This window comes from Capsicum annuum, chromosome 12 (genome assembly GCF_002878395.1).
Source record: "Capsicum annuum cultivar UCD-10X-F1 chromosome 12, UCD10Xv1.1, whole genome shotgun sequence".
Lineage (NCBI taxonomy): Eukaryota > Viridiplantae > Streptophyta > Magnoliopsida > Solanales > Solanaceae > Capsicum > Capsicum annuum.
The window spans coordinates 165,403,973-165,476,061 of NC_061122.1; the positions used below are offsets into that span (position 1 = coordinate 165,403,973).

At 34.9% G+C, this 72,089-nt stretch overlaps 1 pseudogene; it reads right to left on the bottom strand.

The window, feature by feature from the left end:
• Positions 1–22,521: 22,521 nt before the first annotated feature.
• On the bottom strand, positions 22,522–56,947 carry LOC124889684 (annotated as a pseudogene).
• Between the last annotated feature and the right edge of the window lie 15,142 nt (positions 56,948–72,089).

Sequence of the window (72,089 nt, forward strand, 5' to 3'; positions counted from 1 at the left end):
TAGCATTGGTATTACCCCATTTGAGGCATTGTATAGTAGGAGGTGTAGATATCCTATTCGGTGGTTCGAGGTTAATGTAGTAGAGATCTTTGCCCCAGATTATTTTCACCAAGCCATGGAGAAGGTTAAAGTTACTTGGGATAGTCTTAGGATAGACCAAAGTCGCCAAATTGCCTATGAAGACGTGAGTTGAAGGGACTTGGAGTTTGAGAGTGGAGATTGGGTATTATTGAAGGTGTCTCCTATAAGGAGAGTGATGCAGTTTGGAAAGAAGAGGAAGCTCACTCCCTGCTATGTTGGCTTGTACTTTATTTTGAGGAGGGTTGGTGATATTAGGTATGAGGTGGATTTTCCCTATAGCATGATTTGAATTCATCAGATATTAATTGTGTCCATGTTGTGGAAATATGTGGGTAATCCTTAGTTGGTTGTTCCCTTGGACAAAATTGATATTTCGAATTCTTTGTCCTATGAGAAGGTCCCAGTTAGCATCTTAGATAAGCAATTTTGTTAGTTTCAAACAAAATATGTGGCTTTTATAAATGTTCTATTGCGGAACCAAAAGTTAGAGAAAGCTACTTGGAGAGTTGAGGAGGACATAAAGTCCAAGTATATACTCATATTCCTGATTATGGAAATTCGTGTTTGAGGTATGTGTTATTCTTAAGATCTTTATTTTCTATCTTTATTAAAGAAAGAGGGTGGTTTACTTGGCATCTTTTTTTTCTAACATAGTTAAAGCTAAGAGTAGAGATTTTTGGGGATTAATTGTTCTAGTCAGTCCCTTGTCCCATCATCTGGGGACAAATAATCATAAGTGGGGAGACAAAAACTCCCCAAACTTTGTCACTTGTAAATTTTTTAAGTTTTCAGCTCTCTGTTCATTATACGACTCATAACATAAGTTGTATGGTGTGGTGATGGGTCTAGGGACCCTAGTCGTATGTTGGTCAATCTGATTGTTGACCAAGTTCTATCCTAGCTACCAGAGACTCTATTTGAGTCTTATGGTGATTTGACGAGATGGTAGGGTCCAATTGAATGTTGTCCAGTGTCTTTCCCTTGATGTTCTCCCATTGATAAATTACCAATCGTATAGTCTAGTGACAAGTTAGGCAAGGGAGTTGTAAGTTAGACCAAATATGGTGTCTAACCTTCTTCTCTGGTGATGACTTGATGGTACCAATCGCATGAAATGGTTACGAGTTAGAGGGTAAACTCATACCCACCTATGGGTTTTCCATAGCTTTTAAGTTGAGGGTGTTTTGGACATTTCCCACCCTAAGTCCTTAGAACCCCATATCTTATAACACTCATTGGGCACTCATTCTACACTTTAGACGAACAAACACTCTCTAAACTCTCTCTAAAACCTCTCAAGAAGATTGGGCTATGGTTTCTTCAAGGTGGTCATTTAGATCCTTAAAGATCAAATTCATTTTGTGAATCTTCATAACTTAGGCATGTGACTCTTCCTTAATTGTTAGTTCACTAAAAAAATATGGTTTAGACATTATTCATGAGTCATTAAGGGTGGTTTAGAAAACGAAGGTTGAGGGTTTGAATGAATGGTATTAGGTAATGATTTCTTATGATTTAAATTGTGTTTATACATGTTTTTATAATAGTTTTGTACATATGGGTGCTTCGGGATTGTGATTTATACTAAGGGGTCATGGTTAACCTTAACTTGATGGGATTTGGCTTGAATAATTGTTTAATAATTGTATTCCCTCAACCTATTTGTGAAATTGCGAATGAGAATGATCTTCTCACAAGTTGAATTGTGGTTTGAATTAAGGCATTGGACTAATAATGTAAATGGTTGGTAAATAGTTTTATGAGAGCCTTGTTGTCCATTAATTAGTTTGAATTACTAAATGCGTTTGAGTCCCTAAAGGTTGAATTGAATTTATGTCTTTGTTTAGATAATGGGTTTGAGTCCCAGAGTTGATTAATAACGAATATGGAAAGTTGTATGCTTGCAAGTGGGGTTGGTATGATGATACAAATGGGATTTCTAACGCCCCAAAAATCTATCCTGAGACATTACACGCTGCTTAGGACCATAAGTGATCCCAAGCTAACCATTCTACTGGTATAACTCATAAGCAACTGAATAAATATATATAAAATAACTGAGGGAAACATAAAATGATGGAATCTGTGAAATTACAATACTGATAAAACTTTTCCGTTCTGATAAAGTCTGAAAAGAAGACTGAATTTACATTACTGACTCTAACTGACATCTATGAATCCTGTAATATAATGACTATAGATAAATGGGATGTGACTTCAAATTCCACTAATCAATACATATGAGTAAGAAATCAAAGTACAGAAATAACATCTAACTAAAGTCCCTGAAGTAGGAGGACTCATCATCTGTTGGCTAGAATCTGCAACTGTCTAATTCTGTCTGAATATACTACAACTGGTACCTACATTATGAGATAATGTTGCACATAGACATATATGTAGATCAGTACTTTGATGATGTACTGAGTCTATGGGGGTGCATGCATAAGTAAAACATTATCATCACATATATAAAATCATGCGTGCTAAATATAAATGAGTCACATAAGTTGGAATATCTGAAATACTAAAATCTGAAATCTTTAATAGAAAATTACACTTTTTAAATCTATTGAGTGATAACATTTAGTTCTAAAAACTGTGCTAATATTCTGTCTATAAATCATACAGTGTAAGTGTAAAAAGAGCTCAGTTCTGAATTTGAAATCTGAAAGCTGAAATTTGTAGCTATTATTTTTTCTGTAAGGAATAATCTGAGTAAAACTATGCGCCTTTACACTTAGTTTTCTAAAAGCATTTCTATTACTCTTTTCTTTTCTTTTTGCTAGCAAGGAAAAATACTTTAAAACTATTCTTCAAGGGAGGTTCATCTAATCGAGATAAACCATGTGAGCTAACATGGAGTCCAAGGGAAGAAACCTCACGTTGGGGAGAGGTATCATACTTTTTCCAGGGGGTATAACCTACCCATGTGATTGATCACAAGCTAAATTTGTCATCCATATAGAAATGGGAATGATTTGATAATCTGTACCTACATTGGCTACGTATTTCTGTAGAAGTAGGTTGTGCTAAACCCACACTTCCCGTTCGGTTCTAAATACTACTCCCTTTTTATTTACAACGCTCATTCTGTTGAAAATTGACTTTTAAAATACCATAAGTGTTCATCTAAAACTAATTATGCAATCATCTGAGTAAATCTATAAATAAAGTTATTCTGAGTTCTGTAATAATTTATAAAGTGGATTCCATAGCTAGACTGGGGATCAAACGATCAAAGCTTTTTCTAAAAATCTATAAATAATATGCTCATAAGATGCTTGAAGCATCATCTTTCTTTAAATAATATTATTCAATCTTGGGGTGATAACCCATGCATTAATCTCATGTCAAAACATCATAATAATCATGATTGATAATGAAAACAATGATTATTCATAACAAAATCTGTAATTTACCGCAATAGGTATGAAGATATGAAAATAGACATGTAATTCATCTTCAGAATATCTCAAAAATTCATAATCTTACAAATAGCAATAATGGGTATAAACCCTAATTTGAATTCATGTATAAACATTCAAAATCATAAGAATTTGTAACTAAAAGATTGGTTTGGAGCATAAGAATGGAAGAAGATCCTTGTTCAAAAACCCCACATACCTTAATTGATGATCTTATATGAAAAGCTTGGATCATGGATTCCTATTGTTCTTTTGGAGATGAATCCATGGAGTTCTTGTATTGAGAATCCTTAATCTTGAGTTTCCTTGGAGAGTTAATGGAAGAATTTGTATTTCTTGGGGACAAATTTTAATGATCTAGTGTTTTGTTTTGAGAGAGAGTAAATGAAATAAGCATAAAGTACCTTGGAATGTGTTAAATCTTGTGTTTTGGATGGATTGGGACCTTGGATATTTACCAAAATACCCCTTTTAAACTCTTAAACTGAACTAAAAAGGTGACATTTTTCCAAACTGGGTGGCCACTACGATGCGCCACTGTCGCGGTGGCTCACTGGAAACTGACAAATAGGGACTAGGCATGCAACATGATGCGCCACCATCGTGGTACCTTATTGTTTTGCCATTTTGTCCACAAACGCAATGCGGTAAGATTGTGTTGGGCTATTGGATTTTTACAATATGAAAATGGACCACTCCACAATGTGCAAATATCGTAGAGGTCCACTGGAATTGACGATTGTTATTTTTGCCTTCTCCGCGATGCGCTGAGAGTCCAGGTGGCACACCGTCAACTTAAAATATTCTTTAACTTCTCAACTGAGTATTGGATTTAGGCGAATTTTGTATTATGGAAAGCTTATTCAATTTCCCACACAATTGAAAGTAAAATCTTGAAAATACCACACAAAATAAAAGGTATTCATTTTTTAAGCTAATCTTTAACATTTTAGGGATGGATTTGAGCTAGGAAGAGTGCAGCCATTACATATCTCCCTCTTGGGAACATTTGTCCTCGAATATGGCTAGTTAAGCTGAGAATACTGAGGAATTTGAGGCTATAACCTTTCCTTAGCGCATCCCTTTTCTTGCTCGTTAGCGCTCTTTGTTGATTTTTGAAAGAAGGGGCGGAGCTTGAAGAAGCGAAGCGAGCCTAGAGTAGCAGCATGCACAATTGAAATAAATAGAATAACTGATTCTCAACATAGTAAGCTTACTGAGATGATCTGCGAGTTTGTGAACTCTCATGAAAATAGCTACATGGCTTAGATAGGAACAATGAAGTAAACTTATGAGTAACAATTTCTTTAGGCTGGATATGATTTCATGAGAAAAGATGAGAGGTTCATGAAATGAAAACTCGGGGTATTACAACATCTCCCCTATGGAATCATTCATCCCTGAATGATACTGATTTGGTTGAAATACTAGGAAAAAGAGTGAGATGACACATAGGATACTTATGAACTAAATCATGACTTAATATTTGAATCTGAAACTGATACGCTCTGTATGTACAGAGCCGAATTTTTCAATTTACTTGGATGCGTACAAGATACCTCTTGGAAATGGGCCATAGTCACGAAATTTCAGGTAGTGAGACTAGACTAAATCGAAAGATTGAAAAACTAGAAAAATTTGTCTGTCTAACTGTTAAGCTGAATTGCTGGCTATACAGATCGAATCATACTAAATGCCCACACCCAAAAAGCCTATTTCTTCAACACTTATTTAAGAAGTTCTAACGATAGTAGGGAGTAAAGAACTCCGGGCGTGATCTGAACCAGACCTTTGAATAAGAGATTAAAACATTGCTACCACTCTATAGCATAGAAGAACATAGATACAGAAATCATAAGCTAGGATGGAATTGCTAGGCCTTAAGTGACACAACTTCTTACTTTAAAGCTTAGCAACACCTTATCAAATACTCTCTTAACTATACTATCCCCTTAAATACCATAATCACTTGATTCAACTTATAATCCTCACAAGGCATTGATAAACTCTACTAAAGTTTAACTGACAAAAAAATTTTCTCATCATGGTCAGGACAAATCCCAAAATGACAAGGTTCGACACATATCACCACACTATGACACTAATTTAAACCATGAACTTAATATCCAAGCAGTGTTATAATTACTCACTTCTAGCATAATTATTCTTATCACTTCTATAATGAAATTCAACCTCTTACTTAGGAATCAAATTCACTAGCGTACAAAGCGCCTATCCTACGTATATACCAACATAATGTTCAAGCCTATCTTTGTAACCACATATGCTCTTCTAAACAAATACCCATAAGAGTATCTTTATCATATCCTACAAATATCTCTCCAGATTAACTTACATGCACTATTCTTAGGAATTCACTCTCAACCTTTCAACTACCCTTGGCATACATCAAAGACTTGGCCTCAATATTACTTCACACTTACAGCCTGAGCTAAAATAAGCATATAACAATCTTTCATCAATAGGAAATATTTACTCTCTCCCTTCTACACAATTGCTAAACATTACTATCTTGACCTAGGAAAGGTCACTGAAAGGGTGGAATGTCAGGATCCATAACATGAAGGGATACTAAGCATAGCTCGACCCTCTACTGTGTTCTGAGAAATAGAGCATTCACAATAGGATTTACTAAAGAGATCTAATATGAGGACATACATGATTTAACTCTGAATTTCACTGATTGTTAAGGGTGTTGCATGAGTACTGAAATTGAACATACTGTAAGTCCTGAGTACATGAGTCATGAGTTGCATAAACTAAATTTGTATTTCATAACTTATGGAATGTGATTCCAACTACAGGATGAACTAGAACTCCTCTTACTAGGAACTGGGAGAGTACATGACTCTCTATTATACGCATGAACATGAGCTATGGTCAGGGAACTGACACGTGAGGCATGAGTAAATATCAAGATAACTTAAGTATGAAACTTTGTACTAAGATGACAATGGGTCTAGCATCATACTCTCTTACTGAGTTTGTATACTACAATGTCATCACTTAGTAGAATCTGGAAGTCTGACTTTGGTACCCATTTTATTATCTCCCCCTTAGCTTTAAGCCATCACTCTAGGTTTGTGGACCACTAAATAAACTTTAGTCTAAACTGCAATTACTTTACTCTAAAGTCTGGGGTATAATCAATACACATAAAACTAAACTTACCCTAAAGCATTGTATCTTAACGTGTAACACCCAATGCTAATACCTCCATCAGAGATACAACTCTATCTTTCTGTAGACCAGTATTCATCATATAATATCTTGAACACTTACTAAATTAGAATCTTCATGAGTATTACTATATCCAAAGTTTGCACCATCTAGAGCTTCAACTCTTATTTCTATTTGCACAATGTTCAAAGTTTCAAACATAGATTCTAACACTTAAGATGGATATCCTCAACCTTTAATAAACCATATTGCTTCTGTCATAGCCTGCTAATATCACATCTCTAAACTTATATTTATAATCCATGAGAATCAAGATCATATCAATAATGCTCAACATCATCAATCAAAACTCGTTAACTTAGCTTTTTAGAATACCATGTACCATCTAACTATTCTTCTTCTTCCTCTTAGCAACTCAATGGTACTACTAGACATGCACAACACATAATAACCTTAGAAGAAAAAGCAACCCCATATCACCCTGACCATACTTCTTCATCATTCATACAACATCATACTTAATTACAAAAAATAGACTCAAACTCTTGTACATACTATTTAAGCCTACTAGATCACTTCTATATAACTAGCACCACTAACCAAGGAAATCATTATATCCACCACGATGACCAACAACTATTCAAACTTAATGTCTAGTGCTAAACATGATTTAACAACCCACCTTATATACAATTGTCACTTGGAAGTTATAAAATAAAACCTCAAGAAATACTAGGCAACTAGATATTTATAATAATAGTAATCAGTCAAAATCATATGACCTATCTTATTATAATCCATTAGCAGATACTACTTCTACACATCCCTACAATTTACCCTTCTATATACCTAAATTAAAGGTTCTCAATCACCAATACTTTATTAATATCCTATACCTTCAAATGCAATAAATACCATTAATAACTTATTCTATACATCAAACAAACGAAAATTCACCTTAACTAAAAACTCATTCTCTACCTTCCACTACACTAGCACACTAGGACATATCACCTTAACAAAACTAGACAACATTCCTAAGTTTATCTCTATACTTTATATCAATCACCATTCCCACTTTTCTTGTCACTACTCTTCTATACCTATACTTCCAACTGTAAGGTTCTACTATTCCTAAATCATAACACTATGGTTCATAATATTCCTTGAATGCATACTTCATTTGATAATCTAGGTTCATACTATTATCCTCTTATTAGCAGTATCCGTATTAAAAAGGATTAATGGGTAATCTAAATGCAGATCTAATTCTGTCTAAAATGAATAACTCATAAGTACAGAAACATAAAATTTTCAACTTAGGGAACTTAACACAATAGGGAGCTCCTCTCAAGCCCCTTGTGTGAATTTCGAAGTTATTAATAGTAAATCTGAGGGCATCATCTTAGGAGGAATTAGAACTTGGAAATTATGTTATCTTGAGGATAAGTCTTCAATGAAGAAATTTTTGGGGGAAACACACGAGAAGATAGAAATTTCTAAGAGAGCAACTTTACTACACGATCTAGAGTAGGAAAGAAAGGAAACTTTTCTTAAATGCCTTGTATCTTCTCAAAAAAAGTACAGATGTCTCCGTACCTTACCAAAAAACTCTACTAGACATGGATTCACCTCTGATACCAAGTTTGTAATGCTCTAAAAATCTATATCGAGATGCCACACGATGCTTAGGACCACAAGTGATACCAAGATTACCCTTCTACGAGAATAACTCATATTATTTTAGATCATGGTACTCAGTTCTCATTGCATTTCTAGTGTTTTTTTCAGTGTGGTTTGGGGACTAAAGTGAGTCTTAGTATGGCTTTTCAATCGCAGTTGGATGGGAAAACTAAAATGACTATTCAAACTATGAAAGATATGTTGTCAGCCTGTGTGATTGAAATTGGTGGCAATTTGTTTGACAAATTTTCCTCTACTTGAATTTTCTTATAGCAACAGTTACCCTTTTTGTATTGGTATAGCCTCGTTTGAGGCATTTTATGGTTAGAGGTGTAGATCTCCTATTGGGTGGTTCAAGGTTTGTGAAGTAGAGATATTTGGCTTGGATTTTGTCCGCCAAGATATGGAAAATGTTTAAGTAACTTAGGATAAGATTAGGACCGCCCAAAGTCGACAAAAATCCTTTGTGGACATGAGGCGAAGGGACTTAAAGTTTAAGGTTAGAGATTGGGTGTTCTTAAAGGTGTCTCCTATGAAGGGAGTCATGCAGTTTGGAAAGAAAGGGAAGCTCAGTCCTCGGTATGTTAGCGTATAACTTATTTTGATGAGGGTTGGTGATGTTGAGTATGAATTGGATTTTCCCTCTAGCATGAGTTTCATTCATCCTGTATTCCATATGTCAATGTTGCGGAAATACGTGGTGATCTTTCGTTGGTTGTTCCATTGAAAAAAATTGATATTTTGGATTTGTTTTCCTCTGAGGAGCTCATAGTGAGGATAATGGATCAACAATTTTGTTAGTTACGAATGAAAGACATGGCTTTAGTAAAGGTTCTATGGCGGAACTAAAATTTTGAGGAAGCTACTTGGGAAGCCAAGGAGGACATAAAGTCCAAGTATCTATTTCTATTCCCAATTTCAGAAATTCGTGTTTGAGGAATCTGTTGTTCTTAACTTCTTTTTTTCTGTCTTTGTTAAACAAAACGGGTGGTTAACTTGGCATCCTTTTTTTTAACTTTGTTAAATGCAAGAGTAGAGACATTTGGGGTTTAATCCTGCTAATCAGTGCCTTGTCTCATCATTTGAGGATGAATGATCATAAGGGGGAGACGAAAATGCCTCAAAATTTGGTACTTGAAAATTTCTTGAGTTTGGAGCTCTCAATTTATCATACGACTTACAACATAAGTTTTATGGTGTAGTGACGGGTCTAGGGACCCTAGTTTTATATTGGTTAGTGTGATTGTTGGTCAAGTTCTATCCTGGCTGTGAGAGACTCCATACAAGTCTTATGGTGATGTGACGAGAAGGTAGGGTCCAATTGTATGTTTCCCAGTGTCTATCCCTTGATGTTCTCCCTTGGATATCTTACAAGTCATGTAGTCTAGTGACAAGTAGGGTAAGGGAGTCATAAGATGGATAGAATATGTTGGCCAACCTTATGTTCTGGAGATGACTTTATGGAACCAATCGCATGATGTAGTAATGAATTGGAAGGTCAAGTCATACCCACCTGCGAGGTTTCCAAAAATTTTAAGCGGAGCATATTTTTACATCTCCTACCTCAAGTCCTTACGAACCCACGTCTTATAATACCCATAAGGCACTTATTCTACACTTTAAAAGATCAAAAACTCTCTAAAACATCTCTAAAATCTCTCAAGAAGATTGGGCTAAGGTTTCTTCAAGGTTGTCATTTAGAGGCTTAAAGATCAAATTCTTTCTGCGAATCTTCATAACTCAAGCATGTGACTCTTCCTTCATTGTTAGTTCACTAAAAGCATATGTTTTAAACATTTTTCATGTGTCATTAATGGAGGTTTTGAAAACAAAGATTGAGGGTTTGAATGAATGTTGTTGGGTAATTCTTTCTCAAGATTTAAGTTATGCTTATGAATGTTTTAATAATGGTTTTGCACATATGGGTGCTTGGGTATTGTAATTTAGACTAAGGGTTCATGTTTAACCATAACTTGATGGTCTTTTGCTTTAATAATGGTTTAATAATTGTATGCCATCTACTGCTTGTGAAATTGCTGATGAGAATGATCTTTTCACAAGTTGAATTGTGTTTTGAATTAAGGCATTGGCCCAATAATGTAAAGGGTTTGTAAAGGGTTTTAAGAGATCCTTGTTGGCCATAAATTGGTTTTAATTACTAAATGGGTAGAGTCCCTAAAGGCCAAAATGGCATTTCAAAGGGGCACCGCGATACAGTTGGTTTTCATCATAAACCATTAGATTATTTTAAAAATGGATTTTCATCAAAATGAGCATACAGATTTAATGGGAGTAGTATTTAGCACCGAGATGAGTAGGTTACAACGGTTTCATACCCTAGAACTACGTACCAACGTAGGATTTAGATTGTTCCCACTTCTACATGTATGATAGATATGTGATCACTAAGATAGGTTATACTCCCTGGAAAGAGTATAACTTCTCTCCCCAATGTGAGGATTCCTCATTAGGGGGGCAAGAACATTGGACTCCATGAATTCTCAGATGGTTTATGTCGGTTAGAAGAACCTCCCTTCAATAAAATATAAAGTATTTCCTTAAATCCTTCAGATAAAGAATTTTTCATTAAGAATAATATTTTAGATTTCTAAATCCTTTAAGATAAGGTATTCTATATAGAATTACAGATTTCACTTAGCCTATATGATTTGAGAACAAGAACAGAATACAAATTTCAGAACTAAGGGTAATGTCACACACGATTTATAATATATGCTTTATTATTTATGATTTATGATCTTCCATTTTCTGACTACCCAAGCCTGTGTGAGTCATTTACCTTTAGCATGCATGATTTTATAAATTTCGATGATATTGTTTACTTGTTGCATTCACCCCCATATACTCAGTACATCCTTAAAGTATTGATCCACATATACGTCTATGTGTTATATTGTCTCATAATGTAGGTTCTGGTGCTCAGTCTCAGCAGTGTGAGTGATTTTCGAGCATCTCATCTACATCCTTGCAGTTGGTGAGTCTTCATAGTTCAGGGATTCAGCTATTCATATTTTCAGTTATTAGTAGATGCATTATTATTCATTTCAGATAGTTTGAGCCAGCTGGTGCCTTTCCCAGTGACTCTGAAGATTCATTCAGTAAAGGCTTTATTATGATTTTTCATTTATAGTTTCCCTATTTTGATACCCAGATTTAAAAAATGCAGCCAAGGTTAGCTCAGGACTACTTGAAGTTCGGAGCACCGTGTCGCGTCCTGGGAATTAGATTTTGGGGCATTACACCATATCACCAACAGTCTAAAGAATCTCAAATGGACCAATATACCTGGGGCGAAGTTTGTCTATCTTCCCAAATGTCATCCAACACTAAATAGGCGAGACTCAAAGTAAAATATGATCAACAACACCATATCTCAAGTCACAAAGTCTATGATGAACTTAGAACTTTTTTCCACTCTGGGTTGCATGAAGTCTATCCTGAATAATCCGAACTCTATCCAAGGACTCACGAAGCAAGTTTGTACCTCAAAGTCTAACCTTAGAGCCTTCAAACCAAACAACTAGAGAGTAATAACTCCTACCATATATTCCTAAAAAGGAACCATATCAATACTTGAATGATAATTGTTATTGTAGGAAAACTACCCTAAAGCCAAATGCCTTGCCCACTTGCCACCAAAATCCATCACACTAGCATAGAGCATATGAATAGTTGTTATTGTATGAATAGTTTGCTCTAAGTAACCATCAGTCTAGGGTTGAAATGTCGTGCTAATATCCCAACTCATCCTAAAAAGTCCTCCAAAAGTTTGAAATGAATGTAGAACCTCAATCTGGAATACTAGACTCTAGCAAACCAGTGGTCACACAATCTTATGAATATAGATATGGGCTAGACTCTGGGCACAAAAATAGACCTGTACAGGATTTAAATACACAAACGTGGTCAATCGATCCACAATGATCCAAACACTATTAGATCCATGGGAAGTTAAAGGCAACCGTGTCACAAAATCCATAGTGATCCATTCCTACTTCCACTCGAGAATGGGTAATCTCTGAAGCAATCCATCAGGTATCAAATGCTTGGCCTTCACCTGCTAACAAAAAAGGCAACAAGCTATAAAATCCGCTACATCCTTTCTCATACCAAGCCATCACTAATACTTTCTCAAATAATGATACATCTTAGTCACTCCCATATGGATGAACATCTGGAACAATGGACCCCCTCGAAAGTCAATCTAATCTATTCACCCACTCTCGACACACAAACTCGGCCTCCAATCTGCAAAACTCCATCTGAATCAAGTGAGGCTTCCTTCGCCTCGCCGATAAACAACCTATGTTAAATCATTCTCAATCCCACATCATTAAACTGGTGAGCTCGAATCTGTTTCATCAAAGAAAACCTAGCCTCAAAAAATGCCAAAACACAACCAAGTGATGAAATATCAAGACTAACCATCTGGCTTGCTAAAGACTAAACCTCTAAGTATAAAGGCCTCTCCTTGGTCAAAAGATATTTCAAGCTACTCATGCTAGTTCACTTCTGTCTTAAGGCATCTACAACCACATTAGCTTCCCCAAATGATAGAGAATAGTCTAGTCATAATCCTTAAGAACCTCAAGCCAACAATGCTGCTTTACATTAAGATCTCATTGGGTAAAGAAGTACCAAAGGCTATGAAGATCAGAGAACACCTTACAACGGACTCCATAAAAGTAGTACCTCTACAAAATTAAAGAAAATACAATCACGTACAACTCCAAATCAAAGGTAGGGTAATGTCTCTCAAGGGGCTTCAACTGATGAGAAGCATACACATTTACCTTCCCCTCCCACATCAACACAACACCTAACCAAATACCTAAAGCATCACAAAAGATTGTAAAACCATGCCTTCTGTGAGCAAAGTCAAGATAGGAGCTGAAGTCAACAAATCGTTGATCTCTTAGAAGCTCACCTTAGTACCATTAGTCCATTAGAAAGAACTTTTCTTCTGAGTCAACTTGGTCAACGGAGCCTCAATGTGTGAGAAACCCCCAACAAAATACCAATAATAACATACCAAGCCAACAAAACTCCAAATCTAGATGGGCAAAGTATATGTAGCCCAATTGCAAAATGTTGAAATTTTGGCTAAATCAACTATAATACCCTCTTTATTTAACATATGACCCAAGAAAGAAATAGAATCCAACAAAAACTTACACTTAGAGAACTTGGCATACTACTTCTTATCTCTCTATCACTGAAGCATGATCCGTAAATTCTCCTCATACCCAGCCTCACTCTTTGAATACCCCAAGATATTATCTATAAATACAATAATAAAGGAGTCAAGATACGATCGAAACACCCAGTTCATTAACTATATGAATAAGGATGGGCATTGGTAAACCCAAAGGACATGACCAAAAACTCATAATAACCAAACAAGTTTAACAAGTAGTCTTTGAAATATATAAAGCTCTAATCTCCACTAGTGATAACCGGATCTCAAATCAATCTTCAAAAACACTACAATAACCTAAAACTGATCATATAAATCATTAATACGAGGAAGAGGATACTTATTCTTAACTGTCACCTTGTTCAACTATCGATAATCCATAAATATATGCATAGACCCATCCTTCTTCTTCACAAATAAGACAGGCACACCCCAAGGTGATACAGTAGGTCAGATAAAATCCCATATCCAGCAATCCCTACAACTGATCCTTCAATTCCTTCAACTCGGCTAGGGCCATCCTATTAAGAGAAACCAAAATAGGCTTAGTGTCCAGATCAACATCAATAGAAAAATAAATATAATGATTCGGAGGCATACCAAGAAAATACATAGGGAAAATATCCATAAACTCATAAACTACACGAACAGAATCTAGACAAGCAAATGAAACAACACTAGTATCACAAATATGAGCCAAGTAAGATAAACCTCTCAACGAATATACAAGCCTTAGATGTAATCCTTTTCAGTCTTGAATGAAGCACACCCTTCCAAGCTATTATCAGCATACCCGATGAAGCTAAAGTCATGGTCTTAGCAAAACAATGTAGGAAAGCATATTATGAAGCCAACTAATCCATACCCAAAATAAAATCAAAATCAACCCTATCTATCAAAGCAAATCTACCCAAGTCTCACGCCAAGAAAAAGATACAAATAAAATTGGTACACCAGATACACGACTAAAGAATCTCCTGTCGGGGTAGATACATAGCAAGAGGCTAACTAACAGAATGAAAACCTAAAGCAAAATATGGAAACATATAGGATAAATTAGACCTTAGATCAAAAACACAAATGTAAATTTAAGACAAATAGAGATGATACCTATGATAACAACTTCAGAGGCCTCTACCTTTAGTCTAGCTGGTATAGCATAGCATTGTCTGCGACCACTAACTGGTTGAGTAACCTCATGACCTCAACACAGAATCCACTGCCTCTACCCCTCATACCTCGAGTAGAACCACTACCTCTTATAACTAAAATAGAAGTAGCTCTAATCTCACAGTGGGGACAGCCTTTTGGAAAATGGCAAATCTCATCATATACAAAGCAACCGCTATGGACCGACTCAACCGAAGAAGGTACCATTAGGCCCAGATGGCTACAATGAACAGCTAGACCAGAATATCTACTACCAAAACTCTATAAGTTTTACTACACCGGTCTACCATGATACCCATACAAGCCTCTAGATAGGAACTAGAACTAAAACTGTACCCCTAATATGCTAAACTTGAGGATCAAAGGAGAGTCCCCTAGCACTCCTCCTAGATAGGGTTGATCCATAGGCCTGTCTAGTCGCTAGAGCCCATCCACGAGTCGAGGCTCACTTTTAGGGTAAAGGCTCTACATCTCTACTCTTATGTGACCTAGTCGACACCATCTACACCAAAAGAGTAAAACACAACATAGATTACAAAGTATAAAATAAATTTCCATAATAAGGGAAAAAAGGAAGGAGGTTTCCTATGGGCATCCTATAGCCACTCAAAAATAGATACAGACATCAATGTACTAATCTGCAACACTTATTAGACATCCCATTATTACACCGTTGAGACCACTAAACCTAGTTGCTCTAATACTGATTGTCCTAACCAAAAAATAATGGTCATGATGGAACTTGTTGTGGCGAACCTTGACAAGTAAGCCTATCACACAAACACATACAAAAGTAGAAAAGGACAAACAAAACCAAGGCAAGGCTTCTAGAATGAAGCTGAATGCTATAATATCACAAGTGTAGAAATAAATAAACCTAAGTTCCATATATTTCCAAAACCTAGTGCCGATGGTGTAAGAACTATTAATGCCATCTGAGAATCCGATAACAAGAAAATAAATTAGGATACAACATTGTCTCTAAAATACAATAAAGACATATACTTATATAGATAAGATAGAAGTGACATTGGAATACCTGAAATCAACACTACCTTGATAGCTCCAATAGTCGCCCAAACAAACTAGGCTGGGGAGAACTTGAACTAGGACCTACACCAAAAAGCTAAAATAGGCATGAGTACGGTCTACTTATGCTAAGTATGTATCATAGTATGATCGAGCAAAGTAGATATTAAAACATACAAAATACAAATAAAGGGAACGCCACATAAAATCAAAAAATATCCCACATTGGTAGCCCACACTACTTGCACTAACAGTTCTATAATATTAATATTTAATATAACAAACCACCTGATAAGAACACAAATATACATTTATACCATATATGAGCAAAGAAACAAGGTGAATAGCATATACGATAACATAAAGTACAAGTAAGAGATGATAGAACAATGTATAAGTCATAACTCAAAATGGAACATGCAATCAGATCACAACAATATTAAAGTAAATACTATAAATATGATAATTATGATGATGATGTAATGTACGAGGTCTCCGCACAACCTCGAGGCCACCACCCACCCTCTGAGACTATTGCATGATCTCTATATACAACTATGGAGCTAAAGCTAAAAGATGCAGGACCCATGGAGGGAAGATTCATCAACCCATGTACAATCCATATATCACATCTCCTCCTTGGCACATCCCTTGGAGAGGATTTTATAAGAAGTCATAATATTTCCCCCTGGTACATCACTCATGTAGGGTTTTCGTAACTATTGCTAGTATTTCTAAGTATTTCCATGCTAGTACAATTTGTTTCATAAATGAGTAAGATATGATGATGTAATGCTCACAACCAACCATAATTATATTTAATATTTTAAATCATTTATGAATTTCGACATGATTCATATTACAATAGAGTATCAATACATCACCATACACATTTGGTACCACAATAGCTTTTAAACAATGAAACACAATTATTTGCATATATATAGGCTATCAACATCACATAAGACCCCTCATAATCACATAACACATTATATACTAAATTCGTCATATAATATCACATAAAGGTCCCCACATGGTCTCAACACTATAAGATAGACATTTTTCAAGCTTAGTCTCCACACCGTTAAAATAAATTTTTTTACAAATTAATTACCCAGCCATGTCTGGAAGATTTAAGCCATAACCTACCTTGAATGCCAAAATTGGTCTGCTATACTTTGATCCTAAATCCCTTCTCCTCAAAATAGACCAAAATAAATTAAAAAATAAGGATATAGAATCTATGCATCAATACAAAGCGAACAACACCCATAATACCTAGTTTGAAGTTGTAGTTAAAATGGATCCCCGAAATGGGTTTTTCCAAAAAAGAGCAAAATCATAACATTATTTCAAAATTATGTTTCCAAGGATTTTAGGAGGCTAGGATGAAAGTTCAAGCAAAAATGAGTTAAAATGAGATTCAAATCAAAGAATAACCATTTTTAATCTTTATACGATACGATCTTTGAGATCCATTTTAAAATCAAGATTTGAAGTTGTTTTGAAGATGAAATTGAGGAAAAACTAGTAACTATAGGATTAGGAAAATTATTAAATATTAGAGTTCTAAATTAGGGCTTAATTTGAAGAAACACAATTTTGGCCTTCGAGCCAAAATCTCCTATTTCCACTTTCAAATTTGAATTAAAACAAGAATGTACTATTTAAGATGGACGAAATTAGTTGAAATGGGTATAATCTATCTTACCCAATCTTAAAAATGGAGAAAGTTTCTCAAAACCATGAAACCCTAAGCTCCAAGCCTCAAAAATGATATAAAATGATGAAACCAGTTATATATATAACTAGGTTTTATGATTGACTCCTCGGGTCGCGATCACGATACCCTGACAGTCCTTGAGTTGTAATCGTGGACAAGGGTGACACTTATAGCATCATCTCTACTGGCCAGTTATGATCGTAGGTACACCAAAAAGTGGGTGTACCATATAGGGATTTAGTTCTATCCAAGTCCTCACAGGCCTCTCGAACTTCATCCAGAATATCGTGAACGCAAATAAACTATGCAACACTATCAAATTAAATGCTCCATACACTGGAGATATCAAAATTTCAAAAAAATATCATTTTCACAAGTTAAAACACAAAATTCAAAATCACAACATTCCAAACTGAGGGTCAAAATGAAATTAAAAAGTCATAAAACCACACCAACCTTAGTACCACCCTAAAATCATTGTTCCAAATCTGCTGGGGTGGTCCATTTTGCGATCCATTGCATGAATAAAAAGGAACAACTAAAATCAAATATAAGCTCTCGAAACCACCAAAACCCATAATATCACACAAAGGGAATGTCACAACCCGAGCCGGGGCCCAAGCCCTAACGAGCATCCCAAACCATAAATGCCCGAGCGCTCTTCTAAATCTGGTAATCATGCACAATATTCATATAGTATAAGAAAATTCACAAAAAACAATACATGATGGAACCATGGTCAATCTCATAAACTTGATCAATTTTAAAAGGGAAATTATGAATATTCTAAAAATGTGACAACCGTCAACAAAATCTCTAACATTACATTGACCATCATACGTCAGAGATAAATCTGGGATAAGGTCCCCAGTCGGACCATGAATTAAAATAAAATAACATTAAATGTTTCATAACTAAGCCTTTTGAAGTAAGGGAGGCTCACCAACTGCAAACTTCTGACAAGTCAATCTACTACTTAACGGGACCCTAGAACTGTGTCTTAAAATCATTACATATAGGAGTCAATATAGATGTACTGGTACATAGAGGAATCAAAAATAATGAATTTATACATATATAACATAGGTGAGAGAAATTCATAAAATATTATGCATGAAATAGTTTAAATTACATGGCCATCTCAAATGCTCTTAAAACAATCTTGTAAAACCAACTCTATGCTTTGTATTACTTCTAATCTAGGTGGTATACCCTACAACTCTAAAACTTTACGGGCTATATGGAATCTGCCGTTGACTCGATAGTCAAGGACCCAACTCAAATTTGCTAATGTGTGAGCCTATGCTAACACATTTGAAGCTTTTAACTCTAAATAATTGCAAGGTCTTGAGCAACTTTATTTATTTTTTGATTAGTTTTCTTTGATTTTTGCAGTAACAGATGAGATGCAGGGGAACCAAAAATAATGAAAGAGAAAAGGTTGAATTTTGTAGTAAATAAAGGACAAGTGTGGCTGACGACATTCATGATAAGTCGTCAGCCTGGTGATAACCTATCAAGGCCATCATCAGCTTTGACCAGAGAATAGGAGGTGAAGAAAAGATATGATAATATTTTGTGATAAGGCATCAGAATAGTGATAAGGCATTAAGGATACTGTCAGACATAGGAAAAACATGGAAGCTGAGAAGAAGTCTTGATGACATTAGTGATAAGCCGTCAAAATCCTGATAAGTAATCGTCATCGTTGTCAGCCTTAGACAGTAAGAGCAGAAAGTAAAGAGGAGCTAACTACATCCGTGACAAGTCGTCAAACTTCTGATAAGCTATAACGGATGTCGTCATCTATTCCGAGGAAAAGCTGTAACCTTGATTTTCTTTTCATAATTAGGTTAAACTATTTAAAGCTTTGTTTTAGGGTTTTCTTAATAATTATTCATTATTATTCGACACTTTGAGTTTGGAGTACATACTTTGGTATTTTCTATGTCTATTTCTAGACTTAACAACACAACTATTTAGAGAGATTAGTATCAGTGTTGGGGGATTTATCCTTTGTGATCTAATCTACGCTTCACTGAATTTTACTCATCACTATAAGTTTATCTTTCAAGTCATTAATTCAATTATGTGTTTCATCCTTTGCATCACGAGAGGCTAAACTCCATTAACCTGAATTATGGGATCTAGGGTTAGGCCTTGATAAGGTGCTAGGTATTCAAGATTCTAAAGGTAGTAGGACTTCTTGATAATTCTAACGCTTTAATTAACGTCTGTTGGTTGCAAACAGTAGAAACACCTGATTTGATTATCTTGAGAAAAAAATCAAATATAGTAGGAAGTGAATTATCAATAGGGACTCGGAAATACTTCATTTAATAATCAGCACTGTAACAAGGTTGGTTAACCTAAGGAAAAATTTGGGTAGTGAATTGAAATTCCCTAAGTTCGAAAGGATTAGGAAATTAAATTCTTAAGTTGGTCGAGAGACACTTGAGCATAACATTGATAAAGATAGCTTTTTATCCTACCCACTGTACGAATCTTAAATCACCTTTAGCACTTGTCATGTACCGTAAGCCCTAGTGAGCATAATTTTGGTTATTTCATAAACTCTTGATTACAAACATTTAAATAAAAGTGACAAACAATTATTCATGAAACATAAACCCCTTATTTCAAGAAACCTTAAACTATCAGTGAATTAAATCGCAAACGACTTGGACTCACACCTTATTCCATGTGGGATTTGACCCGAACCTAGTTGGGTATTATATTTACAAGGATCTCTTACACCCATTCAAGAGGTTAATTTGAGTGTTATCAAAAATGGCGTCGTTGCCGGGGAATACAGTTGTAAATTGAAAATTTGTGTGCGCTAATTGATTGTTAGTTAAGTTTCCTAGATTTACGTATATTTGTTATTTTTGTTTAATTTCTGGATCCTTGTTGTTTATGCCAAAAATAAGAAGTTTTAGAGAACCGTTATTACCAATAATTCCAAACCGCAGTTGATTGGGAGAATAACAGAATAGCAAGAGGCTAATAGACTGGCAGCCATAGCCAGGGCTTAGGTGAACGTAAAGAATGAGGGTCAACAAGTACATCATCCGAACCTTGGTGATGAAGACTTGGGTGATGAGGAATTACCGAATCCTCAAACCCCAAGTCAAGCAGAACAAATTGCTGCACCAGTGCAGCAAAATTTTAATAAAAACCATCCAGTCAGAGGAAAGTATGCTCAACAGCCTGTCCAATATGAGGTTGATGATGATGATGAAGGAATTGATGGAGAAGGTGCAATGGGTGTGATTATTCCTTCACCGTTGGCACCTAGAGTCATAGATTGACCTCATGGCCAAGCACTTGCTGCCAGGCAAGACTGAAAAGGTCAAAGCTATGAAATCTCAGTGCACTATGGCTACTAATGCAGATGAAGAGGCAAACTATGTGAGTAATCAGGGGGGTTTCTGAGGTAGTAGCCAAGGGAATCAAGGTTGGAACTTTTATGACAAGCCTGATTATAAAGATAGGAAGTAAGGAAACTAAAGAAGCAATAATGATAGGAGTGGTTTATATGTTCCTTCTGGAAATTGGGAAGCTGCTACAACTAACTCTGGAAATATGTCCATGGAGGACATAATGGAAAAATTATTGACGGGAGTTGAAGCTACCAACTCGGGGGTAACTACTATGAACTGTGTAATTCGAGCGTTATCAAAATAGCTCCGTTATTGGCTTATCAAAGATGTCATCAGAAGTTGATAAAGTATTGTAGGTTTTGTCAGAGGTTGACGACAATTGTGATAAGCTATAACAGTCATGACAGCTTATCAAGAAATGTCGTCACACCTGGATCCTGAAGCATGAATGATCCTTCTCAAAGGATGTGAAGCTTAAAATATTAATGTGTTTGTACTTATGCTCTTGAGGATTGACTGATGTTTTTCTATTGCTATAGGAACCTTATAATGGCACCTAAAGAAAAGAGTCCTCAACTTACCAAGAAGGATCAACAGAAAAGTATACGCCGAAAACTCATCGATGAGGAGTCTGATTATGAAGAGGAAAAACCTCTGCTCTGGAAGCAAAAAAAGAAGCAAAGCCCAACAAAACCTCCACCACCCCCACCAGTTGAGTTGGAGGATAGTGAGGATACTAAAGCAACAACAGCTCCTGAGCAGGAGGCATCTAAACATTCTGAACATGAACAGTATGAGTTTGAACATGTTAAATCTAAAGAAGAGGAACAGGAATGGTCTGAGGAGTCTAAGTCTGAGGGAACAGCAATCAGATCCCTATTGACTAAACAGCAACATGATGAAGAGTCTCCATCTTGGGGAAAGCTTATCAAGTGCATAAACTATGAAGTTCGAGACAATGCTAGATGGCAAATTCCCAAAGCAGAGGACATCTTTACTTCTAGGCTTCGCAGAACTACTAGAAGAAGAGCTAAAAGGCCAACTTAGGTACCCTGAAGTGGAACAAAAGTTCTAAGAGTACCGCATGGGATGGACCACAAAAGGGGGAGGCTCATTTTGCTCTGCACTGGTCTAGGAGTTTTACGCAAACTACCAATATCAGTTAGAAAACATGTATAGACTAGGAGAAAGAGTTGCAGACTAGCCCCTAGTGGATAGAGTTCAAGTAAGGGTTGATGTCTCAATCAGAACCATCAATAGGTTCTTGTATGGCCCCAATTTCACTCCTCAGGCCACTGCACCATCAGTCTATGCTCGAATTAAGAATCGAACAAAACAACATTCGTGATTGGCCAATATCATAGCCGAAGTAGAACCAGCATAGGTGACCAGCCCAAATGAGAGAATCTGTAAGTCCTCTTTGAGTCAAGAGGCAAAGTTTTGGTATAGTATAGTGCATATCTGTTTGATGCCCACTGATGGATATAACATTATGGGTGATGACCGAGCTATCCTAGTAGAAAGCATAGCACAAAAGCTCCCCCTAAATTTTGGGGAAATCATTGCTGATGAGATGAAGATTAGAATATCGAGAACTAACACTACTTATCTTTTTTCTTGTTTTATCATAGAATATTCCTGCTCGAAAGAATCATAACCCCATATGGTCTGATTAAAATCAACCAGTACTGAGACTTCATAGAGGTGCAGGGGTAGCAGCAGACCCTCCTGCGCACCCAACTTCTTCAGCACATGCAGGATTAGTGCCTGAGAATGAACCCAACCCCTTAGCTCCTACAGTAGCAGCAGGATTTGCAGTTTATCTAATTGATATTAGAAAAGTGGCTAAACGAGCCAAATAGAGTGAGGCACAACTACATGCCTTTGCCAAATAATTTGTTGCTGCAGTAGATAAGAGAATCAAGGCTACCATTGATTCTTTTGTGACATTGCCTGAACGGGTTACAGATTTGGAGAATTGATTTGATGCCCGAGCAAAAGAAATGTCAGGGTCTGATCTTACTAAATTCAGAGCAGCATTAGACAAGGTAAAGGCAAATGTTGGTGTGTTGCAGCAACATCAATTTATGGTGCTGACAGGTTTGACTGTGGATGAATCTAAGGAAGAAATTTCAATACTTGATCTCACTGGAGATTCACCAAAGAAAAAAGTAGAAAATGGGGGAGGAGAATGGAAAATATAAGAGAGAAGAACTGGATAGTGAGAAAGAAAGAAGAGTGAAAAAAAGGCTAAAAATAAGGCCGAAAAGGATGAATTGAAGAAAGTGAGAATAGAGTCCCTAGCAGACAACAAGAAATAGGAGGCAGCCATCCATGCTAGGGTTGTAGGTGCCTCATCTAGCAGGGCACCAACCACTACAAGGCAGGTGCTCCTGAGTGGGAGAAGACAACAGATGTTGTAATAGTAGGGTTGGAGACCCATAATCATCACGCTTGATTCACTCCAGGTATACCTTAAACCCTGATTTTTTTTAAATTTTAAGTTAAGGGTGTAGGGCAGAATGTGGTTGTAAAAATTTATGGTAGATAATTAGGAGTAATACAAGTACTTGAGGCAGTTAGCTTATTTTGTAACTTTTGAGTACCTCTATTGGTCTGATATATTATTTACTGTGTGAATTGCATCCATTTGTAACCACGGTGTATCTTTTTGTAGCATTAGTCTAGCAACTGAATAACCTTTGTTAAACAAGTGCATGAATTGGATAATTAGAAATATATGAGATACTTGTGTGCCATGTGTGTGTAAGGCCTTACTAAGTTCCCGTTCTGTGTTGAATCTAGAAATTTCCCTGTTAGTCTTGCCATGGTCATAGGATTAGAGTTAGGAAAGAATCATAGGCCCTTTTTTACTTTAGCCCACTTTAGCCAAAATGACCTTCCCTATGTGCATAACATCTTTTGATCCCTGTTTCGAGCCTAATTAGCTTATTTCTTTCTACGACACCTCTCACCTTCCTGTTTACATCACAATGAACTTATTTTGGCCCTGGTCCTCCTTGGACATTGTGCACCTTAACTTAGGAAAATAACCTAAGTTGGGGGTGGCTATCATATGGGTACGTGATGCAAAATGAGTATGAAGAGCGGAAGAATAAAAGAAAAGAACAAAAAATTGGGTGCGGTGAAAAGTAATAAGAAAAGAAAAAGTTGTGTAAATGATGATAAAAAGATTATATGATAATTGGAAAGACTGCATCCATATTGAGCTTGTGTGATCAATAAAAAAGCGAAAGAAAAGAAGGTTAACAGTTGAAACCCCAAGAGTTTAGTGTAGTGTCAAGGAGGCATAGTCACTCTAATATATCCATGAATATCATACCAGCCCTTGACCTATATTACAAACTTAAGAAAGGCCATATAGTGATCCTAACTAACCTTTTCGAAGACTTGGGTACCGAATATAAGGGAAAACCTATGGCATTTGACATGCAATGTTTGGAATTTCATTCTGAGAGTGAGTCTTGTGATTATCCCTATGTTATGTATGTGAATTTTGATATGAGTAAAAAAGGGATTCCTTTGTTATGAGGGCACACTGGGTATGTTGCTAGTCACTGACTTATTTAGATAATGTGATCTTGGTATGGCACAGTTGTTATTGCTGAATTTTTGCCACATTTTGATGCTTGTGAGTTCAATGGTTGTTCTTCAAAACATCAACAGTGAGTTTTAAATTGACTGACCTTGGAGTGGGTGAATATATTCTGAACTAATATGAGTAGTTAACTACCAGATTTTACTTTGTATTTTCTTCGTTATGTAATGGTTGCTTTAGGACAAGCAATTGTTTAAGTTCAGGGTGTTGATATGTGAGCCTATGATAACATATTTGAAGCTTTTAACTCTAAATAATTGCGAGGCCTTGAGAAACTTTAGTTGTTTTTTGATTATTTTACTATGCTTTTTGTTGTAATAGATGAGATGCAAGGGAACCAACAATAATAGAAGTGAAAAGGTTGAATTCTGAAGCAAATAAAGGACAAGTGTGGCTGATGACATTTAAGATAAGTCGTCAGCCTGGTGATAAGCTATCAAGGCCATCATTATCTTTGACCAGAGAATGGGAGTTAAAGAGAAGTTGTGACGACATTTTGTGATAAGGCGTCAGGATGGTGATAAGGCTTGAAGGATACCCTCAGACTTAGGCAGAAGATGGAAGCTGAGAAAAAGTCTTGACGACATTGGTGATAAGCCGTTAAAATTTCGATAAGCCATCGTCATCGTCATTAGCCTTAGACAACAATAGCCAAAATTGAAAAGGAGCTGACGACATCCGTGATAAGTCGTAAGACTCCTAATAAGCTATCACGGATATTGTTGTCTATTCCGAGGAAAAGTTGTAACTCTGATTTCGTTTCCATAATTAGGTTAAACTATTTAAAGCATTGTTTTAGGATTTTCTAAATAATTGTTCATTATTATTTGACACTTTGAATTTGGGGAACATACTTTGATATTTTCTCTCTCTACTTTTAGACTTAACTACACAACTATTTGGAGAGATTATTATTAGTATTAGGGGATTTGTCCTTTGTGATCTAATCTATTATTCACAGGTTTTTATTCATCATTGTAAGTTTATCTTTCAAGTCATGAATTCAATTATGTGTTTCGTTATTTGCGTCATGAGAGGCTAAACTCCATTAACCAAAATTATGGGATCTAGGGTTAGGTCTTGATAAGGTGCTAGGTATGCAACATTCAATAGGTGGTAGGATTTCTTGATAATTCTGACGCTTTAATTACCATCTATTGGTTGCAAACAGTAGACACACCTGCTTTGATTTGCTTGAGAAAGAAATCAAATATAGTAGGAAGTGGATTATCAACAGGGACTTGGAAATACTTCGTTTAATAATTAGCGCTATAACAAGGTTGGTTAACCTGAGGTAAAATCTGGGCAATGAATAAAAATTCGCTAAGTTCGAGAGGATTAGAAATAAAATGCTTAGGTAGGTGGAGAGACATTTGAGCGTAAAAACGATAAAGATAGTTTGTTATCCTATCCACCATGTGAATCTTATCACCTTTAGCATATGCCATGTACCATAAGCCCTAATGAACATAATTCTGGTTATTTCATAAACTCTTTATTACAATCATCAAAATTAAAGTGACAAACAATTATTCATGAAACTTAAACCCCCCATTTTAGGAAACCTTAAACTATCAGTGAATTAAATCGCAACCGACTTGGGTTCACATCTTATTCCTCGTGGGATTTGACCCCAACCTAGTTGGGTTTTATATTGACAACGATCTTTTACACCCATTCAAGAGTGTAATTTGAGCGTTATCATTTACCGCAAGAGTTGGAGTCTCTGTCTATGATACGATAAGGAACTAGGATAGCATATAATCCCTCTTGTGGATGTAAAGAAACATGTATAGGAAAAACATGGTTTGGGCTAGGAGTTATTCGAACTCAATCCTTCTTCGGGCAACCACCTAACCCTCTTTAAGCCTATTTTTAGCTCTTTAAGACTTGTATTCTCTTAAATCAAGTCGGAAACTCTTACTCTATTACGGCATTCATTTATATGGTATCGTCATACCATTTACTTGCAAGTAAAATCTCTAAGCCATAAAATATCATAATATAATCTCTTCTTTTAAAACATAAATTTTAGACTATCATACTTCAAACAATTCAAGAAGATTCATACTTCAAACCATTTGTCAAATTATGCAAAGAATCTCTCTTTCCAACATTTCAACAAAACATGTGGTGGTCACGTATTTTTTGACAAACCATGCAATTCTTCATTATTTATTTTCACTATTTATCATCATGTAAAACCCCCTCTCTTCAATTCAAAACTATATATAGTCAAATCATAAACAATAATAAAGATATTTGTATCATTCCTCTCAAGATGCATTCCAAATAATCCATATCTTATGAAAAGACTGGGAAATCATAGGAAGAGAGGGATTCCATATGTTTTTGCTCTCAATTAAATATTCAAACCCAATTTCATACATACATATATACAAGTACAAATAAATTTGGGGGAAAGGCCTTAAGACCAACACAATAATATCATTAAAGAATTCATAATGAAAATATATATATAATTCAAAAAAACTTCACAAATTGATGATCTCATAACATTTGAATGGTATTGAAAAAAATTGATGATCTCACAAATGCCACGTACCTTAGATTACAAGGTTTGAAGAGTAGAACTCGGATCTTGATTTGTTCCTTGGAAATCTTGGACATAGGGATTGATTTTTCCTTGCTTTCTTTTTCTTGGAGAACCCTAGGTTGATATTATTTTTTGAGACAAAATTGAATAAAAGAGGCAATTGTTGTTTCTTGGGGATGGAATTATATGTTATGGACAGATTTTGGGTGAGGGAAAGTGACCGAAATTCCACTAGACACATTAGGAACTGAAATAATACATAAAACAACTTTAAATTCGTGACGGGTTTGTAGGGGCGCAGTCGACCTCACACGTCAATATCGCGTTGGCTTACTGCCTCACACGGAAAATGCCATCACTTTTAGCTCGGTTATCGAATTTTGGCAAAATTGGTTTCGTTGGAAAGCTAATTCAATTATATACAATTTGGTAGGCCGTGAGCTGCAAAATTCTATGTGTATCAAATGTTATACGCATTCAAAGTAGACCCATGTCGAATTGAATATCCATTTTTGGATTAGTGAAAGGTTCTTCGCTTAACTTTGCTCTAGGCCATTTCTATGAACATTTTTCTCCTCATAATCACTTCATAGACTAGACGAAAGATCATGAAACATGAATCTAAACATAAACCATGGAATTAGATCCTACTTATGTATGAATGACAATTAAATTTCTAGCTTGAAAATGCAGGGCATTACATTATCTCCCCTTTGGGATCATTTATCCCCGAATGATAGGTAGGGACTTTTGAGGATCTAAAAGTATTGATTAAGGAATGTAGTCTCGCATTGAATAATTTTTCTCTACAAAGGCATCAAACGAGTTTCATGATAACCCTAAGTGAAATATGTAAGCATGAAACATGGGATAATGAGACTTTACATAGGGATGATTTTGCACGTGGGTTCTATGAGTCCTAATCATTACAACATAAGGCAGGGGTTTATTTGATGATCATAGACCAGATTTACATCGGTACAAGTCTTGAAATAAGATTTTGCAGAAAATAGGGATTGAAGCATTCTCCGCCTCTCATGATACAACAAATAGAATTAACTTAAAAGTACTACTCAGCTATGCCCCAACATTAAATAACATACTTCGTCCTTTCTATCTTATTATTCTCCCATAACATATATAACCACAAGAGTTTGAGTCCCAAAGCAAAGTGGTTTTATGTTGAAACCTAACTCAGAGTAACAAGGTTATAACTCAAGATATAGTACATGTACTCTATATCCCACTAAGAAGACTTCTTTACCTTATCACTACAATCAAACACACTCGAGAGTTAATTTAGAGACATAGGTTTGTGTTCTCAGCAACCACAACATTCAAGCCTAATCATTACTACACAACTACATGGATATCCCCTCTAAGATCAACAATTTCAATCGCTCTTACAAATATTTTTGCCTCATTCCCCCTTCTTAGCTATTTCACACAACAAAAGTTCATCTCCTTCTTTTCCCTTTCACCTATAATGTTATCTAGAGAATTCAAATTAAAAAAAAATAATTTCACCTTCAAGAATATTTACTCATCTACCTAACACATCACCATGCTTCCACAGCCACCATCATACTATCATACAAAGGGTCATTAAGTGACCCGAGCATAAATGTTATGAATGGAAGTAACACTATTAAACCATAACTTATCCTTATTGTACTACTCAAGGAGGGACATGAAATGAAGATACGATAAAATAGACACGAGGTACTTCATATATGAAATGTCTGGATCATAAGTTAAGAGTCGTTCAAAAGAAACACAATACCATATGAATTCTGAGGATAGACCACACTGAGAAAACATTGGTGAACATATCAAGATAAAATGAGGGAAAGAGACTGAATTACCCTCCTAGAACCAGAAATTGGTAAGTCAGACAAGCCACCCAATGCATTAAGAGATACGCCGCGTTTGTCCCTACCGACGCGATTATTGGCGCGATACATTAATATCGTGTTGGCCAACTATTTTGGTCATCCAAATATGCCTCAAACATCATCTAAAAAATCCAAACCTTCCCTGAGACACCCCCTTTACACCCCTGATCATGAATCAACTTAAAATATACGTCTCGGGGTCGGGAAGATCAATTTAAAAATTATGGAAGTTAATAGCTCAAAAATATGACTATGTCTTTTAATAATTAGAGAAAAAATTTAGGTTGTCAGCTCTCCATACATGCAACCAAGAGTGGCATTGAGTCGAGAATGTTATGGGGTGTTATATTACAACTTAAATAAAGATTTCCGCTTGAAGTGAATGCTCCCCATTTAAGGAACTGAGATTTCCCATGAGTTTGCATAAACTTTATCACTTTGGCTAAACCCAATATAAAATGAATCAGTGACATATAGAAACATATTTCCCTAGAACCAAGCCTGCTGAGAGACATAGATTTTAATGGATCGTGAACAACACGGAATATGGCTTGAATACATGTAAGACTGGAATACTGAGAGACATAATTTCTTCTAGTTTGGAGGTTACGTCTTAAACATTAGTCCATAGAGAACTAGAACCATAGGCATAGGAATTACTTGAACACATGACGTAGGATATTAGTAGAATAATCTCTGAAATAGAAGTAGGAGGAGTATTCTTGAGTAGGAATAAATTTATCGTGACTCCTTTTCGAAACTTGTAAGACTAAGAACATTTAGGAACTCACTTAATTCCCCATCTCCCCCTTAGATCAAAGTCAAAATCCTAGACTTACGGACATATTCCCTTATAAAGTCTATATTCACAAATCTCAACATAAAAGAGACATCACCACATACTTAAAGTCTAAACTCTCCCTGAAGAACTATACTCTGAAGGCCTCGCTTTTCGATATGGCTACGCTTAACTTTTGCCTGCCTCTATAGCCATCACTCTATAAATCCCACTCTCATAAGCGTACCCATCCACACGTCTCATCACAAAAGGGTTATCAATATATACATGAACACAAACTCCCCTCAATAATTTCTAATACGAAGACACTAAATTTTCTCTGGGTTGTTCCCCTTTAGGGACACTAATTATAATATCTTCCAAACCCCAAGGTCATTAACTTACGACTACCATTATCATGGGTATAGACACCCACACTTTTGAATACTTAATACTCTATCTTCAATTCCTTAGAATACTCGTATTACACCTACAATCACATAAACTATAATTGTACAAAATCTGTAAGACTATATCAAGGATGCATAATGCCTAGCTATTTTTCCTCAATTCAACTCTAAAAAGCACCTTACAAAAACTTCCCTAACTTCTCCATACTGCAATATTCGAGAATGAAATCTAGGTACACTTGACACTCGTACACATCACACCTTATCTAACAACATGCTACATCAGAGTTCAACTTATTCTTATCTACTCATGCTCTTATCCACAGTAATAATTTAACCACAATTCATCATTTTAACACTAGCCCTTATGTACATAAATACCTCATGATTACCACTTAAACTTTTCATAGATCATCAACCTGGGTTGTTTTTCACATCATATCAGGCTTGCTAATTACTCCACTAAATATGCATCATCAATCTCGATCTACGATTCTCACCACTGCACCCCATATCTAAAGTTCAAGCCTATTGTCTATTCTTAATTATATACCACCAGTGAAGCATGCCACATACTATATTAGTTCATCAAATTGGTAAATCAACCCAAATATTTCACTTCACTTAACTACTACCTAGAATCACAGCCCCACCATAACCTCATTATTACATCTCAAAATCCACTACATAATTTCTCACCTGAAGTACTAGTTTACTACTACTACAGAAAAGATCATCAAAGGGATAAAGTCATATGATAGGATTAGTCGACCTTAATCTTATAATATAACCTATTTCAATCTTACCAACAACTTCTACTTTCTCACATCATAGTTACTTACCCATGCATACATCACAACTATCTTTGAAATTCTATATACCGCAATGTGTCTATGCTTATAACTTATTTTCTCTTTCACGCCTTTCCATTCATAGCCTATAAGGGATTCATATAACAATCATCACCATCCACTCTAGGCTCCTTCCCTATTTTGTATAACTAATATTCATAGCTAGACACTTTCTTCATAGACTACCATACAATGTATAAATATTACTACAACACTAGTCACTTACTATAAAAAAGGCAACCCATCTTTCAATCATGGGTTATACAACAAAAACCAGCTTTTTTATGCAAAAATCACCCCCACTCAAACTTCTAAACCTGTGACTTCATACAACTAACTTATGGACTATCCTACTACCAATAGATCATAACACCTTAACATATAATACTACTCGGGTGGAAATACAGTTCCAATATTCTGCTATACATCATTACCCTTATACATAACATCAGCAATAAGGGCTTTAGTAAAGGTGTTGAACACACTCCATACTTCAGGCTCAACTGCATGATTGATGTGGATAGAGGGTATAAGCTTAAATCAGTAAAATTTAATGCCCTTATGGATTCTTCTCTAGTCCTTGTACAATTTCATAACTTTATGGATAACTCAACCAGAGAAAACTACATTATTAAAGAAGCTAGACGCTTAGACTTATATCACCTCATCAGTAAGGCATGACCCATGAAATTAGAACGAGGAAGAAACTTGGATAACTTTCTTATGGATGATTGTATAGCACGAACTAGAGTGTGAAAGAATAAGAAACAACTCTTAAATACCCAATAGCCTCCTGTTTATAAGTATGGTGCACAACATAGCCATAACTAAGACTCTACTAGACAAGATTTTGCAGATACCTTGGGACTATGAATCGTACTCTAATATAAAGTTTGTTACAACCCAAGCTGAGGCCCTAGCCATAACGAGCATCCCAAACCGTGAAGGCCCACGTGCTCTTCTAAATTTAGTAATCATGCACAATATTCATATAGTATAAAAAATTCATAAAAAAATACATGACGGAACCATGCTCAATCTCATAAACTTGTTCAATTTATAAAGGAAAATTCAGTATATTCTAAACATGTGACAACCGTCTACGAAATCCCTAACATTACATTGAGCATCATACGTCTAAGACAAATCTTGGACAAGGCCCCCAGTCAGACCATGAATCAAAATAAAATAACAATAAAAGTTTCATAACCAGGCCTTCCAAAGTAAGGGAGGCTTACCAACTACAATTTTCTGACAAGTTAATCTACTACTTAATAAGACCCGAGGACAGTGTTTCAAAATCCTTAAATATAAGGGGTCAACACAGATATACTGGTATGTAGAGAAATAAAAATAATAAATTTATACATATATAGCATAGGTGAGAGCAAGTCAAAAAATATTATGTATGAAATAGTTTAAAATACATGGTCCATCTCGAATGCTCTTAAAAAAATCTTGTAAATGCCGCTCTATTTTTTGTATTATTTCTGAGCTAGGTGGTATACCCTACAACTCTAAAACTCTATTATCTATATTGTATCTACCCTTGACTCAGCGGCCAAGCCCCCATCTTACGTTTGCTGCAAGAGTTGGCGTCTCTGTTTCTGATACGCCATAAGGAACTAGGCAAGTGAATAATCCCTCTTGGAGATGTAATGAAACCTGTATCAGCTAAACATGGTTTAGGGATAGGAGTTTTTTGAACTCAATCCTTCTTCAGGAAACCACCAAATTCTCTTTAAGCCCATTTTTAGCTCATTAAGATATATATTCTCTAAAATCAAGTCAGAATCTCTTATTCTGTTATGGCATTCATTTATATGGTATCGTCATACCATTGACTTGCAAGTTGAATCTCTAAGCCATAAAATAATATAATATAATCTCATCTTTCAAAGCATAAAGTTTAGACCACCATACTTCAAACAGTTCAAGAAGATTCATACTTCAAAATATTTGTCAAATTATGCAAAGAATCTCTTTTTCAAATATTTCAACAAAACATATGGTAGTCATATGTTTTTTGACAAACCATGCAATTCTTAATTATTTATTTTCAATATTTATCAATATGGAAAAGCCCCTCTTAAATTCAAAACCATATATAATCAAATCATAAACAATCATCAAGATATTTGTATCATGCTTCTCAAGATGCATTTGAAAAAATCCACATCATATGAAAAGATTGGGAAATCATAGCAAAAGAGGGATTCCGTATGTCCGTGCTCTCAATTAAATATTCAAACCCAATTTTATACATACATGTATATGAGTACGAATAAATTTGCAGGAAAGGCCTCAAGATAAAAACAATAATATCATTAAAGACATCATAATGCAAGATTCTGTATATAATTCCAAAACCCTTCACAAATTCATGATCTCACAACGTTTAAATGGTATTGAAATAATTTCCTGATGCCAATGTAGTTTTAGGAAAATCCCACGTACCTTAGATAACAAGGTTTGAAGCGTAGAACTTGAATCTTGATTAGTTTCTAGGATTGATCTTGAAGAAGCATCAATTGCCTCTTGAGGGATGGATTTTAGGTGAGGGAAAGTAACCATAATGCCCCTAGACCCATTAGGAACTGAAATAATGCATAAAACATCTTTAAATTTCCGTTGGGATTCTTTTTGGGGGCAGTCACCATGATGCATCATGATCGCGTTGGCTTACTGCCTCACATAGAAAATTCCATAACTTTTTGCTCAATTGTTGAATTTTGGCAAAATTTGTATCATTGGAAAGATAATTTAATTATTTACAATTTTATGGTTCTTGAGCTACAAAATTCTATGTGTATTAAAAGTTATAAACGTTTAAAGTAAACCCTTGTAGAATCGAATTTTTAATTTTGGATGAATGAAAGGTTCTTTGCGCAACTTTGCTCTAGGCTATTTCTATGAACATTTTCACCTCATAATAACTTGATATACTAGGAAAAAGATCATGAAACATGAATCTAAACATAAACCATAGAATTAGAGCTTACGTATGAACAAATGATGGTTCATTTTCAAACTCAAAACTGCAGGGCTTTATAGGGCTCCAATGTGCATTAGGAACCATGCCAATTAAGCCTGTATCCCAAAATACCATGATGCAACTATGAGGCAAAGTAAAATAGCTAAATCACACAAAAATAAAGATTTGACATATCTAATCAAATTGTAGGTCGTTACACCAATGAGGGCCAAAATAAGCATCAAAGTGCAAGCCCCATAAGGGCTAAATTAAATAAACAAAAAAAATTAAAATGTAAATTTACATCAAAATGATAAATGTAAAAATAGAGTATGAGTATGTCTATATAAAAATCAAACCATTGTTATCAAATGAAACAATATGTACAGACCATCAAATGAATTATAAGAATGCCCACTATGTCCCACCCCACTAAAAATCATTTTATTGTCCCTTTTCAAAATAATAAAATGAGAGTAGAGGTAGGTAAGGACTCTCTTTGTTGTTCTAAGATCTCGGGTCCATGTCAGTAGGTGGTTGTACTATCTCAGTAGGAGCCTCATCAAACTGGGATCCTCTAAATAGGTTCACAAAATAAAACTCATTTTGGTTTGCACTTTTGGGCCTTGTTTGATTACTTTAGAGGTTGGTTCTTTCCCATATGTGATTTTAGCTTGTGCCTTGTTGTAATACCCTAAAAAATCCAAACAAATATTAGAGCCACGTACCAAGCTCATGCATAGTACATCATGGTTATTTTATAGTGTTATGAGTAATTTAGATGTATATTAACGCTTCAAATAACTCCCAGCTATCAGACGAATCAAAATATTTATTACCGATTGAATTCTTGATAAGGATATTGGTATAGTCAACTTCAAACGATCATATCTCTCATTATAATTGGAATTTTGGATCTCATGACCTATCAACAGATAGATAATTTAATTATCTTTTCAACGATACCAATTTAGCCTTAATCCGATATCAGAGCAAATAGTTATTCCTATTCTACTCCAGCATTTTAGTCTAGAAACAGTGTGACGACATTCGTTGTAGCTTACCACATTTGTCACACCCTACCACAAAGGACGTTAGCCTTAGGAAAAATCCAGCTCCAGTGTGACGACATTCGTGGTAGCTAACCACATTTGTGATGCCCTACCACGAAGGTCATCAGCCTTAGGCAGAAACCAGCTCCTAAGTGACGACATTCATGGTAGCTTACCACATTTGTGATGCCCTACCATGAAGGTCGTCAGACTTAGGCAGAAACCATCAATTCCATCTTCTGCGTGGCAACATTTTTTATGGCTTACCATATTTTTTGATGCCTTGTCATAAATGTCGTCAGCTATTATTTTCATCGATTGGGAATTTATTTCATAAGGGTATTTTGGTCATTTCTCTTCACTTCCCACGACTTATAACCCTCAAGGAATGTATTATATTCCATACTTTTTAGTTAAAATATCTCAAAAAGCTATCTCATACACTTTCAACCCCAAGATTAGGGTTTTCTCTCAAGATCATCTCTTGAGGAACAAGAACATTCTTTCCCAAAGAGGTTAAACCCTAGCCAAGAAAAATCAAGGGTAAGCCTAAGAATTTCTTCAGGAACCTTCAGAAACATTAGATCTCTTTCAAGAACAAGCTTTAAGGTATGCGTAGTGTTCATCTATGGATCCAATCTGTTCATAGAGCTCAAGAACCATGTTTTTAACATTATTTTGTAACTTTTTATGGTGATATGAGTATGTACATGATGATGATTGTTGTTTAAGTTTCAATGTGATGTCTAAAGGTGATCTCATGGAATATATATTTTTGTTAATTCAAAACCATAAACTTTAGGTGGTTTAATATTGTGCCAGTATGAAACCCACCCACGTCTTAAAGAATGTATGCAAGGTGATTGATAAAATGCTTAGGATGCTAGAAATTCATGTTTGTATGGTTCTATGATGTCTAAATGACAAGTTTAAGTTAGCTATATACTTCAATATGAATTCCATGCTTTTCATGTGGTGGTATGAAGCATGCAAGATAATGGAGATATACAATATGTACACGAAATACATCCATGAATTTCCTACAATGTTTAAGATGTTGAAAACTACACGAAATATGATATCCCTTACTTATGATATTATGAATTGTGGACTCAAATCTTGTGATCAAGTTATGTCATGTGTGTCAATTTTTATCTATCGAGTCCTAGGGGTATTAGTACCCGAAGAACATAGTTGTGTGCCTAGAGCCATGTCATGTTGTCACGATAATCTCAGTCAAGCTATAATCTATAGAACTTAGTCAGTCATGTGACTCAGGAAACCACAAAAATCTCATGGTCTCAGTTAACTCTCAGATAACAGTACTACTCCATCAGTCAACGAAATTCAATAAGTTCCACTTACATACAGTCAGTTGAATCATGTTTATTCTCTTCAGATGGGAGTAAAAGTTAGCATCGAGTAAACCCAATGATGGGTATGTGATTCTTAGTAGTCATCTTTGCATTCCAGAACTATGTAGTCAGCATAGGTTGAGACATCGCAGCCTGTTATTTAAGGGTAAATGAGGTGGCTTAACCTATTATATGAGGATTTCCACTGTTCTCACTAGAGTTACCTGTTATATGAGGGTTGCTCACATGTTGTCCTTACCAGTGGTGCAATATTGATAGCCTTCCAGTCAGGGCAGAGATTGGACCCTATCTTAGCCATAATGGCACATATGGGGTATGTCGGTTGAATAACTACCTCCCACAGTTTCAGACTCAGTCTTAGTAAAAGAACTCAGATAGTTCTTTAGATATCAGTATACTAGGACTATCAGATACAGTCAAATTTAGTTATAGTGCAAAACTCTAATAGTTTTAGCAGATTTAAGACTGTTAAATACAGTCGCCCATGTTATCAGAACTACAGTTTTAACCATTTCAGTTATCACTAAACCATGTATTAGAATACAGATCAAGCTATTACGTATTCACAATCTTAGTTACTATGTATGTTTGTTTACACTCTCATATTCATATCAGTCAGTCAGTTAGCATTGTTCATGCATGTAAACCCTTTTGCATTAGCCTGCCTTACTCGTATACATAATACTCCAGTTGTACTAATGTATTTGCGCTATGGTGCTTTCTTTCATGTTACACAATAGGTTCAGAGACATGAGCTCCAGATCAGCAGTAGCATCCAGCTGCAGAGTTGCAGTGAGTCCTCATCCATTCAACGGCGATATTATTTTATTTTATTTAATATTTCAGCTCGGTTTTGGTAGATGGAATTAGTTGGAGACATATTTATTCAACTCCTTATTCAGACAGTACTTAGAGGCTTTCAGATTCAGTATTTAAATTTAGTTCAGATTTGATTCAGCTTTCAGTTGTTTTAGGTATCTTTCACCTATATGGATATTGTGTCTTGGCAGATCTTTATTTAATTAAACCTTGGCCTACATGTTCATATTTTTTGCATTATTACGTTACATATATAGTGTACAGGTACAGATATTAGTCATGGGTTAGCTTGTGGTCCCTCAGGGTCATTAGCATCGTGTAGCATTTTGATTCAGAAAATTCGGGTGTTACAAACTTGGTATCAGAGCCTAAGGTTCAATAAAGTCCTAGAAAGTCTAAAAGCCGCATCTATTAGTCTTGTACATGGGTGTGTTGCGTGCCATATCTGTGTACAGGAGGCTATGAGATGTTTTAGGAACAATTCCCTTTCTTTAGTATTCATGTCATACTAGTAAGCATAATTTTAAGTCAATCTCTCAGTCTAATCCACTCTTCTCTTATTTTAAAAACATGCCTCCAAAGAGAAGAAATTAGCCAGCTCCTCAGCCCGAAGATCCTTTGGGCAAACATGTTTCTCATACGGAGTTTAGGATCACATTTACCGCTCTTGATTAGTTTGTAGCTACCCAGAATGAATGACTAGCAGTCATTCCAGCCAACCCCGTGGCAATTTCAGCAGCAGCTAGGATTCGGTACTTCACCCGAATGAACCCTTCGTCCATCTTTTGGTCTAAGCCAGACGAGGATCCTCAGGAATTCATTGACCAAGTCCAGAAGGTCATGGATATCATAGGAGTCACTTCTTCTTAGAGTGCTAAGTTATCCATATACTAATTATAAGGTGTCGCTCATACTTAGTACAAGCAGTGGTTAGTAGAAAGGTTAGAGGATGCAGTTCCTGTTGATTAGGAAGAATTTGTCACGGCTTTTTTAGAAAGATTCTGTCCCCAAAAGCTAAGAAAGGCCAAAGTTCTTGAGTTCATCATTCTTAAGAAGGGAAATATGACAGTTAGAGAGAATTTTCTTATATTTACTCAGCTATCCAGATATGCCCCTCATATGGTTGCAGTCAACAGGGCTAAAATAAGAAAGTTCATGTCAGGGGTGAACGATAGCATGGTGAATGAGTATAGATCTGCGATTCTGAACTGTGATATGACTTTATCTAGACTCATGACCCATGATCAACAGATAGAGGAGCAGAAGGTTAGGACTAGAAAGAGGCAGAATAAGAGAGAAATATCAGGCAATTTCAGTTTTGCTCAGCCCAAATTAGAGGGAGGAAATTGTTCACTGTTTCATCCTAAGTAAGTAGTTCTATCCCCTTCCTCTGCTAGTGCTCCAGTGTCGAAGTTCAGGGAAGGAAACAAAGACAGAGCACCAGGCTCTAAATCTCAAAGCAGTATTAGTAGTGCCTGCACTTATCCTCAGTGTCAGACCTGCGGTAACAACCTTTAGGGTGTGTGTAAAGTGGGTTAAGGCATTTGTTTTGGTTCTGGCAAGCCATGCCACAGAGTTAGGGACTGTCCTAATCCAGGTCCTCAGGGTCAGCAGAATTATTCCATAGCTCAGTCTGGTTGCCCGAACTAGTAGGGTGTCACTTCTAGTGCTACTAGTGGGCAACGCCCAAATAGACTCTACGCTCTTCAGACCCAATAGGATCAGGAAAATTCTTCTGATGTTGTTACTGGTATGTTACAGATTTTCCATGTTCATGTTTATGCTTTACTAGACCCAGGTACATCCTTTTCTTTCATCACTCCATACATAGCAGGCGATTTCAAAATCAATCCCATAATTTTAGCAGAGCCCTTTTCAGTCTCTACCCTAATGGATAAAACCATCATAGCTCGGCGGGTATACAGAAACTGCTCGATTATGATATTTCAGAAATCTACATCAGCAGATTTAGTCAAGTTAGAGATGATTGATTTTGATAGCATTCTCAACATGGATTAGCTTCATTCCTGTTATGCTGCAGTCGACTGCAGAAATAGGATAATTTAGTTTCAGTTCCCGAATGAACCTATCCTAGACTGGAAGGGTAGCACTTCGTCTTTCAAGGGTCAGCTTGTTTCCTACCTTCAGGCAAGGGAAATGATTTCTAAGGGGTGTGTGTATCATCTTATGCATGTTAAGGATTCTAGTTCCAAATCTCCTAATCTCGAATCAATCCCAGTGGTTAATGAATATTCAGACGTCTTTCCCAAAGATCTTCCAGGTATTCCTCCCGAAAGAGAAATAGACTTCGGCATAGACCTTCTCCCAGATACTTAACCTATTTTTATTTCACCATATAGAATGGCACCAGCAGAACACAAGGAATGAAAGATTAGTTGAAGGATCTCTTAGATAAGGGATTCGTCAAGTCCAGTGTATCCCCATGAGGTGCGCCAGTCTTATTCATGCACAAGAAAGACGGTTCTCTCAGAATGTGCATTTATTACCGTCAGCTCAACAAAGTCATGATCAAGAACAAGTATCCACTGCCTAGGATAGACGACTTGTTTGACCAACTTTAGTGTGCTAGTTATTTCTTTAAGATAGACCTTAGATCAATCTATCATCAACTCAGAGTTAGAGAATGTGACATCCCGAATATAGCTTTTTGGACTCGGTATGGTCACTTTGAATTTCTAGTCATGTCCTTTGGTCTTACCAATGCCCCTGCAGCTTTTATAGACTTGATGAACCGGGTGTTCAAGTAGTACTTGGACATATTCGTCATAGTCTTCATAGATGATATTCTTGTCTATTCTCGCACAGAGCGTGATCATTCAAATAATCTCATAATTGCTCTTCAGACTCTCAGGGATCACTAGTTGTTCGCCAAGTTTAGTAAGTGTGAATTTTGGATAGTATTAGTAATATTCCTTGGCCACATTGTTTTTGGTGATGGCATTAGAGTAGATCCTAAAAAAATTGAAGCGGTAAGAAACAGGCCTTGCCCTGTCTCTCCATCAAATATCAGGAGTTTCTTGGGTTTGACTGGCTATTATCGATTATTTGTCGTGGGATTTTCTTCTATTGCATCTCCTATGTCCAGATTGACTCAGAAAAAGGTCAATTTTCAGTGGTCATAACCTTGCGAGAAGAGTTTTCAGAAGTTGAAGACTCAATTCACCTCAGCTTCAGTTTTAGCACTTCCCGACGGTTCCAATGGATTCATAGTATATTGTGATGCATCCAGAGTAGGTTTAGGTTATGTTTTATTCAGCATAGTAGAGTCATATCCTACACCTCCAGGCAGTTAAAGCCCCATGAGAAGAATTATCCTACTCATGACCTTCAGTTAACAGCAGTTGTCTTTGACTTAAAGATTTGGAGGCATTATCTATACGGTGTTCATATAGACGTCTTCACAAATCATAAGAGCCTTCAGTATGTCTTTTCCCAAAAAGATCTAAATCTTGGTCATAGAAGATGGTTAGAGCTCTTGAATAATTATAACATAAATTTCCATTATTATTCTGGTAAGGCCAATGTCATGGCCGACGCACTCAGTAGACTTTTCATAGGTAGTGTTTCCCATGTTGAGGATAGTAAGAAGAAATTGGCTCAGGAGATTCATCAGCTTGCTAGACTAGGTGTTTGCTTAGTAGACTCTTAAGAGGGTGATGTATGTGTTCATAGTAGTTTAGAGTCATCTCTAGTTTCTGAGGTAAAAGAAAAGCAACACAGGGATCCTAGCCTTGTCAAGCTAAAAGAGTCAGTTCAGACTCAGGAAGTAGAGGTTTTCTCCTAAGGGGGAGATGGTGTTCTTCGTTGTCAGGGTCGTCTATGTGTTTCTGGTGTAGATAACTTGATGCAGTAAATTCTTGCAGAAGTGCATAGTACGTGATACTTTATTCATCCAACGGATATTAAGATATACCGCGACTTGTAGGAGATTTATTGGTGGAGTGGGATGAAGAGAGATATTGCAGAGTATGTGGCTAAGTGCTCGACATGTCAGTAGGTTAAGATAGAGCATCAAAAATCTAGTGGTTCCATGCAGGAGTTCACTATTCCTACTTAGAAGTGGGAAGAAGTGAACATGGACTTCGTGATGGGTTTGCCTAGAACTCGTCATCAGCATGATTCAGTTTGGGTCATTGTAGATAGAATGACCAAGTTAGCCTATTTCCTTCTAGTTCGTACCTCCTATTTAGTCGAGCATTACGCCAAACTCTATATCGGGGAGTTGGTTAGATTACACGGTGTGCTACTATCTATCATCTCAGATAGAGGTACCCAATTCACCTCTCACTTCTGGAAAGCGTCCCAAAAGGGTTTTGGTACCCAAGTTTATCTCAGTGCAGCATTTCATCCTCAGACAGATGGTTAAGCAGACAAATTTGTATCAAGTATCAGTACATAGCTTATCATGCATTCATGAGTTCATCTTATCATTCATGCATCAGATATGCATGTTCAGTTGGGATATATTCAGTTTATAATTCAATTCAATCCTAAAATCATGTGCCAGTTTATCATGATCAGTGTATACGTCGTTTTATCTTTTCTCCCCTTTCAAGCAGTCATCATTCGAGGATGAATTTTCGAAGGGAGAGATATTGTAATACCCCAAAAAATCCAAACCAATATTAGAGCCATGTACCAAGCTCATGTATAGTACATCATGGTTATTTTATAATTTTATAAGTAAGTTAGATGTATATTAAGGCATGAAATAACTCCCAGCTATCAGACGAATCAAAATATTCCTTACCAATTGAATTCTTGAGAAGGATATTGGTATAGTCAACTTCAAATGAGCATATATCTCATTATACTTGGAATTTTTGAGCTGATGACATATCAACGAATAGATAATTGAATTATCTTTCCAACGATACCAATTTCGTCTTAATCCCATATCGAAGAAAAGGGTTATTCCTATTTTACTATAGTATGTCAGGCAGGAAATAGTGTGACAACATTCGTGGTATCTTACCACATTTGTGACACCCTACCATGAAGGTCGTTAGCCTTAGGCAGAATCTAGTTCTTGTGTGACGATATTCATGGTAGCTTACCACATTTGTGATGCCCTACCACAAAGGTCATCAGCCTTAGGCAGAAACCATCTCCTAAGTGATGACATTCGTGGTAGCTTACCATATTTGTGATGTCCTACCAAGAAGGTTGTCAGACTTAGGTAGAAACCATCAATTCCATTGTCTGTGTGATGACATTTTTTATGACTTACCACATTTTTGATGCCTTGTCATAAATATCGTCAGCTATTATTTTTAGCAACTGAGAATTTATTTCATAAGGGTATTTTGGTCTTTTTCCTTCACTTCCCATGACTTATAACCCTCAAGGAATGTATTATCTTCCATTCTCTCTAGTTAAAACATCTCAAAAAGCACTATTATACACTTTCAACCACAAGATTAGGGTTTCCTCTCAAGATCATCTCCCCAGGAACAAGAACATTCTTTCCCAAAGGGGTTAAACCCTAGTCCAGAAAAATAAAGGACATGACTAAGGATTTCTTCAGGAACCTTTAGAAACATTAGATCTCTTTCAAGATCAAGCTTTAAGGTATGCGTAATGTTCATCTATGGATCCAATCCGTTCATAGAGCTCAAGAACCATGTTTTAAATATAATTTTGTAAACTTTTTGTGGTGATATGAGTATGTACATGTTGAAGATTGTTGTTTAAGTTTCAATGTGATGTCTAAAGGTGTTATCATGGAATATTAATGTTTGTTAATTGAAAAACATGATCTTTAGGTTGTTTAATATGGTTCAAGTATGAAACCCATGTATGCCTTAAAGACTGCATGCAAGGTGTTTTATAAAAAGCTTAGGATGCTAGAAATTCATGTTTTTATGGTTCTATGATGTCTAAATGACAAGTTCATGTTAGCTATATACTTCAATATGAATTCCATGCTTTTCATGTGTTGCTATTATGGTGGGATGAGGCATGCAAGATAATGGAGATATACAATATGTACACGAAATATATCCATGCATTCCCTACAATGTTTGAGATGTTGAATAACTATACGAAATATGATATCCCCTACTTATGAAATTATGAATTATGGACTCAAATCTTGTGATCAAGTCATGGCATGTGTGTGAGTTTCCTTCTATCGAGTCCTGGTGGTATTCGTACTCAAAAAACATTGTTGTGTGCCTAGAGCCATGTCATGTTGTCACGATAATCTCAGTCAAGCTATAATCTATAGAACTCAGTCATTCATGTGACTCAAGAAACCTCAGAAATCTCATGATCTCAGGAAACCTCAGAAATCGCATGATCTCAGTTAACTCTAAGATAATAGTACTACTATGTTAGTCAATGGAATTTAGTAAGTTCTACTTACGTACAGTCAGTTAACTCATGTTCAATCTCTTCAAATAGGAGTAGGAGTTAGCACCGAGTGAACCCAAGAATGGGAACTCACCTATATATAAGGGTGTGATTCTTAGAAGTCATCCTTGTGTTCCAAAACTATGTAGCCAGCATAGGTTGAGACATCGCATCCTGTTATATGAGGGTAGATGAGGTGGATTAACCTGTTATATGAGGATTTCCACCATTCTCACTAGATTTACCTATTATATGAGTGTTGCTCAGATGTTGTCCTTACCAGTGGTGCGGTATTGACACCCTTCCAGTCAGGGCAGAGTTTGGACCCCATCTTAGCCATAATGGCACATATGGGGTATGTCGATTGAACAACTACCTCCCACAGTTTCAGACTCGGTCTCAGTAAAAGAACTCAGATAGTTCTTCAAATATCAGTATACCAGGACTATCAAATACAGTCAAATTCTATTATAGTGCAGAACTCAGATAGTTCCATCAAATTTAAGATTGTCAGATATAGTCGCCCATATTATCAGAACAACAGTTTTAGCCATGTCAGTTATCAGTAAACCATGTACTAGTGTACAGATATAGCTATCACGTACTCACGATCTTAGTTACTATGTATGTATGTTTACACTCTCACATTTATATCAATCAATCAGTTAGCATTGTCCATGCATGTAAACCCTTTTGTATTAGCCTGCCTCACTCGTATACTTAGTACTCCAGTTATACTGATGCATTTGCACTATGGTGCTTTCTTTCATGTTACACCATAGGTTCAAAGACACGAGCGCCAGATCAGCAGTAGTATCCAACCACGGATTTGTAGTGAGTCCTCATCCATTCGAGGGTGATATTATTTTATTTCATTTATTATTTCAGCTCAGTTTTGCTAGACGGAGTTAGTTGGAGACATGTTCTTTCAACTTCTTATTCAGAAAGTACTTAAAGGCTTTCAGATTTTGTATTCAGATTTAGTTTAGATTTGATTTAGTTTTCAATTGTTTTGGGTATCTTTCACCCATATGGATATTATGTCTAGACAGATCTTTATTTAGTTGAACCTTATGGCCTACATGTTCATGTTTTCTGTATTATTACATTATATAATGCAGTGTGTAGGTACAGATATCAATCATGGGTTAGCTTGTGGTCCCTCAGGGTCATGAGCACTATGTAGCATTCCGATTCAGAAAATTGGGGCATTACAAACTGGTGTTCTTCGTTGTCAGGGTTGTTTTTGAGTTCCCAAAGAAGATGACTTGAGGAAGCGAATTCTTGCAGAAGTGCATGGTGCGTGATACACTATTCATCTAGGTGCCACTAAGATGTACCGCGAGTTGTGGGAGATCTATTGGTGGATTCGGATGAAGAGGGATGTTGCAGAGTATATGGTTAAGTGCTCTACATGTTAGCAGGTTATAATAGAGCATCAAAAACCTAGTGGTTCCAGGAAGGAGTTCACTACTCCTACTTGGAAGTGGGAAGAAGTTAACATGTACTTCATGATTGGTTTTCCTAGAACTCATCATCAGCATTATTCAGTTTGGGTCATTGTAGATAGAATAACCAAGTCAGCCAATTTCCTTCCAGTTTGTACCTCCTATTCAGCTGAGGATTACGTCAAACTCTATATTAGGGAGTTGGTCAGATTACACAGTCTTCCACTATCTATCATTACAGACAGAGGTACCCAGTTCACCTCTCAATTTTGGAAATAATTCCAAAAGGGTCTTGGTACCCAAGTTTATCTCAGTACAACATTTCATCCTCAGATAGATGGTCATGAAGAAAGGATCATTCAGACTCTAAAAGATATGCTAAGGGCGCGTGCAATTGATTTCAAGGGAATCTAGGATAACCACTTGCGTTTGATTGAGTTTGCATACAACAATAGCTATCACTCCAATATTCAGATGGCTCCATTCAAAGCTCTCTATGTTAGGAGATATAGGTCTTTGATCGGTTGGTTCAAAATTAGTAAGACTTCAGTCATAGGGCCTGACTTAGTATTCGATGCCTTAGAGAAAGTTCAGTTGATCTGATAAAGACTCTGGGCTGCTCAGAGCCGATAAAAGTCTTATGTGGATGTTCGTAGGAAGGATCTCAAATTTAAGGTCGATGACTATGTCTATCTCAAGATCTATCCTAAGAAGGGAGTAAAGAGATTCAGCAAGAAGGGAAAGCTCAGTCCCCGATATATCGGTCCCTTCAGGGTTCTCAGTCGCTTCGGCAAGGTAGCCTATGAGCTTGAATTTCCTTTAGATCTAGCCTTAGTCAATCCAGTCTTCCATGTCTCTTTGCTCAAGAAGTGCATAGGTGAAGAGATTCCAGTCGAAATCCTCGACTAATAGACTCGTAGACTGAGGAACAAAGAAGTCCCTCTACTCAAGGTTCTTTAGCATAATCAATCCATGGAGGGAGCTCCTTAGAAAGCAAAAGCAGACATGCGAACCAAGTACCCTCATTTTTCTCCGCTAATTTAGACTTAGCTCGAGGTAACAATTTTTCTTATGCTTACAGGGGAAGAAAAATATATAGAGCACAGTGAATAGTGATAGGGGAAGCAAATTCATATGCTTAGGTAGCGCTCAAATTTTTTTTCAAGATGACAACAATAGACCTGGTTAATGTGTTGCATTGTGAAAAATAAGGAATAATGATAGGGGAACATTTATCTTCAGGTGGTACTCATTTTGATTAAATTTGATGAATATGCACTAATTCTAAAATTTTATGGTACGGTTTTTCATCATCAAAAGGGGGAAAATTCCTATAAATATCTTTGATGATGAGCAACTGAACTACAAGGGACCAGGTCCCTAAACGTGGAAGGTACAGTTCAGCTGGCTCACAGTATCTGCACAGTTTTGTCCTCTTATGTAACAAATTTGCAGGCGCTATTTTGTACCTGGTTAGATATTTGGCCCAATGATATTTCAACTCTAATATTATTCAGATATAAATGGGAAGAGATGCATCTTCATCAAGTGCTTTTTTGCAATTCAAAAGAGTAAAGTGAAGCAAAAAAAAAAACCCAGTTCCAAAACTTCTCACGTTCTTAGCAGTTTAAGTGAGCTTAAAGAAGAAATTATTCTTAAGTGAGCCTTGACTTGTAACTGAACTACTCAATCTATAAGAGTAGTGTTTATATTTTTGATTCAATTCTGTAATCAAGAGATTGGTTATAGAGGACTGTTTGGCGCTTATGAGGGCAATCCATGGTTTTTCCATTCTTGGGTTTCCACTATAAATCTTGTGTTCTTACCTTTATGCACGAACTTTGTCTTTCCAACATCTCATAGTTGCTTTACTATTCTATTACCTATGATTGACTTAGAGGGACCTAGTCCCTTACTATGTGGTTCTAAACCCCAAGGGTTCCAACAAGAATGGTTAAATAATATAGCTTTTATGCTTTTAACCTTTTCATTCTCATTTTCTACAAAAATATTCAATTTATATGGATAATAAAAATTATATATTCATTAATTACTTATTGGGTTTAATTCAATCAAACCTTTATTATCATCATGATTCACTAGATTAGTCTTTTCATTACGAGTAGTAGATTCTTCCTCAGAAGGATCTTTTATTTTATTAATTGCTTCATCCTCACAAGTCATAATTTCTTTTGAAAGTTCACCTTCGTTATAGGAGATTACCATACTTATAAATTCATTTAATTGTATTTTTATATTATTAATAACTAGATGATTCTGTGCATACATTTCTACTATATTTTTCATAAAAGTAAGCATAGTTTCCTTTAAGTTCACTGTAGCTCCCCAAATCTAGTACCCAGAATACTGCACGGTGCTCATGACCCCAAATGACCATAAGATAACCCATGACTAATATCTGTACCTGGACACTACAGAATATACTGTATAAATGAGGAAATAAAGGCTAAAAGGCCATAAGGTTCAAAACTGTAACATAACTAATAAAACATAACATCAGGAGGGGGTATGAAGTACCTAAGACAACTGAAATAATTGTCTAAAACATGCTTGTCTGAAAAGTCTCTAACTGAATTAACTAAATGAATAAGGAGTTGATGGGACATATCCCCAACTAACTCCAACTACTAAAATAAATTAATTAATGAGATAATAAAGTAATGGTTATGTCCTCGAAGGATGAGGACTCACTGCTAACCCTAACTGTTAAGACTGGAATGCTACTGTTGCTTTGGAGTTCGTACTTCTAAACCTATGGTATAAAACACCATAGCTCAAATGCGTGTGTACGATTGAATGTACTGGTATGCATGTAAGGTAGGCTGAATGCAAAAGGTTCATATGCTTGAGTACATAATAACTGTAACTGATTTCGTGATAACATGATTACTGATCCTGAGTACTAATAACATGAGATACTGGAAACTGTATAACTGAGATAACTAAACTGGGCAACTATATCTGACAGTCTAGTTTCTAATGGAACTAGCTGAATTCTGGACTATTCTGAGTTGACTATATCTGACAGTCCTAAAATTCTAAAGAACTATCTGATTTCTATTATTAAGACTGAATGACTATAACTGACAGTCCTGATTATGTAACTGAAACTGTGGGAAGTATTTATATAGCTGACATGCCCCAAATAATACAATATAACTGAGTTGTGGTCAAATCTGTAACCCCAATTAGAAGGGTGTCAATACTGCACCACTAGTAGGAATAATATGTGAGTAACCCTTATATAACAAGTAACCCTAGTGTGAATGGTGGGAACCCTCATATAACAAGTGAATCCACCCCATCTACCTTCATCTAATAGCCTATGATTTCTCAACCTATGCTAGCTATATAGTTCTAGAGTACAATAATTACTTCTAAGAATCACACCCTTATATAACAGGTGGGTTCCTTTCCTTGGGTTCACTCGGTGCTAATTTCTTCTCCCGTATGAATAGACACTAAACATGATTAACTAAACTGAACTAGACTGAGTTAACTGAGTTCTGTTGACTGATGGAATACTATTGAGATTACTGAGTTTTCCTGAGTTATGAGATTGACTGAATTCTATGGATCATGGCTTGACTGAGAGTATCTTGAAAACATAACACAGATTCTAGGCACACAACTAAACTTTTGGGTGCAAGTACCCCCAGGACTAGATGGGAAGAAACTGACAAAGCATGACTTTCTTGAATACATGACCGACATCAACAATCCATTATATAATAAGTTGGACATTTCATAAAGTACAAGTTTTAAAGCACCACAATGGCTATACATATATCCATAATTCATTGACTAAGACATTTTATCAAACACTGGACATGCATAAACGTGCACATAAATGAGGATTTTATGTTATCATACTAGTATGACACTTTTCCATCACAGGCATTTAATCGAACACACCGGGATCATGCTTTGGTTATACAATCATCAAAATATCTAATAATCATGGATACATCAATCAACGTGTCAATTTAAGAGTTTATCATGATTATTATGCAAATCACCACATCCTAGGGTTAATCACTGGAATATGTAATTTAAAACATGAATCAAAACCCCACAACATCATGAACATCAATTTCAATTCAATTTAAATCATGAATAGGCATAAATACACAAATCTTGGATTTTGAAAAGAGATTCTTGAGCTTCATGGGTGAAAAGGACCCATGAATCAACACATGACATACCTTGATTGTGAGTTTCTTCAAGTCCTTGGACTTGGTGAACTTGAATCTCTTAGTTTCTTGAAGAAGGATTTGGATCTTGTTCTTGGAGATTATCTTTGAGAGGAAACCCTAATTTGATGTTGTATATGGATAATGAACTTATGAGCCTTGATCTGGTATTATTAGGTATTCAAAAGGGTGGTAAAAGACCGAAAAGCTCTTTTTTAAAAATGACTTACAGTAACTGAATAAAATATGCGACAGTGGGTGAGACAGTTCGTCGTTGGGTCAATGGTCTATCGGTCCTGACCGTCACACCTGGGCATAATAGGGGTTCACTACCTCTCCTATGATGGCTTGGGTGATGGTCCATCACTATCTCGACGGTCCATCGACATGAGCTATCGCCCTTAGGAAGAATGTACTCTCACAGTCTCCACTGCGACTGTTTGGGCGATGGTCCGTCGCTAGCTCGATGGTCCGTTGGCCTTCACCGTCACACCTGGGCAGTTTTTACTATTTTTTATATTTTGGCCACAACCTTCTACCCCGATACCGGATTTTTATAAAATGGGTATCTATGGAAAGCTTATTCAATTTTCCACTCAACAAAAAGTGAAAATCTTTGAAATACCACACGTATAAATGTGGATTCATCTTTCAAAATAAGTTTCTAACATTCTTCAGATGATTTCAAGCTAGGTAGAAGTATGGGGTATTACTTTCACACTCTCTTCTTGAGTTAGTTCACTTTCAATATTTTGATTCTCTTGTGACTATTGATTGTATTTTGGATAACAATCATATTCATTGGAATCAATATACCTAGAAGAACTAGAAACAACGTACGAAAATTTTATTAGAGAATCATAGAAATATGAAATATCTATTTGACATTCACGATAATAATGACTCCATGAATAATATTTACAAGTAATTCACCTTTCACTTATTCTATTAATTAATCCTTCAAGATCGTTCATTCTCCCAGAATCCACATAGAATAATGTATTACTTGTTTGACATTTAAAGTGTTGGTGGTTGCTACCATATAACAGGTGATCGTTGTTTGACAATGTTATTTCTAAGAACTCATAAGACTTTCGCTTAGTTGGTTGGAATTCATATTTGAAGTACATAAAGTGGGTTCACATTAAGAAAATATTTTTTTTAATTTTTTTTTATCTTTCTTTGTAGCACGAATTAGATGCGACAAAACAAAATAGATGAAAATATAAAATAATGTAATATAACATAACATAACACAATATAATATAATATAAAATAATATACTATACTATAATATAATATAGTATAAAATAATATACTATACTATAATATAATACCATTTACAGGATCTCTTAGGCTGGGGTATGCCACTCAGCCTACCAGACCATATAATAATATCGGATTAAGCCAAATTCGGAAGACCGAACCAAAGCACCAACCGAAATAGAAAAGAATCTTAAGTAATTTTATGACTGTATGGACTCTTTTACCCAAACATGGGGCCTGTCAGAGATTTAATAACCTTATGTTGAACCTATGTGTCTAGAAGTTCTAATTATGCGGAAATTCGCCCTTTTCTCAACAATACGGGCTAGAGAGGCACAACTTACTAGACGGCGTCACAAAGACAAGGTTAACATAAGTGTATTGAACTCGACTGTACCTCCATTTTGGAACCAAGTCAAGAAATTAAAAAGATTCTTTTATATTTTGATAGAGTCTGGAGCTTTCATAGTTAACATGTCAGCGAAGTTAGATTTTCAACATAAATATAAGATACTGTTCAGCCGAACATAGTCACGGCCAGATTATGGTAGAAGTTTTATTTGAATAACTATAATAAGTAAAAAGATATGTACCTGGTTAGCCGAGAACCCAACTGAAATAGTAGTAAACAAGTAGCTTCTTCTTTATTTAATTCTTGAATATATTACAAGGAGAGAGAGAGAGAGAGTTTGTGAAAAATAACGGAGAGTATTTCTGAACTCTTGCCTCTTCTCAAGAATGAGGCGCCTATAAATAATAAAAAAAAGAATCTTGCACAGTAATAGATGGGTCCCTGTGCACAGTGTTTTTATTATTACAGAGAGGAAATTATTTATATCTTATCCATCAGTCATGTGTTGTCTTTTCCTTTCTATTTCTTGATAAATGCTTCAGCTTTTTCAAGTTCTTCTTCTTCTATCAGAATTTCCGGAGGTTGTGCATCAGTAATATCTTCAGTATTTGTTTCGGTACTATTCATTGATACGTCTGAATTTTGCTCAACAGTTTGCAGTAATTTATCCCTGACCTCTGATAAATATTCTTCGATCATTTGCATTTTATTGCCGCCATGTGCAGATATTCTTCGGGAAACATAGTTAAGACTCTTTTCTTCAACCAAAATTGATTTTTCGGGAGTTTTTTCATATTCAGCAATTTTCTTGACTATTTCCTCCCGTTGGTCATGACCATAGTTGAGTTTGGTCTCTTGATCTTTCCGAAGCAATTTGTCCCAAAAATTACAATAAAATGTTCGGTATAAGGCAGGAATTTGCTGAGTATCATAGCCTATTTCTATGGACCAGCGATGGATCCAAGGGATAGAGAATTCTATATAGAAATACATCTGATCGATAGTATCGATTTTACAAATATGATCTGAAAGATATAATTCGGTTAAAAAAGGAGAGGACTTTTTCCATGAGTAATATAAAGAAGAATATTCCGGAGGTAATATTTTGACCGTAGGTCCATGTTGAGACCACCATTGAATAAACCAGTTTGGGATAGGTTTTTCAAATACTTTAGCACAAATTTTTATGAACCAAGTGTGTTTGTGCTTATAATTATTATAATATAATACTTGAGAAAAGGCTTTAATATAATCCCAGTAAGTAAAATTGGTAAGGGTTTGGCCCATTGGCCCCATTGGCATAGAGCGTTGAGTCATTGATGAAATTCCCCATTCTTCAATAGGAATAAGTTTTTTAATTACCATTTTGGAGTATCCATGAACTCCTGGGGTAGTTTCTCCTAGGGGACTGTGATCAAAGGTTACACTGAAAGTTTGCACTAATATGTGTTCATAATAAGTCCGAGTTTTGTATGATTCGCCAGTAAAATATACATTAGCAGTAAGGTAATTTTTTAGTAGTCTCCATGCTTCTTCAGAATTTTCTTGTCCGGGAAAATGCTGATTTTCAATTTATAATATAAGTTCTCTACCATCCAGTTTTTCATATGAAGGCTTATCTTCAAAATTTTCTTGAACTATGGACGCAAAAGAATCTGCAGTTTTTTGTTGATCTGATAAATAAGATTGCAGTTGTTTGTATAATGGATGATTTTCAGGAATGTCTTCTAAATGGATAGAAGAACCAATATTCAGAGTTTTGGATGATGAAGATTCCTCTTGAGGAATTTTGGAATTAATTAAAGTTCTATTTCCTTGCTGTAATATAGGGAAATTTGAACTCGCAGAGCTATATGCAGAATTTCTTCGATCAAAATATCAAGGGTTTGTGCGTCCTCCTTGATATGAAGAGTTTTGATTTCTTCCACCTCGTCCTCTACCTTTGGCGAGTTGCCAAGGAGGATCCATACTGCATTAATAATTAGGAATTTGATCAGCATACCATGACAAATATTCAGAGAGATCTTCATAAAGTGTATCCTTTGTGATAAGGTCGTCAATGACTTTCCGTAGTATGAGCATGTATAAATCCATATTTAAAGGAACTGCCTTTATAAAGGTGAGTAAGAACTTTGCAGAGAAGAAGTGTAGAAAGAACTTCATTAGATCTGTAAGCATTAATCACTTAAATCAATATCAAACCAATAGATTTCGTCATCAATGAATTCGTTGTGGTTAAAGAAAAATTCTTCTTCTATTAAGCGATGAATTAAAGTTTCTAAGATAAGAAAATGAATATCTTCATTTAAAGGAATGCATTTGATAATAGTTATTTTAGTTTTTTCAGAGAGGAAATATGTGTAAAAACTCATATCAAATATTCTCTAGATAAAAAATCAGGCAAAGAATTTTCACTACCCCTTTTATATTGTATTTCATAATCAAACGGGGCTAATTGAGCTTGCCACTGAGCAAATATTAATTTAGAAGCATCATGTTTGAAGTTTTTACTAAACATAAATTTGACGGATTGAGCATCAATACGTATTATAAATTTTTGGTTATACAAATTATCTAGGAATTTTAAAACACATTTTATAATAGTTAGCATTTCATGGGCTACCGTGGCGTATTTTTTCTGACTTTCCGTCCATTTACCAGAATAAAATCGAATCAAACATTCTGTCTTCGTATGGGGATTAACTTGTTTAAGTATTCCGCCATAGCCAATATTTAAAGCATCAGTTTCAACGATTTTTAACCAGTTAGGGTTTGCAAGAGAAGTACAAGGAAGGGTTTGAACTCTGCTTTTGATTGTTTTGACTAAATCAGTGTATGCTTGAGTCCAAGGAGTTTTGTGATCCTTTTTCAGTCTATCATATAAAGGAGCTAAGTCTCTAGACAAATTTTTATAAAACGGGGAAATATAGTTAAGACTACCGAGGAACCTTTGAAGCTGTTTTTTATCAGTAATAACATCAGGGAATTTTTTACCAAATTCTAGAAATCGTTGTATAGGTTCAATAGAACCTTGAGAAATATTATGTCCTAAAAATCTAATGTTTGACTGAAATAAACTTATCTTAGGTTTCGAGATAACTAAACCGTTTTGAATAATTATTTGTTTAAACGTATGTAAATTTTCAAAATGAGATTCTAGGGTTTTTGAAAATACTAAAATATCATCAATATAGACAATGATGAAGTCCATATAGGGATTAAAAATATCATTCATAATCTTTTGAAATTCGGAAGGAGCATTCTTTAAACCAAATGGCATGACATTCCATTCATACTGTCCAAAAGGAACATTAAAAGCAGTTCTATAAGTATGATTTTTATCAATTTGAATTTGCCAATATCAAGATTTTAAATCAAATTTAGAAAATATATTAGCATCATATAATCTGGAAAGTAAGTCCCTTTTATTCGGTATAGGGTATCGAATCCATTTTAAAACTTTATTCAGAGGTTTATAGTTTATAACTAGTCGAGGTATTCCTCGTTCCTTTTCAGCAGTATTATTGACATAAAAAGCGGTACAAGACCAAGGAGATTTTGAGGGTTTTATAAGACCCTTTTGTAGAAGATTATCAATTTCTGTCTTACAGAATTCTACTAATTCTGTATTCATTTGACAGGGTCGAGATTTTGTAGGATTCTTTTCTTCACTGAAGTCATCTTCATAAGGAAGAGAAACAATATGCTTCTTTCGATTCCAGAAAGCATTTGGATGATCCGTGCAAATATCCAGAATCAATTGATTAGAAATCATTTTTATTTTTTCTTGGACTTTTACTGATTTTAAAGTATCAAAGATATTAATACTCATTAATTCTAATTGTAAGAAATTAAGCTGATTTTATTTCATATTGATAAGGGTATTTATATCTCTGGTTACAGGATGAGTAACAAAAGGATAAGAAATTTGTTTGTCCTTGTAAGTAGCCTTAAAACCATTTGCATCAATATTAGTATACGAATAAATAGCATTTATAAAAGGTGTTCCTAAAATAATAGGAGGATAAAGCTGATTTTTTACTAAAAAGAAGAAATGTGGAATCCAGACTCTGTCTCGGCAGATATGAGTATTTGGCAATTTATAATTGATATCAAGAGCATGACTAGATGCAGACTTTATTAAATGAGTGGTTTTTTCAAAATACCTGGTTGGGATTAATCCTTCTTGAATACAACTAACATAGCACCACTATCAATCATAGCAATATTGGTAAAAGAAAATTCTTTATTTATCAAAATAGTGCAGTTTATATACCATTTATGAGCAGTAACAATTTGCATCATTCCCAAGAAATAATCATTTTTCAAATCTTTTGCTGGACTGAATTTATCAATTTTAGAATTTTCAGAGTGTTCGAAATCTTTTTCTTTTCCTTTTGAAGCAAAAGAGACTTCGGGAACATCAATAATTTTTTCTTCAATTTTCAAAATTCTATGATCTGAGATCATCTGGTTTTGTTTTAAGGAAATAATCTCCTTTTTCAATTGCTCAACTTCAATTTTTAAATCATTAAAGGTAGTATCTCTACCGGGGGTTTTATTTAAAGCAAGACGTCGATTAACTTCAGCTAGGGAATAAGACATGGGATGATTATCAAAAGAGTTATCTTTAGAAGTACTAGTATTAGCAGAAGTCTTTTGAGTAGCAAACTTGAGGATTTTTTCACGCAGTTTTTCATCAATAACTTCTTTTAGTAATTCAAGGACGTTTTCAGCAGTAAGAGTTTGAATATTTAAATCAAGGTCTTCGAATTGCGCTTGCAGTTTATACATCATTTCATCACAATTGCAAACATCATTATCACAGTCATTACATTTATTATCCTGATCGAGCTCACTATCAGAATTAGGTAATTCAAAATCATTTTTGGAAGTACAATCAGATTCGGAAGCAGAGGAGTATAATAAATTATAGACTTGGTCATGAATTTCTTCAGAGAGTCCTAAGGACTTGAGTTTTTGTAATTTGCAGTTTGGAGCTATATGACCATACTGGTTACACTTATAGCATTTAATTTTGGCTAAATCTCTTTTTGATCGATTTTTTGTGAATCTAGTAGACTTACGGAAGGATTTTCTAGTTGCACGTTCGTCCTTGCTTCTATGCCTGGAACATTTTTTTCTATAGGATGTAGAAGACTTAGAATATTTTTGGGGTTTTCGTACGAAGGGTTTATCCATACCAAATTGCTCACAAAAGTCTCCTAATTGGGATTTTTCTCTGAGTTTATCAAGCTTAATCTGTCTAGCTAATTTCAACTCGTTACAGAGGGCTAAACCTTCTTGAGTACAAGCTACAATAAGCTGATCATAAGTTTTTTCTGAATACTAGACTTCTCCATAAGATCCTCGAAGGGTTTTTCTAACTCTTTCAGCAAATAAAGGTGGAAGGCCATCAATGAATTTAGCTTTCCAATAGTCATACTTACTTTCGGGTAAATCCATAACACTACTAAGAAAGGTGTCTTTATACCATCTAAATTCACCTAAGTGTCTACATTTTAAACCATTAAGAAGAGTTCTAATGTTTTCATATTGATTGGTAAATCTTCCTCCAAAATGTTCAATAATCGTAAGCATAAGGGTATAGACAGCATTCGAACGTCCTACCCGAAGAGGTCGTCCTAAATTATCTTTTCTTGGTTGATCATTGGTGGCGTTAAAAATAGCCTCGCGTTTAGTATCATCAAGGAAATTATCCCACCAGCCTCGAAGTTGGCCAGTAAATCCCGCAACAATTATTTTACAAATTGTTTGGTCAATAGGATTGGCTCTATTTTCTGGCGAAGTAGTGGCTGTGGCAATAGTAGCATACATGGACATTCGATGAATAAGAATAGAGATTTGTCGGTCAGATAATCCATCAATATTCCATTCATAAATGGCTTCTCCACTATAAGAAGTATTTGTCTGATTCCATTCTCTTTCCTCTATCAGAACATCTTGAGGAGTTGGGCGTGGATAATATGCAGTAGACATACGGGAAATATCAACGTATTTCTTTCCCGGTTGTTTTTTAATCATGCCTTTGAGCTTATTAAGCTTGGAAGAGATTATAGCGCCAGGATTTTCAGCAGAATCAATATTCGCAGCAAAATTAGACTCAAGATTTTGTACAAAATCATCAGAAATATTAAGAGGTTGAATATTTAAACGAGAGAATTTTTTATCTAAGAGTTTCTCTAATTGGTCTAATTGCGAAATCTTTTCAAATCCGTCTATTTCAGGAGGCCTTTGAATACAAGGTTTTGATAAAATATATTCGTCTTTATCAGTGATGTTGGAAGTAGAAGGAATGTTGGAGGAATTCATCTGGGAGCTAAGTTTGTTAACTAACTCAATTAATTCGTCTAGTTTTTTATCAAGTGAGGAAATGTGTTCTCCTAAAACCTTAACATAAAGACTCAAATAATTATTTTGGGCGATAAGGTTATTTATTTCAGAAACAGTAATTTTTCCCACATCGTCACTGACAAACTTTTGAAAAGCAGAAAAAGTCATGCCAGTATTATTAGGCAGTATAAAGGAAGACTGAGAAGGATAGAGTGCTTGAGTAATTGATCCATCAGAATTTTGAGATATTTCGATTATTTTGACATATGACAGTAAATATGCAGACATGAACCATGGTACAAAAAAGATAATGTTATTATGTAAGACACATGTTTCATAAAATTCTTCTGAAATATTTCGTAATTCATCAGAAGTATAGGTTTCAAAAAACCAAGTTCTAAAGGTTTTCCATTTTTTAGAAAAAAATTCTTTCTGAATATATTTTCTTGCCTGAGAACCAGGACTAAAATCAATAAGTTGTGTCATCATGGTTAAAAATAATTGATGTCAAAATCCATTTCAGATGGGGTAGGATTTTCATTATCAAAATCTTGAACTATATTAGTTTTTGAGTTGATTTTTATCTTTTCTACACATTTAGGTGAAATATGCGAATCTGCAGAATTAATAGTATGCAAAGATACCGCTCGATTTCTAGCTGGACCATACTGAGGTTCTATAGGAGAAATATGATGAATAGAAGGAAGTCTTCATGGTATTGAGAAAGAATTTCTATATACTGGGGGATTACTATCAAATTGTAGACAAATTCGTCCATCGGGATTTTGAGTTACTTGAGTTAACTCTGAATTTTTCACATCGTCTGCCAATTGTTTTAGGGAAGTAACGGAATTTAAAATCCATGTTTGGGGAAAATCAATTTCATCCCATCTAATAGGTCTTCGGGTAGTGACCCTAGATTTTATAAAATTGGTTTCCATAAGCATAGTGCAATCAGAATTATCATCAATCAACTTACATCGAGGATTTAGAGTTGATAATAATCAATAATATATGCGGTAAGATAATCCTATAAGTTCAGATCCAGGGGCATAATTGTATCCATGAGTTTTAATATTTAATGTTAAAGCGTGAAGAATATTTACATCAGTCAAAGATAATTGTAAATTTGGCTGAGTATTAAAATATACAGGACCATATGCAAGAGTAGATTCAATAGATCTCATTAAGGATTTTCGAAAATTCAAATTTCTAGCATCTCGCAGAGCTGCTAAAAATGTTTCGGGAAGACCCTTTAGAGTTAGAGGCCGAAAGGCAATTTGTACTAAGCCAATATGCATATAGTTATAATTACGTTTAAAAATATCAATATCACGTTTATTTAGAAGTTGAAGAGTCTGCTCATCAGCATTTAAAGCAAGAGATTGTTCAGTTGTTTTAATAATTTGTTTATGTTTTATTTTATCAAAAAATCGATATTCATATATGGTTTATAATTCAACTTTTGGAATTGTCCATTTATTCAGTAGATCCATATCTTGAGGTAAATCTACCTCTTCTAGTTTTGTACTTTTAGTACTAACTTCTCCCATATCTATAGATATAATACCGTCATATGTCAAAATAATCGAAAGATCTTATCAAAATTCTGATGGATCAATTACTCAAGCACTCTATCCTCCTCAGTCTTCCTTTATACTGCCTAATAATACTGGCATGACTGGTCTTCGGGTAGTGACCCTAGATTTTATAAAATTGGTTTCAATAAGCATAGTGCAATCAGAATTATCATCAATCAACTTACATCGAGGATTTAGAGTTGATAATAATCGATAATATATGCGGTAAGATAATCCTATAAGTTCAATATAATATAATATAATACAATACAATATAATATAATATAATACAATACAATATAATATAATACAATACAATACAATATAATATAATACAATACAATATAATATAATATAATACAATATAATATAATATAATATAATATAATTTTATATAATATAATATAAGATACCATAAAGCAAAGGATCTTGTCAGGCGCGGGTAAGTCGCGGCGCCTACCAGACTAGCTTTAAAATATCGGATTAACCCATAGTCGGAATACCCAACCAAAGCACCAACCGAAATATAAAAGAATTTTCGAGTAGCTTAATAAATATTTGGAAGTTTTACCCGAACAAAGGTCCTGTCATATATTTAATATACTTATGTTGAACTCATGTAACTAGAAGTTCTGACACTGCAAAATGTCGCCCTTTTCTTCATCTTTTACGAGCTAAAGAGGAATAGTTTACTAGATGTAGTCACAAAGATAAAGCCAACATAAGCCATATTAAACTCGACTGTACCACCATTTTGGAACCAAGTCAAAAAACTAAAGAAAAAATTCCTTCATATTTTGATAGAGTCTAGATCTTTCATAGTTACTAAGTACGAAAAGTTAGATCTCTGGCATAGATATGAAAGATTTTTAGCCGGAAATAGTCACGGCTAGAAGGGTAGAAGAAGTATTAGAAGTACTTTATAAGAAAATAAATAAATACCTTAATTGTGGCTGGATGCAAGGCCGGAATAGTAAATCTCAGCTAGCTGCCTTCTTTTATTAAAGCCTTGAAATATTATACAAGAGCGGAAAAGAGTAGACAGAGAGAGAAAATAAAGGAAAGAAATTTTTTTCTAACTTATGCCTCCCTAACAGATAATGCGTCTATATATATAGAAATAAAAAGCATCTTCCACAATACTGGTGGGTCCCTTTACATAGTGTTTTTATTATTTAAGGGTCCCATATATGGGTTATATACATACAAGACGAGTATAGTAAACCTATCATATCATTTCTTTTTCATTGCTTTTTAGTTGATAGAGTAAGTCCTCAACTTTTTCAATTTGTTTATCATTAAGAATATTTTCAGGAGGAAGTGGCTGGAATTCTTGAATATCTTCAGATTTAGCTACTCCTTCACTTGTAAGACTCTTCATGGAAGTGTCCGAACATTGTTTCAAAGTTTTCATCAAATTTTTTTGGACTTATTCTAATTATTTTTCAATCATTTCTAATTTGTCTCCATCATGTATAGAGATTCTTCTAGAAATATAACTTAGGTTTTTATATTCCACAATTTTCTTTTGTGGAGCAGTCGTGCATCCAACGAAATTTTGATTAATGGATTCGAGCAATTCTCGTCCATATGGAGCTTAGTAAGGGGTCTTTTCTTGTTAGCTTTTTCCAAAAATTTGTCTAGAATACCCTATAAAGTCCGAGTATTTGTTTTTTCATGTATTCAAATTCAACACTCCATTTATGTATCCATGGAATGGAGAATTCTATAAAGAAATATATTTGGTCGATTTTATCTAGATTACAGACATGATTTGAACGATATAAGTCTTTTAGAAATGGAGAAAGTTTAATCCATTCTTTGTACAGATGCAAATATTCTACTGGCAGAATTTTTACTAGAGGGCCATGATACGACGACCATTGAATACACCAATTGGGAATTGGTTCTTCAAAGACTTTAGAAAAAACCTTTATAGACCAAGTATGTTTACGTTTAATATTTTTATAATATAAGGTTTGGGTAAAGGCTTTTATATAGTCCCAATATGTGAAGGCTATTTTCGATCCTTTCATTGTCATGAATTTTTCTGTCATGGAAGTAGTTCCCAAATCTTCTATAGATATGAGTTTTTTAATGACCATCTTGGAGTATCCATGACCATCTGGAGTTTTTTCACCCATTTGATGGTGTTCTATTTCAATACTTCAAGTAGCCACTAGTATTGATTCATAAAAGGCTCTTGTTTTATAAGATTCTCTGGCAAAATAGAGGTTAGTTAATAAATATTTTTGGAGGAATTTCCATGGATAATTTTGTTTATATATGTCATAATTTTCTACGAGAACTATTAGCTCTCGATTTTCAAGTTTTACATAATTTTGCCTATCGGCAGTGTTTTCTTTGGAAACTGAAGCAAACAAATCGGCTTGCTTGGCAGATGTAAAAGATTGTAGTTGCTCAAATAAAGGATGATCCTCTAAAAAACCTTCCAAATGGATCGAAGTGCTCATATTCAGAGTTTTTGAAGATGATTCTGCAATTTGCAGAATTCTTGCATTAATCAGACTCATATTTCCCCTTTGCAATACTGAGAAATTTTATGATGAAGAAGCATATGATGATGAGGGGAGTTTCTTCCGTTTGAAGAGGAGTATCTTCCTCATTGGCTTCTGCCGCCTTTCTCTCGACCAATTGTTATTTGCCAGGGTGGATCTGTACCCATGCTGCATGAAGTAGATTAGAATTTATCAAATGATTATTTAGTGTCATAACACTCGATTTCATCTCGTACATCGTAAAAATGAGGAAGAAATAAATCTTCTTCTATCATATTATGAATAAGATTTTCTAATATTCTAAAATGATTATCTTCATTTGGGGGAATCCATCTTATAATAGTAATTATTGTTTTTTCAAAAAGAAATATGTGTAATAATTCATTTAATTATTTAAGTATTACCTAGATAGGAAATCAGGAAAAGAATTTTCATTACCTTTCTTGTATTGTGTTTTGAAATCCAAAGGTGCTAAATCTCTAGATAGAATCTAATAAAAGGAAGAAGTATAGTTAAAGTTTCGTAGAAATTGCTGCAACTGAGTTTTATCATTAATAATATCAAGGAATTTTTCAGCAAAGTCCATAGCTCGTTGTATAGGCTCAATTGTTCCTTTACAAATATTATGTCCTAAAAATAGAACATTTGCTTAGAACAAACACATTTTTGTTTTTGAAATAACCAAACCATTTTGTATCATGATTTGTTTGAAAATATTCAGATGTTTAAAATGTAATTCTATTGTTTCACAAAACACAAGGATATCATCAATATATACAATTTTAAAATCGATATAGGCATTAAATATATCATTCATGATTTTTTGAAATTCAGAAGGAGTATTTTTTACACCAAATGACATTACATTCTATTCATATTGTCCAAATGGGACATTAAAGGCAGTTCTATAAGTATACCTTTTATCTATTTGAATTTGCCAATAACAAGATTTTAGATCAAATTTTTAGAATATATTGGCATCATATAATCTAGATAGTAAATCTTTTTTATTAGTTATTGGATACCTAATCTATTTTAAAACATTATTCAGTGGTTTATAATTAATTACCAATCTTGGCATACCTCATTCTTTTTTGGCAGCCTTATTTACGTATAAGGCAGTACAAGACCAATAGGATTTTGAGGGTTTTATGAGACCATTTTGTAAGAGACCATCTATCCCTTTTTTATAGAATCCCACTAATTTTGTATTCATTTGGCAGGGTCTGGATTTTGTCGGAATAAGATCTTCTCTAAAATCTTCTTCATAAGGACTCGAAACAATATGCTCTTTGCGAGTCCAAAAAGCATTTGGGTGATCAGCAAAAATATCAACAATCAGTTGATTAGATATCAATTTGATTTTTTCCTGAATTTTTACAGAATTCATTGTATTATAAATATTCATACTTATCATTTCAAGTTGTTAAAAATTCACATGTTTTTGCTTCATATCAATCAAAGCATTTATGTCTCGTGTTACTGGATCTGTAACAAAATGATAAGAAATTTCTTGGTTTTTATAGGTATCTTTGAAGCCTTTAGCATCAATATGTGTGTAGGTATAAATAGCATTTATAAAAGGTGTTCCTAAAATAATAGGGGGATATAATTGATTTTTGACTAGAAAAAAAAATGCAGAATGCAAACCTTATTTTTATAAATATACGTATGGGGCAATTTATAGTTAATATCCAGAGAATGACCAGAGGAAGATCTAACAATATGCATTATTTTTTTAAAATATCTAGTTGGAATTAAATATTCTTGAATGCATCTACCATTGGCACCACTATCAATCATAGCCATATTAGTTACAGAAAATTCATTATTAATCAGGATAGTACAATTTATATACCATTTATGAGAAGTAACTATTTGCATCACGCCTAAAAAATAATCATTTTTTACATCAATAACTCGAACAATATCATTTTTGGAATTTTCAACAACCTTTTCTTTTTCTTTAGAACTAGAAACAATGTCATTTTGGGAAATATTTTCTTCAATTTTTAAAATTCTATGATCTGAAATTATTTGATTTTGTCTTAAATAAATAATCTCCTTTTTCAGGTTTTCAACTTCTATTTATAAATCGTTATAAGACGCATTTGTACAAGGATATTGACTGATGACAGGACATCTATTAATGTCAGTTAGAGAATAGGGCATCATATCAATAACAGAATCAACATTTTTAGAATTTTTCTTAACAACTTTATTATTAGCAATTTTAATGTTCTAGGTTGTGTGGAAGCAAGATCAATAATTTTTTGGCAAAGTCTTTCATCAGTAACTTCTTTTAATAATTCTAAAGTACTGTCAGCAGTAATTGGTTGAACATTTAAATCTAAATCTTCAAACTAGGATTGTAATTTATAAAAAGTATTTTCACAATCACAAACATTTTTGTGCAATTCGGCAGGCATTAGCCTCGGGTTTTTCATAATTCTCACTATCTGTGGAATCAGGTAATTCAATATCATTCTCAAATTCATAATCAGACTCAGAACCTGAAGTAATAAACCATAAATTTTATCATGCATGTCTTCAGAGAGTTCTAGAGACTTATGTTTTTGGAGATTACATTTGGAGCAATATGACCAAATTGCTTACACCTATAACACTTGATTTTTGTTAGATCTCTCTTGAACCTATTTTTGGTAAATCTAGAAGACTTACGATGGGTTTTTCTGGCTTTTCGCTCTTCTTTAGATTTGTGTTTATTCCTTCTTTTTCTATGAGGTTTTTCTGTGTTACTAGTTCTATGGCTTCTTTTTCTAGAGATAGGATTTTCCATTCCAAATTGACCACAAAAGTCTCCTAATTAGGTTCTTTCTTTGATCCTATCTAGTAGCTTAATTTGTCTATATAGTTTCAACTCATTATAATTTTTTAGTCCTTCTTTGGAGCAAGCTGATAGAAGTTGGCCATAAGTGAAATCCGTCTAAGGAATCATAACTTATTGTCCTTTAATAGATCTTTTAACCCTTTCATCAAACAAAGGAGGAAGTCCATCATGAATCTGGCCGTCCATTGTTCTAATCTAGATTCGGGTAAATCCATAACTCTAGAAAGGAAAGTATCTTTATACCATCTAAATTTCCCAAAATGTCTACATCTAAGACCATTTAAGAGGGTGCGAGTATTTTCATACTGATTAGTAAATCTACCTCCAAAGTGTTGAATAATATTAAGCATAAGGGTGTAAACAACGTCTTCTGTACCTACTGGCAATTGTCTACCTAGTTTGTCAACACCAGACAGCAGATTTTTAGCATAAAAAAATTTATTCCTTTCTTCATTAGAAAGAAAATTATCCCACCATTCAAGAAGTTGGCCAGTAAAAACCGTAAGAATCGTTTTGCATATAGTAGCATCTTCCCTAATAGGATCACCATCATCATCTTTAGGACTAGAGACTTTTGCAATAGTAGAATACATTAACATTCGATGGACTAAAATACATAATTTCCTTTCAGTTAATCCATCTAAGTTCCATTCATATATATGCTCTCCACTGTAAGACGTGTTTGTTAAAAACCAATCTCTTTCTTCTACCAGAACATCTTGAGGAGTTGGTCTTGGATAATAGGCAGTTTGCATATGGGGAATATTAGCATATTTTTTCCCCGGTTGTTTTCTCACCATTCCTCTGCGTATATTTAACTCTACATGAATTTTTGCCCCTATCTTAGAGATTGGAGTAGACTGTATATCTTTAAAATTATTGGAAATAGATTCAATAGAATCAACAAAAATATTAGACGGATCCATGGGTTTTATATTTAAACTAGAAAATTTCTTTTCAAGAAGTTTTTCAAGTTGTTCCAAATCAGTGGGTTTTCGAAAACCTTAAATATCAGGAGGTCTTTGAATATAAGGCTTAGTTGTCAAATCTTCCGTTTTGCTTTCTGAGGTAGAAGCACAATCAGATAACTTTTGACTATCGCTTTTCTTCTTAATCAAATCAGTCATGATATCTAGCTTTTTATCAAGAGAAAAAATATGTTCTCCAAGCAGATATGCCCCTCATGTGACTGCAGATAGCAGGGTAATGATGAGTAAGTTTGTTTAGGGGTGAATGATTACGTGGTTAATGAGTGTAAATCCGCCATGCTAAAGAGTGACAAGACTTTATCTAGGCTCATGACTCATGCTCAGTAGATATAGAAGCATAATATTAAGAGGAGGGAGAAACAGAATAAGAGAGCGAAGACAGTTAGTTTCAACTTTTCTCAGTCTAAGTCAGGAGGAGGAAACCATTCTCAGTTTCGTCCTAAGTTATCAGTTCCAGCTACTTCTTCAACCAGTGCTCCAGTTCCTAAGTACAAAGAGGGTTGCAAAGATAGAGCTCTAGGCTCTAAGTCCCAGGGCAATGTTTGCAATGTGCGTACCTATCCTCTTTGCCAGACTTGTGGCAAGCACAATCAGGATATTGTAATGCCCCAAAATCGAGTCCCGAGACGTCACACGGTGCTTAGGATCACAAGTAACCCCAAGCTAACCTTTCTACTGGCATAACTCATAAGCAACTGAACAAAAAGTACAAATCTATACAGATCTACAAAAAATAACTCTTTTCTGAATATGATAGATACAAAACTAAATTTACAAGATTACAAATTAGCTTTTACAACCAAAACTGAAACGGAATACATCAACTTCTACTGACTATCTATGAAGCCTCTACTAGTACTGACTATAGGTAGCTGGGTCATGACTCCCAACTATCCCAACTCAATACGGCTGGATAAATAAAATACAACACTTCTCAAACTGTATAACTAACTGAAGCCCTTGAATCAAAAGGACTCATCACCTGCTGACTGGATGTCATGAACTGACTGGATCTGAAGATATACACTATACCTTGTACCTACATTCTGAGAAAATGTAGCCCACATATGAATATGTGGGTTAGTACCATGGAAATGTACCGAGCATATGGGGTGCAATGCATGTATAAAATAATATCTTACTATCATCACAGTTTATAAAATAATGCATGCAGATATAAATGACCCACTTAGCTCGAATTAAATCATCGAAATCATAGATAAATAATACATGGAAGGTAAAACACGTGAGCCATCATATAAATCTCAATTCACTTTTATCTCAATTCCAATTCATCAAAGCAATCAAATCTCATGATAAATCTCTTTAGAATAAATAGTCTTTAAATCTTTCGAAAACAATGACTTTCTCAAACTCAATCTTTGAAGCAATTATATTTTCATCTCAGATAGAAGAATACACAAAGACACTGGGAGTCTCATACAGCCAACATGAACCATGTGAGTTACACGGAGTCCAATATGCTACCCACATAAGGGAGAGTCACCCTATTCCTTGCCATCGAGTAGAACCTTAAATTGTCAATCCAAACACTAGTGATCACTATTTAAATTAGCCTCAAGCTCACATCCTATGGGGGCACGTAGTTCTAGGGAAGTACCAAAACAACTATATCTCCCGCTCGGTGCTAAAGACTACTCCCGGACTTAGCTCAGATCTTTTCAAAATAAAATCCACTAATAAACAGTTCAACAATTCACAATGGGGGCCATCTTGCTACCCTTTTTATTATAATCAATACAAGTGGATTTCTTTTCTCATCTCGGGTTCAAAAATACCCCTTTTTACGATCGAAAGGTCAAAGCTTCTTCATCATCTCAAATCATTCAAACTCAAGGTGTTTATAACACATGATTTCTCAAAAACAACAATCTCAAATACAGTTCAAAACCCATATCTCAATATCACATTAAAACTTATCAAGATTCAAACTTTACATCATAAACATAAATAAATCCCTTCAAAATCTAGAAAATTCAGTTATAAGGCACAAAAAATATCATCATTCTCATATAATTTCGCTTCTAAAATATAAAAAATATCATAATCTCATGATAATCAATATAGGATATAAGTTCATGCTTCAAAATCATAGTAAAACATATTAAATCCATAACTTCATAAAAGAAAGTATTTTTTGGCACAAGAACGAAAGGGGTTTTTGAATATTTTTGAATGACTTTCCAAATGATGTAATGCTATTCACGATCTTTTGGGTATCCCTCATAGCCTTCGTAATGGGGATTCCGGATATATAAAATTATTGTATTCTCACGGTTGAATCTATAGCTATTGGTGTTTTTATGTTAAAACCCTAAAGGTTGTTCTTGGTGATTTTGAGAGAAAGTAAACTTATTTTGATGTTGTGGGAGTTTAATCCCGTGTTCTAGACATATATAGGGGTATTTTTGGCACTTGGAAGTGAGGTATGCTGCATACAACCCATGGAAGACCTTAAGGTGTGCGTCACACACCTTATGGCAGAAATTTAAGTTTACCTCGCACTCCCAATCGCACATATTTGATTGGGCGGCGCATTGGCCATCGCACACCCTTACTCCCTCTCACAAAAATGGGCATAACTCTTTGCTCGGGTATCGGATTTTTGTGAAATTGATATTGTTGGAAAGATAATTCAATTATATACAATTTGATAGGTATTGGGATGAAAAATTACATGTATATTAAGAGATATTCATGTTTGAAGTTGACCCTTGTAGAATTGAATGTCAAACTTTGGATGAATCAATTGGTCTTAGCTCAACCTTGTTCTAGATCATTGCTATAAAAATTTTCCACCTCTAAACTACCCCATATACTAGGATAATGATCATGCAACTTGTATAAATGTGAGAATCACTTCGATTAGAGCTTAGACACTTAGGAACAACAGTTAGAATTCTAGCACAAAAATACGGGGTATTACATTATCTCCCCTTGGGAACATTCATCCTCGAATGTGGATAATTACCCTGAAACATAGAGGAATATTAGTCTTCAAGCTATCATGTGTAACTGATAGAAATAAATCGTTGGATCTCAAGAATAATGAACTACTGAACTGGTCTGCAAGTGCATAAATCCTCAAGAAAAATAAATATATGGCTAAGATAGAAACGAGAGTGTCAACTTATGAGTAACCATTACTTTGCACTAGATCTGATCTCATGAGAAAGGATAAGAGGTTTATGACATGAAAAATCGGGGTATTACAACATCTCCCTCTTAGGATTGTTCATCCCCGAATGATAATAATTTGATGAAAATACTAGGAAGAGACTGTGAATCATGACTTAATATATGAGACAGAAACTAATGCATGAACTAAGCTGAATTCATAATTTAATTGGACACAAACACATTTCCTCTTGGAATATACATACATATAAGACTGCAGATAGTAAGACTAGCTGGAAAATTAAGAATCTATAGGAGCTTATCTCCTTGCTTGCTAAAATAGATTACAGGCTATATGGACTGGATCATACTGACCACCCATACTCAAATATAGTACTTCTTTAGCACTTTTCTACGAAATTCTATTGACATTAGGGAGCAAAGAATTTTGGGCATGCTTTGCACAAGACATTCGAGTAAGGAATTACAACATTGATATAACTCTATAGCATTAAATATGATTAAATAACTCATAAACTAGGATAGGATTGCTTGGCCGTAGGCAATGCCACTTCTTACTTTCAAGCTTAGCATCACTTCTCAAATGCTCTCTCAACTATAATATTCCTCTTTAATACCATACTCATTTGATTCAACTTATAATTCTATTATTGCCACTGCAAAATCTTTCTACTAAGGTCTAAACTAAACTAAGTTCTCTCACCATGATCAAGCCTAACACTAAATCACAAGATACAACATGCCAAACCATAATACTAGTCTAAACCACAAGGTTCAATATTTTGTATCTTCTTAGAGCTCACACCCTAAGCATAACATGCCTTACCACTTCAATGACTAATTTAAAACTCTTGATATGGATTCACTAGTGCATATTGCATTCCTCATCTTACACCCAACATGACCTTCAGGCCTATCATTACAAATCACATATAACTTTAAGGCAAATACCCCTAAAGGCATACTTTGCATATTCTCTAAACCTTTATCAACAACAATTTTATTGCACTATTCTTAAAAACATACACATAATTTTCAACTAACCATGACATATATCAAAGAATTGGCCTCAATCTTACTTCACATTTTAGCCTTAGATAGAAAAGTATAAATAATCTTTCTTAATGAGGGTCATCAACTCTCTCACATCTAAACCATTGCTTATCCACTATCATCACTACTAGCTTAACATAGGAAGAGGTCACCGAAGGGCTAACACATATGAACCAGAAGCACGAAAACTATAATACATAACATTAACACTTATCTTTGTTCTGAGGAACTAAATATCAAAGGCATAGATTCATTAAAGAAATCTAAGCTGAGGACATGCATGATATAATACGAACTTCGCTAGTATCATTAGTTTAAAAATTGGTCATACTCTGAAACATGAGTTTATAATTATCATGAGCTATTCAACATAAGACTGGAGTTCATAAATTCATAAGATATAACTCGAATCACAGAGTGAAGCTATTACATGCTTGCTAGAAGCTGAGAATGGGCTTGAGCACACATGATAGGTATAAGAATAAGCTTATGGCATAGATTTGTCAAGAAAGTGATGTATTTGGTGTTGCAATGACTGAAATCCAAGGAACACTCAAGAGTAAGAAGGGATCACTATCTCATGATAACTCATTATTGACATGTATCACAATCTAATTCTCAAAACTTGGTTTGGTTCTTTAATAACTATCTCCCCCTTAGGTCAAAGTTGGTATTCTAAGTATGATGGTCTACTCCATATCCTCGAGATTAAGCCATAATTTCATCATTCTATTATCTACACATAAATGCTAAAATCACAAGAATAAACTAATTTCGAACTTACCAACTTCATTCTTGAACAACCCATCCATATACCATCCTTAAATTTCTAGCTTCAATAATCATCATCAAAGAGTTACACTCTCATTTGCAATCATACCTACATCTCTAATCACATAATCATAACCTACCAAGATCACACCTATATTCTTAAATTTTTTTTTTGAAACCATGAGAATAATAATCATACTAAAAAGGCTCAATATCTTCAATCATAACTCCTTAACTTAGCTATCAAGAACATAATAAATTATCTAACTATCCTTTCTCCACCTAGAAACTCAACGTTACTACTAACCCCACAATATGCAATAATCATAAAAAAAATAATTCAGCCCCATAGCACCTTGGGCACACCTTTACAGCATGCTTAATAACAAACACATGATCTTACACACTGTTCAGGCCTACTAGATCACCTCCATATAACTAGCATCAACAACCGAACCATCAACTATTCAAACTTAATGTCTAGAGATAAACATGATTTACAACCCAATCTCACACACAATTTTCACTTCAAAACCATAGAACATAGCATTAAGAAAAACTAGTAGACAATGACAATCGATCATAATCATATGACCTATCTTATTCATAATCTGTTAACACATCCTCCTTCTTCCCATCATTACTATTTACCCATCTTCACATCTAAATTACTTTCATAGCTCTATATATTTCAACTAAACTTCCTCTTGCAATCTCAGGAAAGCCTAAATTAACAATACTCAACCACCAAGTACTTCCATCAAAACCTATACTTTCCTAGCACAAAATATACCATCAATAACTCTTTTCATACTTCAAGCAAATAACAATCCACCTTAACTAATAGTCTCCTTCTCTAACTTCACTAAACTAACAAACAAGGGTATATCACTTTATTACTAATTCAATCATAAACAAAAATTCAGCTATACATATTCATTAAATTGCCCTTACCACCATTCTTGCCACTACACTTCTAAACCTATATGTTTAAATAACACAAGACTTTAAACTAAATGTTACTACTTCTGTCACTACACAGAAACCCACACTTTCAACTAACACCAGAACAACAAGATAAACAATAGGTTGCTAGTGAATCGAAATAGGCCTCACACGACTTCACTAGACTTTAGTTTTGTGTTTTGATTAAGAAAATTATATGATTAACAAAGCAACTATGCTAGTGAATCGAAATAGGCCTCACACGGCTTCACTAGACTTTGATTTTTCACAAACATAATGATAACAAGATTACATAATACAAGAGATAGAAACTTGACAGACAATATTCAACGATCTAAGAATACACCTTACTCTGTCTTAATTAAATAAATCACAAGAACGAGGACATAACTTAAATTTGAAGGACTTATAACACACTAGAAGGCTCCTCTCAAGCCACTTTATGAAACTTCTGAAACTTCTGCCAGCAAATATAAGAGCATTATTTAGGGAGGAAATTAGAACTTTCCAAACATGTTACCTTAAGAATAGTACATAGATAGAGAAGTATAGATTATCATTATGGATTCTGAGAAGAAATTTGAAAGCATATCTAACTTGGGCTTAGTGCACGATATCTATAGGCCTAATAAAGAACTTCAGTTTTTGAAACTCAAAAGTACTGATAGGATACTTTTGTATCTCTCTGACAATTCCATAACTATCTATGGAGAATTATGTTCAACTGTTTCCGATACCTTAGAAATAAGGCAAAGATGGCCTGACTAGAGTAAGATGAGAATTTGTATAAGTTTCTTGGATAACTTTTCTATAGCACGATTTAAGACTTGAAATCATGGAGACATTTCCTAAATGCCCTGTAGCCTCCTGAAGAAAAGTACAGACGTCTCTGTATCGTTCTGTAAGACTCTACTAGACACGGCTTCATTGACACCCTAGGACACT